The following is a 72,089-nucleotide window of genomic DNA, read 5'->3' as shown; positions in this document are numbered from 1 at the left end:
AATGTTACGTGTGAGTGTATGGGATTTACACACATTGGGTATCTTTGTCGTCACGTCTTTTGCATTTATAGACATCAAGGAATCGATAAGATTCCCATGAAGTATGTTAGTTTGCGGTGGTGTAGAGATGCTCTTCCAAGTGGTGTTTATTGTATGGAAAACAGGTATGTTAATAGTTAATCATGTTTAAAAATACATGTATTACATATCATGTTTAACAACCTAATATGTAATAGTTTCTGTTACATATATGTATAGGCAGAATTAGTAATTCATTTATTCTCATAAGAGATAATAATACTCAATTTTTTATCATTCTATAAGTGTTGTGCCTATTAAACCCAAAGTTCGATAATTAGGCGTCGAATCAGTGACAATATTCAGATGTGCATTGATAGGCTGAGATGCAACACTAGATACCTTGAAGAACTTGATTTACAAATTAAAGCAATAAAGGATAAAATTTTTGAGGAATTCCCACTTGAGCCTACATACAGCAAAGAAGTTGTGATTGAAGAATTGTTATCCCATAAAAAACCCAAAGAAATCTTAATTACAGCACCAAAAGGAATACGGAACAAAGGTTCTCGAAAAACTAAGCGTCCAATTGGTCCAAGTGAGAAGGCTAAGAAAAAGAGCAAGAAAAAGGGCAAGAAGAAGAGTAGGAGAAAATGTAACTTTTGTAACAAAAGAGTAAAGCTTCATGACAAAAGGAATTGTCCTCTAAAATTAGGTATACCCGATGAAGAAACAGGAGATACATCTACAGAAGAGGACACGGACGAGGATACTGATGAAATATCTACAGAAGGAACAGATGGTGAATCAAATGGGGAAAAAACAGATAAAGATATTTGAATACTAGGTAGGTGACTTTTATTTGAGATATGCTTTTTTTTAATTGCTTTTTGTTAGATATTTTTTACATTGATGATCGACTTAGACAGGCAATTGTTATGGTCGTGCAATTGTTTATGCTCAACTTAATATGATTTGGTTATGCAATTGTTATGATTGACTTAGAATGGTAAGAAAATGAAGTCTTTTTTTTACGTTTCTATGTTGTTTTTTTATCACCAGAATGTACATATATTATACCCAGGTTATATATATACACATGTCTATATTATACAGAATACATATACACATGTGTATATTGTTTTTCATAGATTTATATATATTATTCAGATATTGCAATATGCGTGTATTATACAGATCCGGTCATAAATGGATAGAGTAACCTATTTTGGCATCTTACATTTGATATACTATCTTAGAAACTTATATTAAATGGATAGAGTAACCTATTTTAGCATCTAAGAAAGCTGCAGTTATCTTCACCAAGAGTTCATGTTGCATGTGTCATAGTATTAAAGCACTATTCTATGAATTTAATAAATTATACATATATGTATATTACGCCACGCTTTATATTGACATATAAACGGTCTAAAACCACCTCCAATAAAATGAAAAATTATGTAAAATACCATAAAAAAATGAACAAGCAAGTTAGTGAAAGATTATGGGCACAAACATTAGTAACATATAAAACCAATTCAGATTCTAAATTTCATAATCAAACAGTGGGTGAGATATACTCCAAAACAACCAGTCAAAACCCCCAATTGTGACGTACAGAGGCCTAATACTATGAACTAACCAACCGTCTACAACAAACTTTAACCCAATTGCGTCAATGAAGGCAGTCAACTAATGTACACATTGCAGCAACACGACTATAAATCATTACCTAATTAGCGCAGTTAACAACTTACCTTTTAATGAAGAGACCTAAATTGAAAGAACAGGATCCAACCTAATATTCAAGCCAATACATATATGTACATTGCGCCACACTTTATTTTGAGTTAATGCAACAATCAATAGCAGTTATATAAAAGAGAAAAAATAAAACAACAACATATGGTTCCATAAACTTCAAACATCAAATTCAAGTCAACAGGTCAAAACATGCAATTCTAAGTTGATTCCACAACAAAAAAACATCAAACAAGTATGCACTACACCACATAAAACTTCAAACAAAATTAAAAGAGGAACATCTATTTCTTTTTTTTGGCCCGCCAACTCAGTTGCTTCCTTTATAATTTTGCTCCGTAGTATATTAGATTCAGATAAGACAATTGCTACTGCATATTTCTTTCAAAGTGTAGCAATTTTTGCTTTAATCTTCTTTGGATCAACTGGCAACCCACAATCCCATTTATTATTTGTTTTCCCCATCCATGTCTCCATATGCCTCATGGCGAATACTCCACAATCAACAACATTTTCAGATGTAGCCCAATCAATATCTACTCTTTCTGGTACTAACTTTTCAATATCTTTCAATCTTGGATGATCAACTTCTTTCAAATATTCAACAAATATTTCTTTCTATGAAAATATAAAAATTGAAGTTAATATGTGTATAACAGTATTATACATATATGTATAATAATATTATACATATATGTATATATATACAATTTCAGCCCAATACATTTTTAAAAAGGCTGCCTTAGGGTGAGTGTGTAATTAACCGTGTAATTAACCCACAGCCCGTAGGTCCCACGCAAGCTCATCCTAATACAACTCTTATACTTACCCCACAACATGCTTTTTCTTTTCAACGGATGTGTATAAGTACTATCCATATATGTATAAAAATATTATACATACCCAGGTTTATATTACTGTACGCATGTGTATAACAATATTATACATATATGTATTATAATATTATACACATTCAAGATTATATGTATAGTAATATTTTTTTGTAAATGTAAAAACGTACCACTTTCATTACAGCCGACTTTTTATAAAAATCTTTATCATCATGCAGTGTCACAACAGTTTCCTCAGGATTCATATTGTCAATCACGTTGATAGCCAAACCTTTGAAGTCGAATCACACTAAATAATAATGATATTTCTCCAAAATTGGAAACACTATTAGACTGTAATCTGTTAATGACATTTTCTCTTCTTTTCCTTCTAGTACCAAAAGTAAATTGCTTTTGAAAGTTTGTAATTGCAATGCGTGATCAAACACCGTGTTGGACAAAACATTTTCAGGCTATCATCCAGAAAAACAAAACAATTAAACACCATTTAATTTTTAGAATCACTAACTAATCAAAAAGAATAAAAATCATAAATTTTTTTGCATACAAATAAGGATGTATAGAAAAACAGTCTATACGGTGAACTGTTGCTCCTTTTATTTCTTCATAATTTAATATGGCTGCCCAAGTGTCAATAACTTGCGACCCAATTAGCGTGATTGGTGTGAATTCAGCTAAAGCAAAATGCAGACATTCTAAACCATAGTTATTTTCATATGCAGAGTTCCTGCAATTTTCATGTAACACCTAATGACTATATACAAAATGTTTTGAATGCATTGAAACATTATAATAAAAGAAATTTGCACATATATGTAACACAATGATTTTACAATTTTTAAATAAAAAAGCAAACTGTTTGTACATATATGTATATCATGAAATGTGTTCAATATTTTATAATAAGTAACTATACATATATGTATCAGCAAAAATACTAACAGATTATACAATTTCTAAATAAAAAAGCAAACTGTATATCCTGAAATGTGTTCAATGATTATATAATAAGTACATGCAGATCACTCTATATCTTTTTGAACAATGTACATAAATTTTAAATCAGTTTTGTAACACATACCCCATAGTTCTTTTCACTTCCTCATGTTCTTTCTTTTTCATATCAGCTTTTTCTTGTGCTGCCTTTTCCTTTTTGGTTAATGGCCTACACAATTAAAGTCACCAAATAACATTATATGACATATGATATTACATATACGTATAATAATAACAAACATATATTTTTAAATCCAAATTTGAGCTTGTGTAAACATACTTTCCATCTTTCACAATCTGACTTTTGTCTTTCTTTTTCCGTCCAGGGTTCCTGTATGTATTAACAATTTATATTAGTTTTACAAAAAGTTTATGATATTCCTATGGTATGTAACATATTATAAAGACAAAAATTTTTACCCCTCATCAACTGAACCCTCCAATAAGTAGTTCCAAATCATCTTTTCTTCTTTTGTTAAGCCCTTCATTAAATCCACTACTCTTTCCAGCCATGGAGATATATCGTATTGAGATAATTTTGCCTCTCTTTTTAACCTTTGAACATCACCTCCCAAAAATTCTTTTTGTACGCTATCGTCTCCAATGTTTGAAAGTTTTGGAGCTGCACTACTTGATTCTTGCGAAATCAGCTTGAAATTTGGCATTTCATCAGTGTCATCTACTTGCCTAGATTCCATTTTTTTAACCTCATTATTCACGAATTCCACAGCATCGACAACTTGAACAGCCGCTTCCATCCATGACGGGTCTTGTGTTTGATAAATGTTAATGGCATCCGTTTTATCAGTTTTCACATTTCTCTCATCATTAATGGCATCCGTTTTATCAACTTCCATATTTCCTACATCATCATCATCATCAAAACCAACACAGCTTGTATAGACCTGTCTATACCTTTCGATTATTTCTAACACCTCAACTTTATTAGGATAAACTCTTTTGAACTTTCTAATTTCCTCCTATAGCTTTCCCTTTTCTTGCAAACTAACGTTACACAAGTCATCCAACTTGGCAACACGATTTTATGAACAAAAATGATAACATGTTTTTATTAGTAAATAATAGAACATTTTTTAAGAATCTATGTTCTTTATTAATAATTATTACCTCCAAACTTTCATTATTAACTTCAACCTCTTCATCACTTTCAATATCATAGTCATTCTCATCAACATATAACTCCCTTACTTCTCCCTTTCCAAATCCACCATTCAAACCTTCTTGTATCTGCCTATCTTCTTGTCTCTTTCCTGTCCTTTATGCAATTGGTGCCAATGTCCTCTCGTTATCCAGACCTTTGCATGTAACACTGTCTAGATATAAAAGCTAAAAGTACAACCAATTACTGTTATTATACATATATCTACATAAACAAACTATTTATATACAAACTAAAATTACCACAATTCATCACTACACATGAACAATTGCCAAATAGGTGATCACTATTCACATATATAACAGACCTTTGCATGCAACACCGTCTAGATACAAAAAGCTACAATTTACTGTTATTATACATATATGTACAGCAATTACTAAACACTTGATCACTACAAATAGTTTATTATTAAAAAGTTATAACTTACTGTTATTATACATATATGTACAACAATTACTAAACTCTTGATCACTACAAATAGTTTATTACTAAAAAGTTATAAGTTACTGTTATTATACATATATGTACAGCAATTACTAAACACTTGATCACTACAAATAGTTTATTACAAAAAAGTTATAACTTACTGTTTTTATTACTAAAAAGTTACAACCAGACCTTTGCATTTAAACAAGTTACAACCAGTTACTGTTATTTATACATATACGCACAACAATTACTAAACACTTTGATCACTACAAATAGTTTATTACTATCTTTACAAACATGTGTATGCATAAACAAACTATACAAGTATGTTCAGATATTGAGCAATAGCTATGTACCACAAGAAAGGTAGAAGGGCCCACAAAAAATTTTGAGTGATCACATGGCTTCCAATTACTTTTGCAATTTTTCAAAGCATCCACTGTGAATTCACACCAATCATATTCTCTAGAAATTTTGTCCGCACGAACCCAAAAGACATCCTGGTTAAAGCATTTTTCATTTTTTGTTGGCTTTATCATTGTAGTTACAAAGAGCATTAGGAAGTCAACTTTAAACATTTCTTCATCCTCGTACTCATTCTCCAAAATTTTCACTATAATATCTGGGGGACTAATTTGTAAAGGCGGATATCTAGCTTTCCAGCGTGATAGCAATTTCTCATCATTCTCAGTCAACTCAACTTCTCTAAACTTAATACCTCCAGAAGGTATTCCAAGCAACTTCTTTACAGCTTCTTCAGTTACCGGTATACGTTTATCTTTGCTCATGATAATTGCCATTTGATTTTGGTTAAAACTCTCAACAACATAGTGTCCTAATTTTGAATTTACCTTATCCACTTGTAACTTTAAAATCTTTCCAAAACCCATTCTTTTCACAATATTCCTTTGTCTTCCTGTTAGTAGTTTAACTGCTTCATATAGGGCGTGCGGAGATGTTCTTGTACGAATGCCCCAAGTTTTTGCTTTTTTCTTTGGCGATCCTTCCAAAATCAATTCTTTTTTCTTTTCACTGTTTTCTCCTTCAATATTATTTATTTTCTTTTTGAGATTCTTTAATAGCAAATTATCTTCAAAATCATCATTATCTACAATGTATACCAACAATATCAATGATAGAGATTTTACAATTTTACGTTCACATATATGAACATTATACACATATGTATAACAGAAAATAAACCTAATTTAGTATATGCCAATAATAATTTTACAATTAACAAATTATACACATATGTATAATTAAGAATTCCTTACTTTTCTTCTGAAGCACTTTAGATGTCTTTGTTGGTTTTTTTCTAATTGGTTCTTGAAAATCATCAGTGTCTACAATGTATACAATCATCAGTGTCACATAAATGAACATTATACATATATGTATAACAAATTATACACATATGTATAATTAAGAATTCCTTACTTTTCTTCTGAAACACTTTAGATGTCTTTGTTGGTTTTTCCCTAATTGGTTTTTGAAAATCATCAGAGTCTACAATGCATACAATCATCAGTGTCACATAAATGAACATTATACATATATGTATAAAAAATTATACACATATGTATAATTAAGAATTCCTAACTTTTCTTCTGAAGCACTTTAGATATCTTTGTTGGTTTTTCCCTAATTGGTTCTTGAAAATCATCAGTGTCTACAATGCATACAATCATCAGTGTCACATATATGAACATTATACATGTATATATAACAAATTATACACATATGTACATATAGTATACAATAACATCAACAACTTTTAATCTTTGTGTAGTTAAACATATTACACACATATATTAAAATAAATAATACATTCATCAATTATACATACACATACATATAACAAATTATACATACACATATGTACATGCAGTATACATATATTAAAAATTAAGAATACCTTCATCATTAAATTCTTTTTTCCACATTCCTTCCTTTTTTTTAAGCACTTTAGATGTTGTTGATTCTTTTCCCATTTGTTCTTGAAAATCAATAGTTTCTGTAATGCATGCCAATAATAATTTTACAATTAATAATTTAATCTAAATAAACCTAATTTAGCATATGATACACTTATACATATATGTATAACAAATTATAAACATACGTATAACAAATTATACAGATATGTATAACAAATTATACATACACATACGTATAACAAATTATACACACATATGTACATGTAGTATACATATATGTATAACAAATTATACATACACATACGTATAACAAATTATACATACACATATGTACATGCAGTATACATATATGTATAACAAACTCCATCAGTATACATATATGTATAACAAATTATACATACACATATGTACATGTAGTATACATAATATTAAAAATTAAGAATTCTTTACTTTTCTTCTAAAGCACTTTAAATGTCTTTGTTGGCATTTCCCTAATTGGATCTTGAAAATCATCAGTGTCTACAATGCATACAAACAAAATCAACAATAGAGATTTTACAATTAACAATTTCATCTAAAATTAAACCTAATTAAGCATATAATATAATTATCTGCATATGTACAAAGAGTATATATTAGCATCAATAACTTTTAAACTTGTGTAGCTACAATTTTAAAACAAAACATCATTATACACATATGTATAAACAAATTATAATAACATCAACAGCTTTTAACTTTGTGTAGTTAAACATATTTCACACATATATAAATTAAGCAATACCTTGAATTTCAATTGCCTCATCATATGTATTAGAAAATCTGCATGCTCGTTTCACAGCTATCCTCTCACTTTTCTTACCTACATAATTAACACAAATATATAAATAACATTGTAACCATTACCGCTAATATATAATTAACATGATGTTAAAACTACTTACGTTTAGGCTTTTTTTTCTTCTGTAAATTTGCACCTGATTAATAAACAAACAACGTTTTCATAAACATCCATGTATGTATAAAATAATTTACTGAACAACTATAAATACACTAACTATTACCGAAGCTTAAAAACCTATATAAACTCATGTACATTTTCTATCATTTTATTTTCAATAAATTACTTTGATGTGTTTGCCTGTAATGAATAAAACCTAATATATGCAATCTATTACAACATCATATATGTTCATGTTTGTATATTTACATATATATACATATATGTATAATTATTCTATAATGTTATGAACTATCATCATTTATTCAATATATTAGTATAATTTTGAGCTTATAATGAATAAAACCTAAATATGCAACCTGTAAAGACCTAATGCCGTAGTTAACCCTAATTTCGCTATGCACTGTCAAAATTATCTCTAATGTTCAAATTAGTTCCTAATTAACAAATCTCAACAACAAAATCAAAACAAATTACCTAATAATCAACAATTATACAACATTTTAACTTTTTATACAATGATTTTGAAGAGTTAGACTAACCTGCACGGCGATCAACCAGAAGATAAACACCGTCAACAAGCACCACGGCGATTAACTAGAAGTAAACACCATCAACAAGCACTGCGGAGAGAGGTGCGATTTTGCGAAACCCTAGATCTTCGTTCGTCAGAGAATTCGTAACCAGCGGGGAGGGAGGGGTGTTTTGAAGACTGGTCTATTTTACATGTGGTCTATCTATTTTTCAATTGTATACAATTGCCCCTTCAAGTTTCTGTATTTTACAAAAATGCCATTGGTTTTTAAAACCCTTAATTTTTAAAACATGTGGCCCAAAATGGTTCTCAAAGTTCTCAATTTGCCAATGGTTCTCTTAGGATCCTTACCATATATATATATATATATATATATATATATATATATATATATATATATATATGGTAAGGATCCTAAGAGAACCATTGGCAAATTGAGAACTTTGAGAACCATTTTGGACCACTAAAAAACCCTCTAAAAAATTATAAAACAAACAAAACCGAAAATTTTTAAAAAGTAAAAAAATCAAAATTCTTATATTTCATTCCGGTTTCATATATATATATATAAAAAACCGAAATTTTTTTTTCTTTTTAATTCGTATTATACCTATACACATATGTATACTTTCATTTAATCTCTAGTTACGTAATATACACATATATACATTATCATTTACCTTAAATTATACATATGTGTATAGAAAAAAACACGTGTGTACATATTATACATATATGTATAATAAAAAAACCGATTTTTTTCTTTTTAATTCGTATTATACCTATACACATATGTATACTTTCATTTAATCTCTAGTTATGTAATGTACACACATATATATTATCATTTACCTTAAATTATACATATGTGTATAGGAAAAAAACATGTATGTAGATATATGTACGTATTATACATATATGTATATGTATAATTTAGCTAAACCGAGAATTTTTTTTTACGTTTTTTTTAGAAACCGGGATGATAAATAAGAACTTTGGTTTTTTTACTTTTTTTATTTTTATGTTTTTTTTTTGTTTTATGATATTTTTTATTTTTAGGTTTTTTTGTAGTCCAAGATAGTTCTCATAGTTCTCAATTCCCAAAAAGTTCTCTCATGATCCTGATCATATATATATATATATATGATGACCAGTAAAGATGGCGGCAAGAAGGAAGATGTCACGGCAAAGGTAACGAAGACGGAGGTAGAGATAGTGGCGGCAATAATGGCCGTGGATGGATCCAAGACAAGATTAAACCCATGAACAATTGTTCTGACTTGATGTATGTCGTAAGAAAAAAAAATCGCGTAATTGTAGATTGTTGTATGAGTATGAACAGTTGCCATGTACTTATTATGGTACTATACATGATGCGGTTCGGTGTGGTTGAGCTAAAACCAAACTTCGGTTTTTGGATGTTTGAAACCGTTCGGTTTTTGTTTTTCGGTTTTTGTTTTGGTTTCGATTCGGTTTCGGTTTCGGTTTTTATCAATTGAGCTTGAAACTTTTAGGCCGAGAAAGAAGTTGGTTAAAAATAATGAATATAGGTATAAATAATTTTGTTAATTGTTAACTGATAGAATATTATACATTTGACTAAAAATATTTGAGCTACATATTTATTAAATTTATATATATATATTAGTTAAAATAAAAATATAAAATTTTGGAATTCTGTTCGATTCGGTTTTTTCGGTTTTTATTACATGCAAAACCAAAACTGAACCGCTGATTTGGTTTTTATAAAACATAAAACCAAACTGTTGGTTTTTATTTTGTGTCGGTTTCTTCGGTTTAGATTTTTTGGTTTTTACAGTTTTGGATTGGTTTTTTCGGTTTTTTTACACCCGTAATACTTATTGTATGTTGTACTCATACTGTGTTGTATACGGGGTAGCAACTCGGATTATACACCAATAACTAAAAAATACTTTTTGTGAGAAGGCATGGCCAGTAGATTGTCATACAATTCAAAGATCTAATGTAATCATATGTGTAATATTAACCTTCGGCTTTTCTCAAGGAAGTGCCAATAATTTGGATGAACCTGAATAGTTGGATGTGTACATGCATAATGTATTTGCCGACATAAAATATAGAATCTAAGGGGGAGAAAAAATTAAAACATGAAGATTATATATAGCCAACTAAATGAATCTACATAATAGTGATTTTATTATTGTATGAAGGACAATTAATACAATTATATTAAAAAGAAAAAGATATAGGTGTTGGGAACATGCTGGTTTTAATAATATATGTGGTCAAATGGAACATATATGGGGAGGGCTATTTGGGGTACATATAATTTATTCAATAAAATTTATAGTAACATATATTTATAAATATTTATAATAATAAACTAATGAATGATTCTTGATTAAATTGTAATTAATTAACTGAACGTGGTCCAACAGTGAAATTAAAGAGCATACTTTTATTTATTTGTTTTAGGCTAAAATAACAAATAAAATTACAGTTCTTCATGTATTCTAAGGTAATAAGGTTATTCTTTAAAATAATTTTTAATAAACTTTATGCAAAACTTAGTTTTAACACGAATCTAACACAAAATTTATGGGCTATCTATTAATTAATAAAAGGTGTGTCAAATTCAGGTCAAATATGCTAACCATTTTATTTTTATATTGTTTGTAAAGTTTTGTTATATATGATAATAATATATAGAATATTTATATAATTAGTTATCATATATTGCAATTATTTTATCATAATGATAAAATGGGATTTTGTTATTTTTCCTTTTTAATTACGGATGATCTTTTAATATAAAAGGTGTGTTAATTCCAGGTCAACTCTAGACCATTTCGATTAAAATAACAAGTCATGTTTGTTACTTTGGTTCATTTTTCCTATTACTTTTGTTATAATTTACTAGTATAAAATAACACTCAAATAATTATCGTACTAACCATTAGGAGAAGTTGACTATCCCTTAGGCTCACATGATATTATAGATTACTCAACGAGGTTATACTTTAGCTATTTTCTTTAAGACTTTTATTAATTAAAGTTCTAAATTAATAAACTACTTACTTTATGTTAAAAGATTCTTCCTTTTGTTTCTAACAAGATATTTCACATATAGTGATCTTTCATAGATATTTCAAAACACATATAATTTGCAATGTTTATCCTGAGTAGATTCATATATTCTGCACTTTGTTAAGTAGATGTCTTATCGGTTGAATCAGATGTTATGGTTGTTTTAGGTTATTATATATATGTATGAACCAGGTACGTGTACGCGTTATGTTCCTTTTTGGACTATTGGGCTATTAATATTTTTATTTAGATTATTATTGGGCAAAATATTAAGATTCTGTGTTATAATAATTCGTTTACAAACATGTTAGATGCTATCTATTGTGCATGTCAAAATGTACATCGTAGTGTATATTAGGTAGGTATTTATTCTTGTGCAAATAATATTATTATTTGAAACTGAATGAAAAAGAAATATTAGGGACATGCGTGACCATTTTGGAAGTAACAGTTAATTTTAGTAGTACAATTTGAATAAAAAACAAGTTGAGGGCCAAAACCAAAACCAACACTTAATATTAAAGGCAAAAGACAAGTTTGCCCTTCATGTGAGAGACCCATGCAATAGGAAACAAATTCAGTTAAACGGAATATTGACGAGTGGTCTAAATATTAAACTCTTTTCTTTTAGTGTTCAATGAATCTTTTAATTGAGCTACTAGCTAAATTTATTATATCAAAATGCACTCGTCTTCCAATCCAGATAAAATCCTTACTAATGTCAGCGCCCATAAACTCTCTTTTAAATGCCTGGGTTTAATTTTATATAAATTTGGATTTTGAAATGAACTATATGATTAAACATATCAATCGCTTAATTATTTAAATATAACCCGATTAATTAAACATATTAAAATTCCAGCTTAACATGACATGTTTCAAATAAACAAGTTAAATATAACAACCTAAAAATCTCATTGTTTGCATGTATGAGGCATTATTAAACCGTTACAAAGTAACATTTTCTTGTATAGTTCACCTTTGATACCCAACAACTGTACACCTCATCGTAAATTGTGTTCGATACGTGTCACCCCACCACTACCCCACCTCACATCAAAACGGCTACCTCTTTTGTCGTTTTCTCAAACCCTATCCTCTTTACACCAATTAAAATAAATTATTAATTTCCAAAATTAAAAACCATATTTATTTTTTCCTTTAAATACATGGCTCAAGAGAAGTCATGTTTGCCAGTTTAGAAACCCTAATTCTCTCTTTAATATTTTCTCTCTCATCATTTTTTAATCTTATAAATTATTATCATTTGAAATTGATACCACAAATTTCAAACTGTAAACTTATGGCTAGTACACGAAAATCCACCGAAGGAATTCTCCGGTCGCACTCGCCACCGCCGTCGTCGTCGCATTCGTTCGCTTCCTCGAGCTCTACGTTTTCGACTTCGTCGTCTCCGTTTTTCCAAAACCGATCCCTGTCGCCGTCACCTTCACCGTCGTTATCATCCGTTAGATTCTCAATCGAAAGCCGTTCGGTTTCTCCGAGCCGTTCGATCTCTGTGCTAGACAGAGATCGAACGGCTAAGAAGCGGATACCGAGTACTAGAAGGATGTGTATGTGTTCGCCCACTTCGCATCCAGGTTCGTTTAGATGCAGTTTGCATAAGAATAAGAACAATAACAACCACAACAGTCGTAATACGGTGTCGTATCCTTCGAACCGGCTTAACGCGAGGCGATCCGCGATGACGAACTCGCTCGTTCGAATAGGTACGGTAGAAGGAGGTGATTTGGTGAAACGAGCGTTATCGGCGTTGATTAGGCCGTCGTCTCACCAGCAAAGGCGTAGAACGTCGTTTCAGCCGAGGCCGAGTCGGTTATGTGTAATGACTCGAGCTGGTGATTTGTAGTATAGTGATAACAGATGTCTAGATTCCGGCAAGTCGGTGTAATGCTTCCCGTTGTATTATAGGAAACAGAAAGTGAATCTATTGATTAATTAATCGGATCTAGATCTTTATACCTTTTTATATAATAGTTATGAATGAGAGTATGTAAATTATAAATATGATCTATTGTCCATCATTAATATATATTAATGGCCAACGAAGAGCTTTCAAACAACATTCGATTCATTAAAACTAAAAATTAGGTTTCATTAGATATTTTTAATAGTTTGGAACTACTTTGATACCCGAGTTAGCTTTTTAAGACACGATGTCAACTGTTTTAATACCTAGGAATACCATCATGGAGAAAACCCATCATTCTGAGAAAAACCTCTTGACTTGAACTTAAGATAAAAGGATCCAAAGTCTTAACCATCACCCTTATGCGTCACTGAACCAAAAGGTCAACGGCCAGGTTTCATTAAATGATTATTGTTTTTTTTTATCATCTTATATTAAAAAGTTGTTTTCATACAAAGTGACAAAACACGAAAAAAACATGTCTTGAAAACCAAGACATGTTTATATATTGGATTTGATTTTATACTTTCGATTTTCTTGCAAATGAGGATCTAGAACTACTTAGATACAACAAATTATTGATAGGAATTTTAATCAGTGAACGTGAAGAGGTAGGTCCCAGCAGAGCCCAGTTGGTCCCGCAAGACTCACCTTGAACAGGGACGTCTGCGCAAAGGCCATCTGCTTCCGCAGGACCCACCATGCTCATAGAACCTTACGCGCAGTACGCAAGCTGTACACGCAGGGAAAGCCTCCCAATGGTGAAGTACCCCGCCTGTTCCCGCAGTTGCGGATACAAGCCATCAGGGAAGGCTACCCGCAGACAGCAGGGCTACACGCACAAGACAATAGATACTTCAGTAGTCACATGAAGGAATGAGCAAGGCCGTAACCTATTTACCAACCAGCATGGCCTGCGTATAATCCACAGTAGGTAGGACGTGCATAATCTACAGTTGGAGGAATAGTGCAGCCGACATAGTTACTGTTGGCCGTAACCTATCCACCAACCAGTATGGCCTGTGCATAGTCCACTGTTGGTAGAACAGGAATACTATTCAGCCGGCTGTACCTTCTAGGAAACCTACCTTCGGCTATAAATACTCCAACATCTTGGAATGGTAAGATCCATCTGCTATCCTGTTATCTAGCAATCTCTCAATATACACTTATATTCAGAGCAACCTAGTCTGATTCTCACGCCGGAGGGTGGTCACAAGGAGGAACCCCCCCCCTTCTCAGTGACGAGCTTACGGTGTTTGTTTTGCAGGTCCCCTGAAGAACAACCGTCTCTGTTGGACCTCATTCTCGTGAGAAACATTACTTAACCCCCAGATTATCTATAATCTGCACCGGGTCACTTAGTGTTTCTTCATTGGCGCCATCCGTGGGACCAAAAGCTAGAACTAATTTAGTTTTTTCGAATTTTCTGAAGAAATGGTTAACGTTACTCCGGTCCAAAGGCCAGTAACCGACCAAGAAACCCCGGTAACAACCCCAGCAACTGGGGGGAACACCGGCGGTTATACAATCCTTACGAACACTACCCCGACTACCCAAGTCGGGGCAAGTGGAGTAAATATTCCACTGGGGTTCACCGATACCCAGCTGGAAAAACGAACGAGGGTCCCTCGCCAAACACTAGATCAAGTGAAGGCGTGGGCCGAAGCACGTCAGAAAGAGTTCCAAGCTGAATTGGACGAACGCTTGCGTTCAGTTCAACAGGCTGACGAATTCGGCAGTACTCGCCAACACCTCATTATGAACAGCGAGGGCGAGTACTCAGACGACGAGAGGGAGTCCGACACCGACGCATACCCTCGCCATATGGCGAAAGGGAAGCGTAAGGAAACGGACCCCCAGCCAAAAAGGAATTTTGGGGAAGCCTTTAAACCAACAAACGCGGAGAAAAACCCGCGTGACGTCTCCAAAACCTTCAGACCAACTGCTACGAATGCAGGAAAGTCAAAATTTGCAAGGGACATTGCGGAAGCAATTGCCCCGAGAAGTGCCAAACAAATGTCCAACATTGGCACTTATGATGGTCTATCCGACCCAGACGACCATTTGAACAGGTTCATTGCAGGGGCTACCGTCAGTAACTGGACGGAGCCCACGTGGTGTTACATGTTCCAGATGACTCTGGTCGGAGCAGCCAGGGCATGGTTCGATCGTTTACCGGTCCACCACATATATGACTGGGCGGACTTTCAGAATAAGTTCAGCCAGCACTTCAGCCAGCAGAGGAAGTATACTGAAGAGCAGTGGACGATCCTCAACTGCGTGAGAGAGGAGGATGAATCTTTACTAGACTTCATCACCCGCTTCAACTCCAAGAAACTGAGTCTGGGCAACGTAAGTGAAGATCTCGTTCGCGCCGCTTTCATCCAGGGCGCCGAGTACCCAGAGCTTATCCGCACATTAACGGGTAAGGACGGCATGCCATCCACATGGGATGCCATCATGACGGCAGCCAAGCGCTTTGCCGAGACAGAGAAGCAGCTGGGAAGAGATCTTCCCCAGAGTACTCACCTCTACACGCAGAGGACAAGGGAGAACAACGTTAGGACCGCCCGGCAGAACAAAAAGAGGCGGCTAGGTATTTGGCAGTCAAGGGTAAACTTTGACACCTCATCCAGCTCTCGCCCTCTTGTTGGCGGAAGGGACAACACACACCCTTCAAACCGAAAACACCGGTGGACGCCACTCACCAAGAGCGTCACGGGGATATTTGCCACGGAAAAATTGCCATGGCCAAAAGCCCCATTGATCCGGCAGAAACCTAATGCGGATCAAAGCAAATCTTGTGATTTCCACGGGACAAAGGGTCATGGTACTGAAGAGTGCACATCCCTGAAGGATATTGTTGAGACATTTGTGAAGGATGGAAGACTTTCACATCTCGTGGCATCAATCAGGAAGGGAGGAAGAAATGACAACCGGTACAGAGGTAACGGACGAAAGCCCGTCGACATCAGCATCAACATGGTTCATGGCAAAGTCGCAGGAAGAAAAAGACGAGCGACAGAACCATGCGCGTGGAAGGAAGCTGAGGTGCGCTTCCCGCGAGTGCCAGGAGGCCCCAGCAAAGAAGGCCCCATCGTCATCAAAAGCCAGCTGGGGCATTACATCACTTCCCGCACTCTTGTTGACAACGGCGCTTCGTCGACGGTGATGTACAGGCAGTTCTTTGACAAGCTGGATGATGAAGACAAAGAACGCTTGGAAACGGTCTACGCTTCAATAGAAGGGTTTGATGGCAGCACAGAAACCCCCCTGGGTATCCTATCTTTCCCCGTTACTCTTACCGATGGGAATCATTCACGCACAGAGGATGTGGATTTTGTCGTGATGAGAAAGCCACACCACACGTACGACATCCTATTCGGAAGAGACGGGATGGCAAGATTCAACGCCGTGGTATCTTCAGTCCACGGCATAATGGGATGGCCAACAGCTGAGGGTGTAGCGATGATCACTGGCATTCCCCAGGTATGCATCGCATCTGTCTCATCTAAACCCAAACCAAAAATGGCCAAACCAACCATCACCGAACCGGAAAAATGGGCCTTCAATGGCAAATACCCCGACCAGGCCGTTACCATTGGACCAACAATCGTTGATCCCACCCGCACCTTACTCAAACGCCTACTGCAGAAAAACGCTGACATCTTTGCGTGGACACCAGCTGACATGACTGGTGTACCCCGAAGTAAGGCGGAGCATAAGCTCAAGTGCGATCCGGCTGTTACGCCAGTCGTACAAAAGCGCAGAGTAATGGGGCCTGAACAAACTAACGCGTGTAGAACCCAAGTCAAGGAACTCCTTGACGCAGGCATCATACGCGTTAGTAGATATCAAACATGGGTTGCAAATCCCGTAATGGTACCGAAGAATGACAAACAATGGCGCATGTGCATAGATTTCAAAGATTTGAACAAAGCATGCCCCAAAGATTGTTATCCGTTACCAGAAATTGATCTTAAGGTGGATTCGTTGGCACCATTTCGCCTTAAATGCTTCTTGGATGCTTATAAGGGGTACCATCAAATCCACATGGCCGTAGATGACCAGGACAAAACCGCGTTTCGGACGCCCGATGGTACATTTTGTTATAAAATGATGCCCTTCGGACTTAAGAATGCAGGGTCCACGTACCAACGCCTGATGGACAAAGAGTTTCATGCCCAAATCGGGAGAAACTTGGAAGTCTATATGGATGATTTGGTCATCAAAAGCCCCGAGCCAGGAGCGATGTTGAAAGACATTGAAGAAACTTTCAACACGCTCAGAAAGATAAACATGAAGCTCAACCCGAGCAAGTGTTCATTTGGGATGGAAGAAGGGAAGTTCTTGGGAGTCATTGTTACTAAAGATGGCTTCAGAGCGAACCCTGAAAAGGTCGAAGCCATTGTTAAAATGGAATCACCTACCACCATCAAACAGGCTCAGACACTGAATGGACGACTAGTCGCACTTAATCGATTTTTGGCAAACCATGCAGATAAGTCGTTTCCTTTCGTGTCAACATTAAGAAACTGCTTAAAGAAAACGCACTTCCGCTGGACACCAGAAGCGGAAGCAGCTTTTCAGGAGATTCGGTCACGCCTGATCGAACTCCCAACACTTACAGCACCACAAGCGGGAGAGGAGTTAATCCTATACCTTTCCGCAACAGATAGAGCAACCGGGGCAGTACTGCTAACAGAACGAAAAGGCATCCAGATGCCAATCTATTATGTTAGCCGTGTACTAACAGACGTAGAAACCCGGTACTCTACCCTCGAAAAATTAGTCTTAGCACTTATACACGCTTCACGCAGGTTAAGACGATATTTCCAGGGCCACCCAATCACCATTCTCACCAACTTCAAACTCTCAAACGTTATAGGCAAACCCGAATTATCGGGACGTCTAGCCAAATGGGCAATTGAATTGGGAGAATATGCAATTAAGTACAAGCCAAGACCAGCCATAAAAGGCCAGGTCCTGGCCGATTTTATTGCAGAAGTCCCCGCTACGCGGGAGAAAGAGTGCCAGGAGGAGGCTCAACCCTCCCCAGCACAAGACATCAACGATATCTGGCGACTCTACACTGATGGAGCAGCCAACAACGAGGGTTCAGGCGCAGGGTTAAAATTAACCAACCCAGCGGGCCAAGAATATACTTACGCTATTCGGTTGGATTTCCCAAGTACGAATAACGAAGCCGAATACGAAGCATTCTTGGCCGGATTGAGAATTGCGCGTAAAATGGGAGTGAAAAACTTGGAAGCCCACGTGGATTCCATGCTGGTGGCCAACCAAATAAATGGGACGTACACGGCTGTGAACGACACAATGGCCCTGTACCTCGCCCAGGCAAAAACCCTTATGCGTGATTTTAATGATTGTAAAGTCATACATGTCAAGCGCAGCGAAAACAAATCTGCGGATGCGTTGAGCAAGCTTGCATCACTAGCCTTTACCCACTTGGGAAAGGACATCCGCATTGAACTCCTCGAAGCACCATCAGTCCCGCACAAGGAAATTTGTGTCATCCAAACCGGTACAGAAACTTGGATGACACCAATAATAAATTACCTTGCAGCAGGAACACTACCAGAATCAAAAACACAGGCAAGAAAACTACGCTGTAAAGCACTGAATTATCAACTCATCAATGACAACCTTTACAGACGTAACTTTCTTGGCCCACTTTTAAGATGCGTGAACAACCAAGATGCTGACTACCTCTTAAGGGAAGTACACGAGGGCATCTGTGGAGTTCACGCAGGTCCCCGCGCTGTTGTGGCTAAGCTGAACAATGCGGGATACTTTTGGCCGGGGATGCATATGGATGCACTGGCATACACTAGAAAATGCAGGTCTTGCCAGCTTTACGCACCCAACACGCATCGCCCGAAGAACGAACTTGTTCCAGTCACTTCTTCGTGGCCATTTCAGAAGTGGGCTATCGATGTGACAGGCCCATTTCCCACAGCAGCAGGAAATGTTCAGTTCCTAGTGGTAGCCATCGATTACTTCACCAAGTGGATAGAAGCAAAACCTTTAGCCCAAACAACCGCAAAACATATCAAAAAATTTATTTGGGAATTTATTATCTGTCGTTTTGGACTTCCACAGAATCTGGTGAGCGATAACGGCACCAACTTTGCTGACAAGAAGCTACAGCAGTGGCTGAAAGAACTTCAAATCACCCACACCTTTACCTCAGTGGCACACCCGCAAGGTAATGGTGAGGTGGAAAGAGCAAACAAGAGCATCGTCGATGGCATAAAGAAAAGACTCTTGAAACACAGATCCGGATGGGTAGACGAGCTCCCGCACGTCCTTTGGGCAAACAGAACGCTGAAAAAGGCCAGTACGGGGGAAACCCCGTTCAGTCTCACTTATGGCACTGAAGCCATGATCCCAGTCGAAATTGGTTTACCCTCACCAAGGGTCTTGATCCAGCCAGAAGACAATGATGCGGAAAGACGGTTAGACCTTATGCTAACCGAGGAACGCAGAGACTTAGCCGCAGTGCGTGAAGAAAATTACAAACGACAAATGCAAAAGTACTACAACACGTGGGTAAAACTCTGCAACTTCAATGAAGGAGACTACATACTGCGTAACAACGAGGCTTCAAACCAAGAGCGCCCAGGAAAGCTGGCCCCGGTCTGGGAAGGGCCATACATGATCAAAGAAGTCCTGGGAAAAGGCGCATACCGGCTTGAAAGGCTCGATGGCACTCCTATCCCAAGAACATGGAATGGAGCTCAATTACGCAAATGTTATATGTAGATCAATTCCAAACTTGTAAAGAAAATGCCTAGAGCCACTTCTAATGGAAATGATTCTCCTTACACAATGTGTTGATAGCCTAACCTTTAACTTATGAACTTCCCATGTGCCGGTATTCACCGCACCAATGCGTGAAGAAGTAAGTAATTGCGTGTGGAAGGCGGCAAAACCCGCATAAACACAACGCTAAAAATGTTAAAAAGTTCTAAGGAAAACCTACACGCAGGTCAGATGTAAGTAAAGTTTAGCCATCCTTGTAAGTGCAAGTGACGGTTTTACCCGCACAATCACAAACAAGGAAGCAAAACTTCAACCTATCATCTACCACGTTCAAAGGTTAACTTATTCTGAACACTTAGAAAATTTCAAGGAAAAGATAAGGAAAACTTCCACGCAGGATAAATGTAAGTTTAGCCATCCTACTAAGTGCAAGTGACGGTCCTACCCGCACAATCATGAAAGAGGAAGCAAAAATAAACTTATAATTTACCATGTCAAAAAGTTAACTTATCTAAGTACTAAAGAAATTGCTAAGTGTAAACATGCGTAAAATAAACAAAGAAAAGGACAAACACATTCTTTATTTCATCAAGTTGAATATTACAAACATTGCTGGGTATATACCCGCATACAAAAGAAGTACAAGAGCAAATATCTACGCTAGTGGCGGAAAGGGATCTTTTGGATCATGCTTCAGGACCACTCCCACTTGGACCCGCACCATCAGCAGAGGGTGACGGTTCAAGGAAAGCTCTAAGGACAGCAAGCCCATCATCAGCAGCAGCAATTTCATTTACCTTCTCCACCACCGGATGCGGGAAGGCAGCATACTGGTTCACTGCTTGGTCATAAATAGTTTCGGTATCCGCGTTATACAAAGGGAAGTTGGAAGGCGGGACGCCTTTCTCAGCAAACCCTAGACCAAGCAGGAAGCCGGTCCGTTCCCCATCCTCATGAGAAGCGTTGAGGGCTGCGCTCATAGCATCGTCGTAAGATGTCTCTGAAAAGACCCGATGCACAACCTACAAAAAATGTACAAGTATAAGAACTTCTATTCTACAAAGGAAAGCGTGACGACATAAAGCTAAAATACCTGAGGCAACGCTTCTCGAAGAAGCCATTCCTTGGCAGCCAGAGCTTGGGTGCAGGCGCGTTCAGCTTCGTTCTTATTAAGATTGGCGAGAAGCACATCCTTTGCAGCGGCCTCTTCAACGCCCTTAAGCTTCCGCTCGGTGTGCGCAAGCACACCCCTCTGGTCCAGGATCTCTTGAAGCTTCTTCGCATCCTCCATAGCCAAGGCATCATGAGCCTGTTGAAGAGCCTCTAACTTAGCTTTAAGTTCTTCATTCTCCAGGCGGAGAGGCTCAGCAACAGCTTCAGCCTTGGTGGCCCTCTCGGTCGCGTTCCTCGCAGTCTCCTTAGCTAGCCGAAGCTGTTCGTTAACAGCTTGGGCAGCCTTGGAGCGGGCCTCGAGTCGCGCTTGAACCTCAACCTCGAGGGCCTTGAAGGCCTTCTCCTTCTCCGCAGATACTGCGGTCAGTTTTTGGTTCTACTCCCGGAGAGCACGCGCCTGAGATACTTCTTTAACGCGAGCTGCTTTCAACTTGTCGTTTTCACGACAAAGCAGCTCGACGCGTGGCTGCATCCGGGCCAGGAGAACCCGAAGCTCGTTGGTTAGCCTACCCTCCTGGTAGCTAACCATGGCTTCCCCCAACGCACCATGGGGAGCAGCGTGGCGAGCCCAGTCCACGCACTCCACAGGTGTGCGAAGGGTTGTTCCTCGGCGTATGTTCCATCTTGGAACATACACTTCATTGGAATCCGACACTGCAAAAGAAACAAAGCAGTTAGGAAAAGATGATAAAAATTACATAAAGGACAAAAGAACCCTACGCACCTGTAGGGTCGATCACAGGCCGATAGCCACCGAACCCATCACCTGAACCTAAGGGAAATCCATCCAAAAGGTCAGGCAGATGGGAAGGTAACAAAGATCGGCGAGAAGCCCCGCTCGTACCTGATGGTCCAGCCGTCGAGGCCGATGGCGGAGGCGGCATGGTTTCTGCCGCAGTCGATGGCGGAGGCATGGTGTCCGCCGCGGACGCCGCCGAAGAGTCAGCAGCAACAGTAACCGCCGGCTCGGTGAACGATGCTGTAAAAATTGCACTCACCGCCGGCGGTGACGTCATCTCGGCTGGAACAGTTGGCTCAAAGGATTGAGCAACTGGACCAGCGGAAGCAGGCGAAGGTGCCTGGGTCGACGCCTCAGGTAGGCTGACCGAGCCTACCGTCATTGGCGGAGAGGTACTCCCCTGCGCTCCACCCTGGAATGCGTCAACATCCACGCCTGCAGAAAGAAGACAAGTGTATTAGCAATACATTTATGAAGTATGATAAATCTACAAAGAATGTTTATACTTACGGGTTTTCTTGAGCCTGAACGTACGGACGGGCGGGGATGAACCCGATGGAGCCGGTCTCTTGATGCCGGTCACCGTTGTCGTCGGTTCTCCGGAGGTAACAGTCGTAGCCTCCGGAGCAATGGTCTTCTCACCACCGGGGTTCCCCGCCACCTCTTCATTATCTGACTCGGTGTCAGATAGAAGCACCGGATCAGCTGTGGAGGCCACCTTCTCCTTCCCTTTCCCGCCAGCAGCCTTCTTCTTCCGCACTAGCGGAGGACCATCTGCGGATTCCTCAGAAGAAGACAGGATGTAAGGAATTCCAGCAGCGGGTACAGCATTGAGGGGTTCAGGATAGAATATCGCCTTACCTGGCCGCCGGTGGCTCAGGATCTCTTGGCCCGGCGGATAGACCTCCACAAACCGATCCGCCATTTGTTCAAGGATGGGCAACTCGTTCTCGTCTAGAGCACGAGTACCCATCCGCGCGGGACCGTCAGCTTCCCGCGGGTACAGGAGCGACTCCAAGTTGTTCCCCTCGTAAAGAAAATAAACAGTTAGAAGATAAACTCGTATAAGCAAAAAGAAACGGAGCATACCGTAAGGGATAGAGTTCGAACCGTATTCGAGGACGATCGGAACCTTTTGCGCGTCAGCCTCTTTCCACACTCGGCTCATCCCCAACATCACCATCCCGGACTCCGGAAACCGGAAAACCGGAGATTGGACCCGGGATATCCTCGAGAACCATTCCGCCTCCTGGTAATTGGTGGCGCGAAGGCTCGGAATTGCTTGGCCATTTTTAAACTTCATGGCGATGGGGATGACACGGGCAGAAATGTAGAAGAATTCCTGCTTCCACGAACGGAGACTGCGCTCGGTTGCACAAATCTTCAAACCCTTGATACGGGTTGTCAGTGTATACCACCCCTGGATGCACCTCCAAGTGTAGAAGGTCATCAGGCGGTCAACATGGGGCTCGAAGCCCAAAATCCGGCACACCCACTCGAAATGGCGAATCTTGGCGATCGCCATAGGGTGCAACTCGGTCAGATGAACACCGTGCCTCTCAAGGACACGGTAAACAAACTTTGTCAACGGGAACCTAAGATTCCCATAGACAAAGAATGCTGCATAAACCCCGATCTTGCCTCTGGGGGCATCGTACACGGTCTGATGGGGTTCAGGAAACTCAGGCTCGAAAGGATCGAGCATGAACTTCCTAACAATGTACCGGTACTGATCGCCGGGCAGAGCACACTGGCACTCACCAGCAGTACTCTTGTCATCGGCCGAAGACTCAAGATCACGAGAAGACATTGTGCAGAAAAAAGAAAGCGATTTCGGGAAAATGCTAGCCTGAAAAGGGGAGTATTTGCCGGAAATCGCTAAAGAAGAAGAAGAGAAGGGTGAAAGTGTGGATTGCAAACAGCCCTCTCCCCCTTTATATACTAATCGCAATTAATGCGATGAATTTAATGCGGAGGAGAGAGAAATCGAAGGTGCAATGAAACTATGACACGTGGCAAAAAACAGGCTGGCAACAGCTGTTGACAGGACGTGTGCCAGAAATTTCGCGGCCACGCGCCCGAAAAATTGCGCCCACGCGCCTGAAAAAGAGACTGGAATGACCATATAATGTCACGTCACCATAACTTCCTGCACGTCCTGACACAGTCAGAAGAAACCGTCGCACGACGTTTCAGACGTTTGGACTGTTCCTATCTTTCTACCAACTCTTCGAATTTTGAAATTCAAAATTCAAAAAAGATTCAAAAGTGAGCGGGAAAACACCCCTTACCTTGGCAAACAAGTAACCGTAAGCCGGATGCGGGTACAGTGTTAAGGCAAAACCCTTCACATACCTAGCACCCGCAGAGAATTGAAGCCAAGAAAATCTTGGCAACCAAGTAACCATAAGCCGGATGCGGGTACAGTGTTAAGGCAAAACCCTTCACATACCTAGCACCCGCAGAGAATTGAAGCCAAGAATACCTTGGCAATCAAGTAACTATAAGACAGGTGCGGGTACAGTGTTAAGGCAAAACCCTTCACATACTTAGCACCCGCAGAGAATTGAAACCAAGAAGGATCTTCTAGGCAATGCTTGCGGATAGAGGAATAACATCCCCGCATAACGGGAACGTCGAGAATTATATTGTTTGAAACTCCATAACGGAATTGGTGGTCTTAGCATAATTGATCACTATGTTGAAAACCACCAGAACCTCATGGAGACTATATACAAGTAAGACTCAACGCTCCTGCCTTGCGAGAAGGTTACATACCTACCCGCATCATACCCAAAGACCAAGCAAAAAAATCGGGAATTTTTGCAAAGTGACATTAGGAAACCCGCGGGAAGAATCCCCACGGAGAACCTCAAAAACTAAAAACCCTTTTCAAAACCCCTTGCTCAAAGTCCAAAAGTTCACCTCACTTTATTAAACATTCATGAGAAGAACATTGGACTGGGGGGACTTGAAGAGGTAGGTCCCAGCAGAGCCCAGTTGGTCCCGCAAGACTCACCTTGAACAGGGACGTCTGCGCAAAGGCCATCTGCTTCCGCAGGACCCACCATGCTCATAGAACCTTACGCGCAGTACGCAAGCTGTACACGCAGGGAAAGCCTCCCAATGGTGAAGTACCCCGCCTGTTCCCGCAGTTGCGGATACAAGCCATCAGGGAAGGCTACCCGCAGACAGCAGGGCTACACGCACAAGACAATAGATACTTCAGTAGTCACATGAAGGAATGAGCAAGGCGGGAACAATCCCGCCAAAGTGAGCCAGTCCGTATGATTCTGAAAGATCTGTACTATACCTACCAAGGTATGGATAGGACAGACAATCTGATCAGAACAGCCCATGAGCCAATCACAGGGTGACAGCTCACCGACAACAGTACGAGGAGGAGCACCCTCTAGTACTGTTTGTCACTATTAGCCGCTGCCTACTCACCAACCCTTACTGCAGGGCGTGCGCAGCCTACAGTTGGTGAAATAGTGTTACTGTTGGCCGTAACCTATTTACCAACCAGCATGGCCTGCGTATAATCCACAGTAGGTAGGACGTGCATAATCTACAGTTGGAGGAATAGTGCAGCCGACATAGTTACTGTTGGCCGTAACCTATCCACCAACCAGTATGGCCTGTGCATAGTCCACTGTTGGTAGAACAGGAATACTATTCAGCCGGCTGTACCTTCTAGGAAACCTACCTTCGGCTATAAATACTCCAACATCTTGGAATGGTAAGATCCATCTGCTATCCTGTTATCTAGCAATCTCTCAATATACACTTATATTCAGAGCAACCTAGTCTGATTCTCACGCCGGAGGGTGGTCACAAGGAGGAACCCCCCCCCCCTTCTCAGTGACGAGCTTACGGTGTTTGTTTTGCAGGTCCCCTGAAGAACAACCGTCTCTGTTGGACCTCATTCTCGTGGGAAACATTACTTAACCCCCAGATTATCTATAATCTGCACCGGGTCACTTAGTGTTTCTTCAGAACGTAAATTCTAAAAAAGTTAGTTTTACCATTTAAAAAATAACTAGTGATGTAGCTAGTTACCTTTTCTTATAGTTCGATGTAAACACTTTTGGTGAGGTGAGATTGGTCGTAAAAGTGTTGGCTTCAGATTATCAGTGTTGCTAATAATTTCAGCTTTGTTTTATTCAGCAGGTTTCTATGAATGAGTCAAGGAATTTGAAGAGTTGTGCCGTGAGATGACTTTCATCTTCAACTGCAAGTGACCGCTATGACTTTGCATTTTCGGAGAATATGATGGACCATAGGATTAATTTGATACTAATCTTGATTAAAATATTGATATAAAAAATATCTTCTATTAATAAATAATATACTTTTAACAGCTTATGGAGTGGAGTTTAGATGCAGTTGGCTAGGTGGGACCGTTGATATTTAAAAAATGTATGGGTACGACGTCAGATTAAACAATAATAATATTCAAACAAAATAGCCAAAGACGTCCTTTGTTTTTGATTGTTTTTTCAGTAGATGTTTTTTAACAAAAGAAATTATAGAAAGCACACTTCATGTTTCAAATTATTATCACGTTACGTTATTTGGCACTAACCATGTTAATTTTTTTCGTTAAATCTTGATATATGCAAGACACATGAGGGTAGTTTTGTAATTTTACAATTTATTTAATAATCAAAACTAAAAGAAATAAAAAAATATAAATCTTTCTCTCTCTCACATCAGATTATCTTCATCATCTCTTCATCTCCATCTCCACCCACCATCTACAATTACACATGACTCCGAAACACCGCCGTTGTCGACAACCATCGCCACCAACGCCGCCGACAACAACCACTCTGAAACAACCACCGCTTACAACCACTTCGTGACACTTCGTTCAGATATGTTTTCGATTTTCAAAAAGTTGGTGACCATTCACCCTTCTCACCGACCATATATCACGGCTCCGCATCGCCACTTGTTATCTCCTTCCGCTGGAGTCAACACGGCAATACCCGATTAACATAACCCGTGGCCATTTCTTTTCCTACTACTCCACCTGCAACTTCCATTAAAACCCTACAAACGATTATCAATTTCGCTTCAAAATTAATGCTCCATACAATAGGGCTTTTGTTCATAATGCAAAACCCAGTTGATTTCTATTTTACTAGCCTTAAATAAGTTTCCAATCGATATCAGGGGAGCTTCGTGGGAGTTCGTGCAACCATTTTTTTCAGGGTTCAGTGGCCTAGGGTTTTGGAGGTAGCTCGATGGTGGCTGTGGTAGTTGGTTACGGTGGTTGCTAGTTTGTGGTGTTGTTTAATGGTGGTGGTTGGTGGTTGTGATGAACAGCGGTAAGTAGATATATATACATGGGAGGGATCTTTTGAGAACCATGTTGAGTTTTAATAACCTAAGAACTTCATTATAGGCCACACATTTAATTAAATGTATTGGAATATATGGTTGAGACTAAATCTAGCAAAAAAGTCAAAGTAGGAGAGAGAATAAAGATGTAAATGGTTACACTGATTTTTACGTCCGTTACATATTTGTAAAAAGTTGACTCGGAGCGTAAAAACTTCTGTAATTTTTTTATGTGTATGTAACCTACATATATTACGCATGTGTAAAAAAAATTGTTACACTGAGTTCTTTCGAGTTCTTAAAACTCAAAGTGGTTCTCATTTGAAATCTCCCCTATATATATGTTATATTTAAATATCTTTATTTATTCTCTTTATTCTTTAACTTTTATTTATGGGGCATTTACATATATCCCCTCCCTAAATTCTCCATCATCATCATCATCATCATCATCATCATCGTACTCAGTATATCCCACCAATAGCAATGCTATGGTAGGGTCTGAGGAGGGTAAGATGTAGACAGCCTTACCTCTATCCCATAGGGATAGAGAGGCTGCTTCCGGTGAGACCCCCGGCTCGATAGTAGTTTTGCATCAAGCCTTGGACATAAGGCACATAGCACTCAATCATCGGGACACCGGCTGATCGGTGCATGTGCCCTTGTCTTTCGGCTATCAACGCCACCACATGATGTCTGATTAACCTTCCGCCACTTTTAACGTTATTTTCACGAGATTAGTAAAATAACGTCAAAATTAGTGCAATTTTACTTTTGCCCACCCGAGGGTTCACACATATATACATTATATGCGCGCACTAAATTCTCTTATTACATATTTCCTCAATGCTAAACCTTAAATTACATACTTCCCCTCCCTAAATCACATATATTACATAACTCCCCATATCATTTAAATTAACCAACTAAATGACCATTTTACCCTTAATGAACTAATTTACATATATCCCTTCTTAATAGTAACAATTACATATATCCCCAATTTAAACCAAAACCGAGTTGGTATTAAGACGAACATATCGAAGATAATAAATTCAATTGGGATCGATTTTTTTAATCGCTAAAAAAATAAAAAAAATTATGTAGTAGTTATGTATAAAATGCACTAATATTGTTATATAATATATAAAATTTCAACTGCTTTTCTATATTTAGGTTACGAAATAAATTTATTTAAATTGATTTTATTAATTACAATAAAAAAAGCATTATAAAAAAAAGTATCAACGTCAAAATGTCAAATTACGTAAAATTCACTTAAGCTCAAATAAAAATAGGGGCATTTACATATAGTTGTAAAAGGGTAAAATGGTAATTGAAGACTAAAAGGGGAAATGTGTAATTTAAGGTTTAGCATTGGGTAAATATGTAATAAAGAAAGTTAGCGAGGGGATATATGTAAAAAATCCCTTTATTTATTAACTATATTGTGAAATTACAAAACTACCCTCATGTGCCTTGCACATGTCAAGATTTAACCAAAAAAATTAATTTGGTTAGTGCCAAAGAACAAACATGAAAGGAATTTGAAACATGAAATACGTGTTCTTTCATTTCTTTTGTTAAAGGACGTCTACTGAAAAAACGATCAAATATAAAGGGCGTCTTTTGCTATTATGTCATAAATATATTACTATATAGCAAAGAGTTAAAAGGACTTGGTTAAGAAAAGAAACAGTAAATTGTGGTTTTCATTAAAGATTTGCTATTTCGATTTAATCGTTTGAAGTTTACGATTTAACTTCCTGATTTTTCGTTGCATTTAAAGCTATGACATTTAACTCCATTCATGTGTTCTGTTGTTTTAATATGTCCTGCGTTTTTAATAGCGAACTGAATCAAACTAAAAACCGTATTGAAAGCAGACCGTTAATTTGGTCGAAAACCAAATTGAAAGAAATTTCAATTTTGTCACCGTGTAGTTATTGAAATCAATGGTAATTTTTGGTCGTGTACCTATTGTGCGATTAAGCATTATTGTATTGAATCTTATATGTATTGTGTTTGTGTATTATAAGTAAAATAATTGAGTCATTAATGAAATAATAAACTAGTCGAATCATAACCGAGCTCGAGTTTGAAAAACTACTTACGAGCCGAGCACAAGCACATGCTTTCCGAAGTCAAAAGGGCTCGACTTGTTTACAACCATACTCCTCGTAACGAGAGAGATAATGTAGTAAAATTGTAGTAAAATTGATGAATCAAAGGATGTTTTGTTTCTGGTTGAGTTCTTCCTTTAAAAGCAATGTCTAGATTTTACCGATTGAGACACTATTTGATTAAAGACGTAAACAACTTGTATAATAAAAAAGTAAAGATAATGTCATATTTTATTAAACATATATTGTAAGAGTTTCTATATTTTTTTTTGCTTACAAAAGTCAGCAATATTGTGTAATGTTTCTATTAAGATGATATATAAAAGGATATATGATTATGGATAGTTTAAAGTAAAGTGAGGGCAAGTAGTTGTTTATATGCAACCGGTAAGATGACTTGTGAAGTCAGATAATTGCATCCAATTTAATTGATTCGATGCATTATTATATTTTATTTTTATTCAGTCCACATGAAGAGAAAAATAACAACAATGTCATGGTCATAGGGTACCTTATCTACAAAGTGGGGTAATGCCTAGGTACAATAAATAAATGAAAAAGGAAAATCACCTGGTCATGTTGACCCATAAAAGGAAAATCATGAAAGTGTTATTTTTTTTGATTTGGCACATACGAATTCATTTATTTTATGCTTTAACTCCCATCAAAAGAGACTAAACTTCAGTTTCACGTAATAGATTTGAACCATTACCTTTAAAAAGTAAAATTTTATCTAACTCTTTTGATTATATATACTAGACCAAAGGCCCTTTGATAAAAAAATTAAATTGATATATTATGTGAAGGAGCATTCATGTATAGTGGTTTTGTTCATTTGACTCGTGTCAATGTGTTAGAAACCACATCATACGTAAAGCATAGAGATGGTAGCGATTAATTGTTGGCCGAACATTTTACTCAAATTGTTGTTTTGTGGGTATATCGACCATATACTTAGGGATTGTACGTATATTTTCAAAGTTTAAATGAGCATGTTGTGTTCAGATGATTTTGACTTCTAAAAATTGAGAATGTCTAGAAGAGTTCTTCTCACATAATAATTTTGGCTATCAGTGTTAACCATATAATTCTAAACTGATAGCATATGCTGCTTGTTGTCTTACATTTCTTTTAAAAGAGTGATAGTGGTAGAGAAGACCGATAATATATGTTGTCTAGAAATTCTTCTCATCAAAGTAGTTTGGTCTAAAATCCAGTTAAAGTGCTTATACCATGTTTTCTCCCTCCAACGCAACTACAAATATGCTATTAAGGTTTAATTATTCATCAAAACCAAGCTATACATTATTAAGGGGATAACATCTTACAAACATTTTCAACTTAACATAAGACAATGTTATTTGACCACCAATGACGTGTTTAGACTTTAGATTACAACAAACCTAACTTGTGATAAAAGAGATGTTATGTAAGCTCATTGACTCTCATATCCCAACAGTATATCATTCATGCTTAAAGAAAATAAAATTTAACCTTAGTTGTTTTAAATATATATATGACTTCAACTCTAACGAATCCACATCTAATATATACAAATAACATTCATAACCATGACATTCTAATTAAACAATAAGTTATGCAATTTTGATATAAAACACTAACAAATTTAGAAAATAAAAAGCATCAAATCAAATTCTAACAAGGGCACGGGCAAAGCTCACATGACACAGCGGATTTGCAAATGCCATTAATGAGCTTAGAGTATGATACATTACAAAAGACAAAAGGTACTAAAGCAATCATGGAGTCGTGTGTTTTATGAGTACATGCGTGATTTTTTGAAAAATCATTAATACTACAAGTTACATGCGACGACCTATAAGTAACCAAAAAGTTTTCCTTTGTATTGAAAGCAAAAACTTATGTTAATACTAAGTCAAACACAAAGTTAGTCATTCTTAACTAGCAAGTCGATCCAAACTTGTTTTAGCCCGGGCTTGAAACCAAAACAAGTAAGCTTGACTCGACTAATAATTTCTTTACTAAGATAAAATTTAAGCTTGAAATCAGTTCAAATAAAACTCGAGTCTTATAAGTCATTTTGATTTCTTAATATACCAAGTTTCTTCTACAAATTTACCAACCAAAAACATTTATAATTTTGAATGCTAGATTCTAATTATTTCAGTTCCTTTGAAAAACACCAACCAAACACCCACTTATTATTTTTTTGAGATTGCTTGGTAAGATAGAAACAATTAGGAGGTAAGTGTAAAGTGTAGTATACACATTTTGAATCCTTGATTATTATTAAATGGGCCATAGAGGGTTTAGCCACTTGAAGTAATAGGATAAGGCTATGCAAGTGAGAGGTTTGTGGTGGTGGCCATCCTATGTCCCTTTTTCTATTTCTGTTCAAGTCCTGTTTTTATCTTATATATCATCTTTCAATTCAACCTTTTCAATAATATAATTAAAAAAGAACCCATCTTTTTTTTATATATTATTTAATTTACGGTTAACATGGAAAAGAAGATTGTGATTTGTGACCCATTTTTTGAAAAGATTTAATGGAATAAATTTAACAAACGGGACTTTAACGTGTAGTCGAGTTGGTTTCAAGGTCGAATAACTCAAAAGTGATTCCGGTTCAATCTTCAATATTGCCAAGAAAAACACGAATAGTTTGATTAGACCATCGTTTGAGCGAGCTGATTAGTGAACTTAATTTACATTTTTCGGGACAAGTTGGCGTATACCGTCTCGAATTGCCTTGATTCAAACTTTAAGAAGTAAACAAATGAGTACAAAAAGATAGAAAAGGTAAGAAAAGAAAACCAGAAGGACTTTAATTTGTATCATTGCTTGGAACTTTTTCATTCACATCACTTGTCCTAGGGGCAGTTGTATAGTTGTATCACTGTATGGCCACATGATGGAGAAAGGGACGACTTAAACCAGATCCCGGGCCCATAAAAGTCCTTTTAGGTGGTGAGCTGTGACTTTGTGAGAGTCATGGTTTTGGGTATGCCCTTGTAGTTTGACTTTTTGACATATTTCACCCTTGAAACAAAATTCTTTTATTCCATCTTAATCAACGATTATGTGCATAGTTTCTTTGATTAGGTTAGGTTTTTATGTTTAATTGTTTTCCTATTTTCTTTTATAATGATTTGTTTTATTTTTTTTAACAAAGTTTTGTTTTGATTTAATACGTATATATTAATTTGTTATGTTTATTATATTTTTTTAACATTTGGGCTCTTTCAATTGAGATGTGTATTTTATATTTTCGTTTATAATATTATATATATTTTATTGGATTCAAATTTAATTTTAACCTGGGTTTGTATTAGAGAGCATTAACATAATAACTAAAGCATGCATGCTTTTATAAATTTAAGATAGCATAATCTTTTACTAATTTGTAATCAGTGACAACCGTTCTAGGCCTGGAATCAAGCTTGGCATGATAGTGGTGGTGGTATGAGTGATAAAGATGAAAATGGGTTGACCCGGATATGGTTTCATAAATAAAAGAGGAGGTGAGGGGTGACCAAATCTGAACCGATGACCGATTAACTAGTGTTCGTTCAGCAATTATGAAGAAATCCAACAAAAAAGTGGCAGTTGATGTAGGTGACGATAATGATTGATGCATGAGAGAGGAGGTTGCCGATGGTTAGGGCTATAAACGAACCGAACGAACACGAACAAGGCCTTGTTCATGTTCATTCGTTAAGTAAATAATGTGTTCACGAACGGTTCACAAACACTTACCGAACGAGATTTTATGTTCGTGTTCGTTCATTAAGAAAATTAATGTGTTCACGAATGGTTCACGAACACAAACGAAGACAAATAAAATCGGCAGAGCCTAGAGATTGAGACCAATGTATTCATCAGTGTGAATAATGAAAGCCTGTAAACGAACCGAATGAACACGAACAAGGGCATGCTCGTGTTCATTCATTTAACTTTAAAAGAACACGGACACTTAATCGAACAAATATTTATATTCTTGTTCGTTTATTTAAAAATGGACATTTGTGTTCGTTTGTTTAAAATCTAAAGTAACATAACTGAATAAAGATAACAAACATGTTTCAACAAACGTAAATGAACACAAATATAAACGAACTTAAATGAAAACACTTAAATAGACACAAATTAACAAATACAAAACATTTAAGCAGATGATTTATCCAGATAATATTTAATTATTTTCTATTATTATTAATACATAAATGAGCATAAATAAACAGACATAAACGAACATAAACGAACGTTCATGAACATAAATGAACGAACGGAGCGTGTGTTTATGTTCGTTCGTTTAATTAAACGAACACAAATTTTTTGTTCATGTTCGTTCGTTTATTAAATAAACGAACATAAACGAACTTTCCGCCGAACGGTTCACGATAGTTCACCGAACGTTCGGTTCGTTTACAGGCCTAACGATGGTAGGTGGTAATCAGAAGTCCCGATGATGAAGAGGATAGACCGATGACGGAGAATATGTAAATGGGAGAAATTAAATTAGGGTTTGGTGATGAAAGAGTTTCAAAAATAAATAAGATGTTACAACCCGTTTAAGGGCTTCTGGGTTTGGTAAGACCATGACCCGCAAAAATTATTGTTGATTATTAGGGGGTTTCACAAATTAATGAGATGCTATAACCCGTTTAAGGGCTATCCGGGTTTAGTAAGGCCCATGACCCGCGAAAATTATTGTTTAATGATGAAAGAGTTACACAAATAAATAAGATATTAACCCATTTAAGGAATATCCGGGTTTGGTGAGACGTATACCCAGTGTTATAAAAGTCGGATTTCAAGGCCGACTAGTCGGTCCTCGGACCCCTACCTTGGAGACTTTTTTCAAGTCGGCCTGGATTAGTCGGAGGCGGTCAAAGTCGATCAAAAGTCGGGCTAGGAATTTAGTCTGTAAAAAGTCGAACAAAAAGTCGGGCTAAGCGGTCAAAAGTCAAGCTAGGCGGGCTAGGGCTTTTTAAAAGTCAATTAAAAGTCATTCAAAAGTTGCTGAGTCAGCTAGAGTACCCTTTTTGACATGGATTATGCTTATTTTGACAAATATATAATGTCCAAAAATTAATTTTCATTATATTACCATGTCCGAGTACTCCGACTACTCCCAACTACCCAGTCGGCCGCCTAGATCCGCCTAGCGACTTTTGCAACATTGCCTATACCACAAATTCGGATAAAAAAACATGAGAATCCTTCAAATCATAAATCAAGCAATCTAGTGGCTTGAGAGGCGGTGGGGAGCAACCAGAGAGTGACACATAGGATTTAAATGAGTCAATTAAATATATTGCTAGTTTTTATCCCCGTATTGCGGGAGCTGTTGTACATTTTTCATTTCTAATATTGTGAATATATTTTTTTTATTTTAATTTTATTTATTCTAAGGAAGTTAATAATATACTTGAACCTATTTTGATTCATTTATGTTAAGTTATATTCATTTTTTAATGAAATATTGAATGAATTATCTGCTTAATTATTATATTTGTTTGTTTACGTTCATTTGTTGTAATTTGGATGTTATTTTGTGAGCGTTACATTTAAGTAAAACCTAAAAGAAAAAATAATTAGTAATGTAACTAAATTCATATGGAGAATTAAAATAAGGTTTGATGATTAAAGGGCTTTATAAATAAATGAGATGTTATAATCCGTTTAAAAGTTATTCGGGTTTGGTGAGACCCATGACCCGCTTATTTTTTTACTATAGAATTGTTTCCTAAAATAACTAATATCCTTAAAAAAAATCGGATATTAATTTTTAGTATATTCAAACCCTATTTTAAAGGATTTGCATATCAAATTTTTAGTAAGATTAATTTAATTTAATAAGATGTTATAACCCGTTTAAGACTACATGGGTTTAGTGAGACCCAAACCTGTGAATTCGAGTTTGTTGAACCTTGCAAAGAACTGATAGCCATAAACCAAATAACTGATGGATCAAACATCAGTTATTCTCCATTATGGTTTTTGTTAAACTACTGCTCTAAAACATCTGATAAAATAAAATGATGATATGAAAGAACTTAAGACGTAAAAACTGGTCAAGAAAAAGTTGTTAAAGATCCAAACAACTGAAGACTAACAACTGATGGGACAAACATAAGTTATTTCATAAAAGATTATAGGATTCTCTTATGGACAGTTGTTTGATTTTGTTCATCGATAGTTTGTAAATAATTTGGTTTAATGCCGCTTTCACCTTAAGTTAATCAATAGTTTTGCACATGTAAAAATGAAGAACAAAATATCTTCTTCATCAATACTTTTTCACACATCACACATTCATCTGATCAGTGTGCTATCATACCAAACATCAGTGAATGATGAGCTAAGATTGAGAGAGAGCAAGAGATTGTAATAATTCGGTTATATACAAAGTTGTGCTTCCATATGAAACCTTTAAATAGCTTTATGATTTCCGTTGCTTATTTACTTTGATAATAATTGGTTCATATCTCAAATATGAATTCAATTAATGTGATACAAATCCATACAAATTATTAGATCAGCTCTATACTGTTTCATTGATGTGGTTTGTAATTTGTGTTCATTAGCTTAGCTTATACTGAATCTAGATCCCAACATAGTCAAACATATGAGAGTCCTTCATTTATAAATAAAACAATATGATGGTTTGAGATGGAATGAGGAGTGACTAGAGAGTTTTAAAAGTTTCATTCATATATATTTAAGATATATATAGATATATAGATTAAAATGCAAGTATAAACTGATAAAAGTTTAGTTCTTTATAATTTAGTCATATAAGTTTGAAAGTTTACTTTTGGGCCTCCTCAATTTTGTTTGCAAAATTTGGTAACTAAGACTTTTAACACAAAAGTTATATAATTATACTTTTTAGCCCAAACTTTAGTTTCATATATTTACTTTTTGACACCTCAACCTTGTTAATGAAACTTTTGTCATAAACCTTTTATCATAACGAATCAAACCAATACCAACTGATTTCCTGTCATAATTCTGCTGCAATGCACCGTAACTTTCAAAAATGAAATTTATTTAGCCTGTTCTGCTGTAACGCGAGTGTGTAATTAGTTGTTTTAAATTAAAAACTAAAAGTAAACTTACAAGCATGGAAAAGTTTATAGGGTTGATGTGTTCAAAAAATCAATTTTTTATTGCAAATATTAGTGTGGGGCCCATCTGATCTAAAAGTGCAAGAATAAAGTTAAATATTGATGGAACTCTAAAAAATATAACGCTTTTTTACCTTTGTATGTGGGCCAGCACGGGGGCAAAAATTAGTGAAGGATGGGTCCATAACGAAACCCCAAAAGAATAAGGTATATCATATAACTTAGTTACTTGTGTAGTTGTGTAACGATGATAAGAACAATTTAAGTAATTACAACTTTTAGAATGTACGTAACAAAGAGGGTCTTGTTTTTAGAAATGCTATTGTTGAGACGGTTAGCTATCATCGTTGTGGTGAGGTTATTGAAAATGCCTTGCATTTATTTATTTCTTACTCAACCGTGAATCGAATTTGGTGCTATGTTAATGTGTGCAGAGCCGTCTCTAGGGGAAGTGTTGGGGTTTTTTTGCTCATGATAAAACCCAACCTGTCTCTAACTACACGGGTTCTATTATTATTATTTAGTAATAAAGAAAAAAAAATATTGGGTTACCTCATCTGATTGAAGTTATAAAGCAACACAAAATCAATTTTTTTGTGTTTTGTTATAATTTGGACCGGCAGGAGCACATCGTGGGCTTGTGACTTCTTGGACAAGAAACAAAGAGTATTTATATAGGGGCTAATTGCATTTTGCCGAAAAGAACATATATACATACGAAAGAATTAATATATGAGCTAACCTTTTGTTCCTCTTTTCTGTTGGCACAACAAAGATTACAAAGCGAAGTTTTTTGGATGCTCCATTCTTTTGGTGTTTTGGTGAAGATAAGGGACGTATCAAGATATCGATTCATTCTCTCATTAGTGATACCTTTTTCTCGTTTACTCTTTTGTGTTTGATTCCATATACTTGAAGTAATTGTTGTTCCATGTATACGATGATTTGTGTATGCCTCTAAGTTTTTTGGATGCTCCATTCTTTTGGTGTTTTGGTGAAGATAAGGGACGTATCAAGATATCGATTCATTCTCTCATTAGTGATACCTTTTTCTCGTTTACTCTTTTGTGTTTGATTCCATATATTTGAAGTAATTGTTGTTCCATGTATACGATGATTTGTGTATGCCTCTAGTTTTATCTAGAGATGACTTTGCATTGCTATTATTTATGATAGTGGATTTGAAGCGCCTCTGGTAGTCCCGTGGTTTTTACTCTCGCCTTAAGAGGTTTTCCACAATAAAAATTTTGTGTCCGTTTTATTTTTAAGTTATACCCTATTAGTTTGCATCCTCATTGGTTCATTCGGGTCGGGAAAAAGTTTAGCCAAACGAAGATTAATTCCGCACTTTTTTGTTTACCGTTCGTGGCTAGGTGATCGTTTTTTCTCAACAGGAAGTGACCTCCAATTTAAACTAAAGTTAGATAAAAACATACTAAATGATGAAGATTAGACCAAAATTTAGACAAAAAACATACAAAGTGATGAAAAGGACCTTTAAGTTATTTGAAAAAACAAACATATTCAATTTTTGTTATTTTGCTTTGTAATAATAAAATTCGAAAAATGCCTCAAAATCTCGTTTCGTTTTAGGCCCCCAAAATGATTGGGCCAGCCCTGAGTGCGTGCTACAAAGTCCCCCTATTTTTGTGTTTCCGGTTCGGGATTTACTCACAATTCATAACTCGATCCAACTTTTCAATAAAAAGGAAAATGTGTTTAAATGTATTGTAATGACGGCTGGTTGGAGTATTTGGAAGGCAAGAGCGAGGTCGTCTTTGCCAACAAGGAGATTCTGATATCCAATTTAATGGAGTATATAAAGTTTTTGGTGTTTCTTTGTATTAAAAATGGGTTGTCTTTTAGATGCTTACGCTCGGTAGATAGGTGCAGTTTCTCATTTTAAGGGGGTGTTTGGCCTAGCCTTTTTTAACCAAGCTTATAGCTTTTTTTAGCTTTTTTTACAAAATAAGCTTAATTTGGTGTTTGGTTTAGCTTTTTAAGCTTATGCTTATAAGCTTATATAAGCTAATTTAAAGAAGCTTATTTGAAGATGGTTTTTTAGCTTATTTAAAGAAGTTTATTTGTGTAAGGGTGTAAGTTTCTCATTTGCCCTCAAATGGTGGTAGATTAATAATTATTGAAGCAAATTATTTATGTAACAAATTAAATAATGGTGGATTTAACAACTTATTATCAACTTGTCGAATATAAACTAATCCAAACATCTAAAAAGAGCTTATCAAATAATAAAAAATAATCTATAAGCTACTTTAAAATATAAGCATAAACCAAAAAATAAAAGCTATGTCAAACACCCCCTAAGTTGTTTGCTTTGTTGGAGCTAGCCTTTCGCTAGTTTGTCTTGTCTAATGAAAGTTGTCATACAAAAAAGAAAGCGTAACAATCATTTAAAACATATCTTTGACTCTTAAACCAACTACTTCCACGATTTTTAAATGATCATAGGTTTTCATACATTAATTTTTTTTAATAAAAATTGCATCATTAAAACTTGCATTTTTATTAATATTTGTGTTTCCAAAGCATTACGCGGACACTCTTCTAGTAATGAAATATAAGGAATAATACAAAGCACATTATAGAGTTTAATTAACATATATAAAGACTACTAACAATAATACCCAACTTCTAAGGTAATGTGATATCTCAAATCAACCTATTATATTCACATTATCACAAGCCTTGCATCCTAATTAAGAGAACGAGTTAGACCGAGAAGAGGAAAACTTAGTGAAGACTTTGGCATAAAACCAAACAATCTAAGCAAAGAAGAAGGGAGGTGCAACACAAATGGCCCACATGCACCATGTTCTCCTGAAAAACTAGAATCGTGGAGTGGTCGAAACAACAACGTCAAGATTCACGAAGCCAAGTGTTGGAGGCAAGGCAACAAGTCTTACAACCGATCATGAAGTCAGGAACTATAATTGTGGCGAGAGCGGATATATCAGTAATCAGTGAAAGGCATGATGGAAAGGCTGCACAATAAAAACACATAGAAAGAAATTTGTCACTCAATGAAACAACAAAGGAAAGAGAGCACTTAACTAGCGTAATGACACATTGATAATCTCTTATAGTCTTATGTGTAAATGTATATTCATACATTATATTAATGAAATATTATATATATATATATTCAAAGAGTGTTCCATAACCAAATTAAAACATAAAAACTTTTAACAATCAATATTCTTAAAATCAATAGTTTGCCTTCGCCGTTAATAAAAATATGTGTGTGTGTGTTATTGTTAGTTTTAGAATTTACTAGTGGGTTTAAAGAGTTTGTGAATAGACTTGCACTTCCTTTCAAAACAAAAAACAATCGAATCTAAGGCATTACAATATCACAGGTTACGTTTAATAGTGGATATCTGGATATAGTTTGTTTACACTTGTGAAATTAAAAGGCTTAATTAAAACCAACAGCCCAGCCCAGCCCATCGCTGCCCATTAACTGAGAAATATTTATTTACAAGTATTAGGAAACTGAGAAAAAAAATGGTTTGAAGTATTTCATTTTAGACTTGTATTTAGGCATGTTTCTACTCAAATCGTTTTTAGTATTTCATTTTAGATTTGTAATTAAACAACTTGCAAGAGAAGAAAATATACTATTCATTCTTTTTTGCTAATATATGCACTATATACCATTAGGATGATGAATGTTATACCAGTATAGTTTCACAAAGTTTTGTTTGTACAACATATTGGTATAATTGGATAATGTGGACGATTGTGAATACTCCCAAATGAATCTACAAGAATACCCGGTTAGCGAATAACAATGTTTAATGTTACACAACACAAATGAGTAATCACCAATGAAATCAATTAAGTTGAAACAAAAAAATAATAGAAAAAGATAAATTGAAAAGAATGTTGGTGATGCGCTACTAATTATCGTTGTACCCAGAGGCGGATCCAGGAATTTTTGCTACGGGGGGCACAAAATAGTTTGGGTATAAAATGGGTCGGGTCAAAGAGAGTAGTGCCTACCCAACCATTCTAGAGGCTGAAAACAGAATTAACTTTCGAGACCCTTTTCCAAATTTCATTGTAAAAAATATACATGGCAAAAAAGGAACGAGTCGGGACAATTGTTTAAAAATGGTCAGTTTGGCTGTCAAAACTTATAATTATGCTTCTTACACTTGTATTATGCAACTGTTACAAACTAGCATGACACCTATTGACCTTTTTAGTTGGACCTGCACCATAATCACTTCTGTGGCCTTTTAACTCTCTGAGTGTTCTTAAATGCAATTTTTTTTACTAATTATGTTTGCTTCATCTAATCCACATATACAAGAATTAATTCACCATCGTTTTTCTAGTGAATAGAGGTAGGAAAGAACTCAAGGATATGTTTTGCCAATTTAAAAATCGCCTTGTCTGCAAGCTATTTAGTCTACAATATCAATTATGTTTGCTTCAAGAGTCATGACCTGGTCTAATTGAAAATACGTTTACAAACCTAACTGTCAATTCAATTTAATTTGTAGACTTTATGTCTAATTTCTGATTTTTCTCACAAATCATGTTCATACTCACACAAATTATCTCATCCTAAATAATATGCATTTTCATTAAGCTCATTACATCTTAAATGAACTTAAACTTTAATTACTTTCATTAGTTCAATATATCCATGTTCGTTGAATTGCTTTCTCTGTTAAACATATATCATGATTAATATCGTTTGAAAACTATTTATAAAGATGGCGCAAATTGTTAATAAAATCATCACGAAACAAGATTAATCGATCAAGAAGGTGACTACCAAAACTAGCTAATTGACATTTTATCATATAGTTGGATGGCATCATGAATCAAGCTAAATTAAGTCTATATTGATTCAGTAAAGCCACTCAAACACAAAAAAATGTCTAATCATATCATACTAATTAGTTAAGAGTTCCTAGATGAATACCAAATGTAAAGTCAAATTACACATACAAAACAATAAACGCAATTACATTATATATAAGAGGGTGAAAAAAGCACCTTGTTTTTGTTTTACCTGTGAAGAAGACATCACCAATTCACTAAACGAGCAAACGATTAATCTTGTATAATTATAAATTAAATAAAAAATAGGTTTTTATCTAAATTCTAAACTATACAAGTATTTACTAATTACCATGCACATGAAAGTTGGAACAATCTTCAAGATTGAGATGGCCCTGCCGGATGGAAGTTGAAAAGACTCGAAGCAGCAGCAACTGCCAGCGGAGGTAGCGGCTATTGGCGGCAGCAACCTGCGGGCAGCGGCGGCAGTAGTGTGGCAACACGATTGAAGTGCAGAAGTTGAAAAGTCGAGCGTCAAGGGGTGTTTGGGACTCGAAGGAAGGATCCTTCACGACATCGTATGTCCAAAGCGCATTTATATATTTGTGTAAACAATATCAATCATAACCACAACACACATTATGCCCAAAAATTATAACTTATTTATCTAAACTAGTCGAATGAGTTAGCAACCGACTGGGTTACACTTAAGAGCTCAGAAAGACTTAATTGTATTCTGGATGAGTTTCATTCAACCTCTTATATAATTTAAGAACTTTTAACAACAAATTATTTTCGTAAAAAAATTATATATTAAATTTGAGAGTAGTTTTATCACTTTTTATGTTCATGTTTACGATTCAAATTATGAAATAAGTCTCTACACATATGTAAAGTTTTTACACTGGTTATTGCATATATATCTAATTTGTTTATTATACATATGTAAACTTGTGATTTATATATGTACTCATAAATTAATATATAAAGTATGATAAAACTACTCTTAAATAATGTTAACAAATAATTTTTTTTTAAATGGTTGGTTGTTAAGTTTTTAAATTTTTTGAACTTTTTTAAAGGGAAATCAGCACTATATATTCTAATCTTAAACATGCTAGGCCAATGAACGATTTTATTATTGGACGATTTTCAAACTGAAGTTAAACACCAAAGAAAAGGAGAAGTGAAGAAACAATTTTATTATTGAACTTCGAACACAATTACAGGAAACATTTACAAAACTATGAAAACTATGTGATTATGCTGAAACTAATTGCCCTTGTTTGACTATAGTCTATAACACACGATATAACATAACGCAACATAAGCTTAACTACATTGGCATTAATCATCTAACCTTTAGGCTTTTAGCCATCTTCTAAACGCTAAACCAACACCTTACCCATTCTTAACTTATACAAGATACATCATATTAGACGTTGGTACTACAACCCGAACAAGATACGATGATACATTAACTTAACTAGCTTATTGGCCAACGACCAACTTAAATTTAACTATTACCATGTTGGGTTCATGTCGTGTTAAATATTATTAAGGCGCAACCTATTCAAACTAATACAGTTAATATATTTAAGTAATATATTTATAACCCAAACAAAGTGAGCTGGAAAATGTATCTTCAAATATAAGGGAGGATAATTAAAATTACACTTGGATGATCAAAGAAACAACACATGAATCTCTGGTCCTTGCTTGTTGACATGGATAACAACCATTTAGTTATCATCCATTGAGATATGGTGGGGTATTCAAAGACTCACCAAGGACAAACTCAATAGTGTATCACAAACAATAAAAACATAGACCATAAAATACTTAGATGACAAAAAAACAAAAATTCAAATAAAAAAACAGAAAACAAGAAATGTTGACACGCATCCGTAAACATATCAGTAGCAGTAGCAGTAGCAGTAGCAGTAATAGTAGCAACGCAGTTAAGTAGGCTTGATATTTTGAAACATTAAGGACCAAACTGAAGACATCTCATCATCTCCACAACCCGTGGTATGCACCATGCTATACGGAATCCCAAGCCTCGGACCATAGTCCACAACATCAAGTGGCCCCGAATGGTTCGGTCGAGGTCTAGTCTCCATCGGGCTACTATACACCATCAGGTTCTCTTGCACCTTCCTATCCGAAGGCCCAGAAACACTCAAAACCCCTTTAACCTTGGTCTTCACTTTCTCTTCCACATTCTCATCAAACCCCATGTTCTTCCTTAGATTAATACCCGGCCATTGGGGTCGAAAGGGGTTAGGGTCGGGCATGGGTGTAGGGGTATAAACCGAGTGTTTGAATGAAACACATTTTCCAAGTTTCTTGGAAAGCATGAATCTAGTATTGGTGATAGCCGACATGATCTTTGAGAAACCGGTTTTGGGACATGTTCCTATGTTCTTTCGTGCAAGCTTTAGTATCTCAAGCCGGTGTTTCGCAACCGAGACTCCCATGCTTTGAAGAAACTCATGGGTGAAGTAGTTTGTGTCACCCCTTTGAAGCTCGTTGTGAGTGAAGGCTCGTCCATACTCATAAACCAAATGTGGGTCTAGATTGGTTTTTGTTAACCATGAATACCAGTCCATGGCTAATAGTATGAACTAGATAGCCAATGAGTGTCTTATATATGTATGTGTACGTATATAAAATTAATATACAATAACTCGTCTTAATAGTTAAATAGGGGCATTTGAAACAAGTTTTAAATATTGTCATAATTGAGTTTTAAGAGGTGGTTGAGAAGAGTACAAAAAGTAAGAGATATTACATTGTCATGTAAGTAATGTATGTGTGATTAGAAGCGAGAAAAAACCGATTAATTGAAACAAACGATAACGAATGAAAATAACTGATTCAAACTAATAACTGACAGTTCGATTTTGTGTTTCTAAAAGCCAAAAAGTGTCGTTCAGTTAAACTTGTTTTCTAAAACCAAACCATCCCAAAGTTGAACCTAACCGGAGATTCAAGCTCGTTTATAATGTTTGTTATTACATTGATAGTCTATGCTCATTATATGGGCCAGAAGTTGTAGGAGCAAATTCATTAATAAGTGGTTAACAAATATTTTTGGTCAAAATAAGTTTGTGATCTAAATTCATTATTTTATGCCTACACTTTTCTGGCTCAAACATTTCAGCCCAAATGTAAATTGAATACAAACTTATGACCGAAAACGATTTTATGAAACAAAAATTTCAATTTTGGTTAAGTTTGAACCTAAAGCCTACTCATGCACACCACTAGTAATAGTGAGGCCTATAGATGATGAGTACATCCAAAAGTTCAAAGTAACAAATGATCCAACCTCTGAACCTCTACAGATACAAATTGCAAAATTAATTATACAACTTTGAGATTATTGAAATATAGGGTTCCTCACTTCTTTAGGTAACAAAAACTTATCATTGTCGATTTTAGACACGTATACTAACGATCCTAGATCTTGTTCCTTCTTTTATACAACATAACCACATACGGCTAGACAGTACAATCCTATAATACATAAAAGACATACAAAATGTAACAGATTATAATTTTGTCATTTATACATGTTGATAATAACTACGAATTTGTGGGATTTTGGCCCTTGTAATCGTCCCCGTTAAAAGAGGCCGACACTTGATCGAGTAGGGATCACATTAGGTTTGCAAATTGGATGTTTTGATGTTTGTGGACCATGGGAAAAGAAATTTGAAGGAGCAATTGGTTGGACAATAATATAATAGTTAATTTGATTTTAAAGGCTATACTTTCATTGAATTGAAGTAGTACCAACTAGGTTCATAATGTCACTTGAATTCAACACATGCGTACCTTTAGGATAGTAAGTTCATTAGTTAATTTTGGTAACTAGAAGTTTTGGCTATCCTTGAGATAAAGTTTTAACTTTGGTTAGTTTCGAATTTTTACTTTTAGTTCATCCATAAAAAGAAGGGTTTGTAAATGAAAATGAATAAAAGACCAACAGTATTCAAAATGTTTTATCATACTTTTGTTGATTTAAGGGATAAATTGTATGAAAATGTGATAGAAATTTACTTTTATTGATATTATACTAGGATATAGCCCGCATAATACACGGATTGTTAAAAAAATATAACAAAAAAGTTAAATTTAATAATACACGTAATAACATACTTTGTCATCTCAAAAGCATATTAAAATGTATTTATATGTCTAAAACTATGTTTAATACAACGTATTTTTATCTTATGAATTCATAATAACATACCTTATGGAAGAATGATTTTATTTTAATAATATAAATAAGTAGATTAAAATTAAATAGCTTATTATGTGTAAATTATATTTTGGAAATTGTTGAGGTGAAATCCTATGTGAATAGCTTAATTAAAAGGCCATTTGTAAACTATGTGTTGCTTTAATATAGTAGTTAGATAATACTTATCGAACTTTAACCTTTGTAAATGACATATTTATAAAGTAGTGATTACATCGAAACAGAAAGCAAACGGACAACAAGTTGCGTCGTTACCCCATTATGAATCGCAAAAGCCAATCTTTTAAAAACTACGTTAGATGATCTTGGAGTTATAACATTACTATGCATGACCCGTTTAATCTTCCATTTAATAATTTATTTAGTTTGTTACCCTTCAATATAACTCAATACCTAAATGTGAGTATTCGTCTGTATTTTAATTAGATCCTGCACGCCTTCTTTCTTATATATAAATATATAGAGGGAGAGGATCAAGAGAAAACTCACCTTTAAAGAGAAAACTTAAAAACTCATAAAAAATTATTTTTAATTAAAAATAAAAAAATATTTTCAAAATTCTGTTTTAGCCATTATTCTTATATTTTCTTATATTTCAATCGAAAAAAATAAAAAAAATAAAAAAAACAAAAAAAAACCCGCTGTAATGCACATACGTATTACTGTGCAATACCGTTGTATTATACATGTGTATTACTATATATTTTGAGTTTAATAGTATTTTATTGCATATATTCAATATTTGTGTATTGTATATGTGTAGTAGTGTTGTATTATATGGAAAAAAATAATAATAAAATAAAATTCGATGTGCTGCACATGTGCATTAATGTTGTATTACACATACATACTAATGTGTATTCGATGTGTGTATTAGTCTTATACTGCATACTAGTTTGAGACTCGTCTATTACACGGGGAATTAATAAAAATTATAATATTTAAACATTAAGCAAAATACAATCAATAACACATAATACAATTATCATATATTATTAATACAATTACAACTTACATTAAAATTACATGAATTACAAAACAAACATTACACAACTATTTTACAAATAATAAAAAATTTCCATGTACACTACATTTGTGATTGGATTGGTCAAATACCTTGTTTATCAAGAATCATAATCTTTAGCCCACACCTGCTTGTAACTCTTGACAAGGCGACATATATCTGTTATGTGAGAACACGGGTTCTTTCAAATACAAACCAACCCTAGATAATGATTGACATTGGATTTTGTTTATGGTCATCGCAAAACATACTGCAAGGGGAAACTGTCGTCTTTGAAACTTATATGCTATTTTGTTGTCTGTTAAAGTTAGTGGTGATCTATGGATCAAAACTCTATGTCCAATGTTAATTCCAGAAATAATTTTTGCTTCAATAACACGAGTACCTAAAGATATAATTTGTAGTCAAGTACCGTTACATTAGTCTTCTTTCTGGTTAAGATTTCTAAGGAGCATAACAGGAACACCGGTTTGAACCCGATATTACAAAAACCAGTTTGTAGTTATAAACCACCGGGTTAGGACCGGTTTAGAGTTTTTTTTTTTTTTTTTTTTTTTTTTGCTAAAACCGGTTTGAACCCGATATTTTGAAACCGGTTAGACAAAAACAGGTTTTCCCGGTTTAAAACCCATTTGTAGCTCAAAACTAATTTATAGCTCACATATCATATCCATTTATAGCTCATTGACCATTCCATGTAATGCCCCATTGAAAAATCAATTTATTGTAAAGGAAAATATGATTGTAATTATAATAATGATATTAACAATTGCTTATGTTACAATAAAAAAGATATTTTGAAACCGGTTAGTCAAAAACAGGTTTAAAACCCGTCTGTCTATATACGCCAGCTTCAAAACTAATTTATAGCTCACATATCATATCCATTTATAGCTCATTAACCATTCCATGTAATGCCCGATTGAAATTTGGAAATCAATTTATTGAAAAGGAAAATAGGAAATATCAATTGGAAATCAATATATGGTAATTAGTTCCAGCCGTAATGGTAGTATCAATACATAGATATCAACACTGATCGAATAATATCAATTGACGTAAGTGTTGGTTGACGTACGTGAAGACCCAAATCTATTGGTAGCATATAGTAAGTAAAAGAATCTTGGTAATGCTTTGGTTGGCAGTTTCTCAAGGTTATAAAAAAAAGCTGATGATATATATAATCTATCAAAACTTCTTTATAAAATATAGCCATTTAAAGTGTAAAGAACCGGACGTTCAATGAACTGCTCGGGTTTAAACCAAAAACCAGTTTGTGCACCTCTAGTAACAAATGTGTCAACTACTATTTTAAAAAAGAAGCGGTAAATAACAAATGTTGTTTAATAATTTATTGTTGTTGTATAATAAAGGAAAATAAGTTAAAATGATAAGTGACATACCTTTACACTAAATGTGTCAACGGACGCACAAACAGTAATGAAGTCGGATTCTTGATGCTATTGAATGAATTAAACAAACAAATTTAAATAAGACTAAAACAAATCAAAATATCAATTGATTTGAAATTGAAAATAATTCTTCATTAAAAAGTGTTGATTGGCCATTGAAAGTTTAAAATATCAATTGAAAAAGTGTTGGTTCATTATTCTTTTAGGCAATTAGCAAACCAAGGATATGATCATTCCTTTTAAAAAATTAAAGTTGAATCCAAGCATTAGTGAAAAATAATTGAATAAAAAAAATTCCAAAATGTTAAATCCCCATAGAAAAATTCCAAGAAAACAAATCTAGATTTTAATTAAAACAGATAAACTTTATTTTAAAAGATCAACATTTTTAGTCGTCAGTATTGCTTTGACTTTTGAACAGTTATTAAGTCAAATTTGATAGTTACAAGTTACAATCTTAAAAGTTAATACAATATAATTGCTAATATATTAAATGCATAATTAAATTAAATTGATTTATCTAGTGCATATGGGTTAGAAAAAAGAGGAGTCTTGAGAGCATGACAAGTGGCAAATATGATACTCTTTTATTATAGTAGTAAGATATACAATAGTGTGTATCAAATATGTGCAATAGTGTTGTATTCTATGCAATACAAACACTTTTGCATATATGCAATGCACACTATTACACATGCGTACTATACCAATGAGGTTACCGACAAGTTTTTTTTTTGAACCGGTAACAACATATAAGAATAATGTAAAAAAAAGAAACTTCAAAAAAAATTTTAAAAAAAGTTAAAAATAGTTATTTAGGAGTTTTTAAGTTTTCACTAGATCCCACCTATATATATATATATATATATATAGATATATATATATAGGATCAGTATCATGTGAGAACTTTTTGAAAATTGAGAACTATGAGAACCATTTTGGACCATAAAAAACCTAAAAATAAAAAAAATCATAAAACAAAAAAAAAACACAAAAATAAAAAAAAGTAAAAAAACCAAAATTCTTATTTATCATCGCGGTTTCTTAAAAAAACGTAAAAAAATCTCGATTTAGCTAAATTATACATATATGTATAATATCTGCATATATGTACACATATATTTTTTTCCTATACACATATGTATAATTTAAGGTAAATGATAATGCACATATGTGTACATTACGTAACTAGAGATTAAATGAAAGTATACATATGTGTATAGGTATAATACGAATTAAAAAGGAAAAAAAATCAGTTTTTTTATTATACATATATGTATAATATCTACACACATGTTTTTTCATATACACATATGTGTAATTTAAGATAAATGATAATGTACATATGTGTACATTACGTAACTAGAGATTAAATGAAAGTATACATATGTGTATAGGTATAATACGAATTAAAAAGAAAAAAATTTTGTTTTTTTTAATGAAACCGGAATGAAATATAAGAATTTTGGTTTTTTAACTTTTTAAAAATTTTCATTTTTTTTTTGTTTTATAATTTTATAAATATTTTTTAGAGGTTTTTTTAGTGGTTCAAAATGGTTCTCAAAATTCTCAATTTGCTAATGGTTCTCTTAAGATCCTTACCTTTTATATACACACACACAAATACATAGTTAAATATATTTCCTTTTCTTTTTCTTAACGGCAAATTAACATAATTCTAAATACTTATATAAATTATCTATTGAAATTAAACAAATTAAATTTCACCTTATGAACCACCCATTATAATTAACCAATTCCTATGTAAAAATCCTTAATCGATCCCTAACCTACGGTTAATATTGGCTGTAAACCAGTTTCTATTCCGCCAGATAAAAATTACTTATGGTTTCTGTTAAAGGATTTCTCAAGTATGAACTAGAGAAGGGCAAACCAAGTTTTTTCAAGAACCGGTTCTAGATTTGTTCAACAAAGTCAAGAATCGGGTCGCGCATGAACCGGTTCTAGGTATGGCCTGGTTTTAGATAGGATTTGCCGAACTTTTATCTGGTTTTGCCCGGGTCAGGTTGGGGTTTCTACTAGATAAAGGTGGAATCGATTTCAACGGGCCCTGTTCGATTCCGGGTCCATGTACGACTTCTTTGAGAAACTGAAACCTGGTTCGTACCCGTAGATCGGGTATAACGGGTCTAGTTCCGTGTCCGTAACCGGATTTTATACCCACCTCTAGTATAAACCTTCAACCGGCCCAAACCCAGGCCCATTAAGAAACAAACATTTAGGTCCCACATTGACCCAATCTCACTCAACGAATGAACAACCGTGTTTCCCGCCAAGTTTATCCACCACCACTCCTCTCATTTATCACTCATATAAATACCATTTATTCCTTCATTCTTCAATCTGCTGATCCAAAACTGATCTCAAACCTACGTTACTATGCATTATTCCTCCGCTTTATTCACAAAAAAACCGTCGTTTTCCGCAACCCGTTGCGCAATCGCCTCCCAATGCCGTTTCACCTCCACAAAGCCTAACACTCAAGGCCCGAGTCACCATCGCCACAAAAAGGTCGAATCGCTTCTTGAATCACTGACTTGGGGTGCGGTTGTCGTTGGGATGAGCTTAGGCATTTGCTATTTCACTTATGTGCCTCAACCCAACTCGCATTTTGCGTTTGCGTACTCGGATTCTATTGAAAGATCGTCGGATTCTGAGAAGAAGGCGAGGTATATCGTTGCGGATTCGTACCGGAAGAAGGTTTTCTTCAAGTATGAGAAACGAATCCGAACGCAAAGTCCACCGGAAAAGGTGGTATTATTGTTCCATAACTTTTAATAAATATAATTAAAAATATAATTTGACTGATTTTTTAGTTAAGAAATTGTTTTAGACAACCAGGAACTTTTACATGACGACTGAACATATTTCCATTTTAATTTTAGGATAATATATTTGTTGTGTTAGATGGAAATATGTTACGTTAATATTGAAATCTGATGAGTGATGATTAAAATGTTGCGTGAAGAAACACTTGTCGGTTGTCACACTAATTGACTGAAAAGTTTTAGAAGTTAAGACTATTTTATCAAACTGACTGGTCATTTGTCATGATCATTTTAGTAATTTTTCATAAATGTTTTAGAGTTACGTCAGAGTGACACCACATCTAAAAGTATACATTTACATGTCTGTCACATTAAAAAGTACGATATTATATTAGTATAATAGAGCGAAAAATAGTTATCTATATGTATCATATCTTTTATCAGTAGTCACGTCATATTTTTTGTGTTAGTTAAACATTATACAATGTGATCAACGCCACCTCATACGACCACTTTTGGCTTCTTATCTATGTGACCATATATCCATACGCCCATATGACACGGCAGTGAATCCCTGATACTGTGTCATTTTCTAATTTTTTGAATTACGTGAAACTGTAGGTTTTTGAGTATTTTGCATCATACCGATCTCCAACAGGTGAGCCATTCATGACGCCGGCAGACTTGATGCGTGCAGTGGTACCAGTGTTTCCCCCTTCAGACGCTACTCGTATTCGCGAGGGATGTTTGAAGGGGGAATGGTCACCAACCAATCTACATTGCGCTCCATCAAAATTCTTCATGCTTTTCGATACCAATAACGACGGGCTTATCTCCTTCGCGGAGTAAGTGTAAAAACCATAATATCAATTCAAATTCATAAATTTTGGGATGCTAATTTCGATTCGAACTTTTGTACCAGATATATATTTTTCGTTACGTTGTTAAGCATTCCCGAATCGAGCTTTTCGATAGCTTTTAAGATGTTTGATCTTGATAACAGCGGGTAAATTGTTATACATTTGCTGAAATTAGTGGTTTGTTATCATGCTTGACTTTGACTTCTGTGGTCAAACTTTGACTTTTTGACTAGTGATATTGACAAGGAGGAGTTCAAGAAAGTCATGGCAATGATGCGGGCTCAGCATAGACAAGGGTCTAGACAGCGAGGCGGGATGAGAAACGGGCTTAAAATTTCGACTCCGGTTGAAAATGGTGGGCTTCTTGAGTACTTTTTCGGGAAGGACGGGAAATCGTGTCTTGCGCTCGAGAAATTTGTTCAGTTTTTGAAAGATTTGAATAATGAGGTCCGCGTTTCTTCTAGTTGGGTTGGGTCGGGTCGGGTTAGACGGGTTGAGTAACGGGTCAAAAAGAGATTATTTGAGTTGGATCTGGCTTGGGTCAAACGGGTTGAGTAACATGTCAAAATAGCGAGTCAAAAAGATAATGGAGCATTGTTTGGGTCGGATCAAATGTGTTGAGTAACGGGTCAATATGGTATGAGTAAAAAAAGATGATTGAGCTTAATCTAGGTCGGGTCAAGTGTGGGTTAAGTAACAGGACAAATTAATGTGGGTAAGAAAGGATGATTGAGCTTAATCTAGGTCGGTTTGGGTTTACCAAAACACGAAATGATTTCTATATAATTAGTATTATGTTACATTTTTCCTAAAGTAACACAGTGTTTAAGGATTTATCCGAGACCAAGGGACATAAGCCTCTATCGCTGGGCCAACTACCCAAGTGGCGATTGCTTTGCATTAAAAAAACGTTTTATGCTACTTTTAATCCGCTTGACCCTTATTTTTTAAGACCTATATTTTTTTCGTCTGCCAGTTAGAAGTGGAAACTCACCAGCCTGTTTTTATGAGTCAAATTTATCGTCTATGCTAAATTGTGAAAGCTCGTTATTTTGTACTAATGTAAGGAAACATTTGTTTGATCTTTGTAATATGTAGATTTTGTTACTTGAATTTGCTCATTACGACCACAAATCAATAGGCATAATATCCGCTACGGACTTCGCGCTATCAATGGTGGCATCAGCCGATATGATACACATCAACAAGTTTCTTGACCAAGTTGACCAAATAGATGATGAACCAAGTCTCAACAATATTCGGATCTCATTTGATGATTTTAAGAAGTTTGCAGAGTTACGAACGCAATTGAAACCGTTATCTGTCGCCATTTTTAGTTATGGGAAAGTTAATGGTCTCCTAACGAAAAGTGATTTCCAAAGAGCAGCAAAACAGGTAAAATAATATCTTGGGACCATATAGAAGTGGTCACATGTAACAATTCCATGTATAACTTTATATGTGAAATATAAAGCTCTAAATGATTTATTTTCGTGGTGATAGGTTTGTGGGATTTCTTTAAGCGATGAGGTGATTGATATTATATACTACTTGTTTGATGCGAATCGAGATGGAAGGTTAAGCTCAGACGAGTTTCTACAGGTGTTGCAAAGGCGAGAGGAGGATAAGTTTGAACCGAGGGCGGTGGGGCTCATGGGTATATTCTCGTGTTGGTTGCAATGCTCGAGAAATAATTGTTCCACGTCAAGGATTCTTTTTTAGTGTAACTTGAAAAAAAAATGTACAGGTTAATCGAGTTAAGATGTACTTAAAACGTGATATGTTGATGATGTTTTATAATCACATTTCACGATCAAAGTTAATAGTTACACTTGCTTCTCACGAGCAAAGGTATATGTCAAGATAGTGAACTCTTCACTCGAATTTTGGGGGATTATTCGATTGCCTTTCGGTGCCCTCCTATTTTCGTGATTTGCAATTTTGGTATGAATTTCTTTTTAATTTTCGTGACATGCAAATTTTGTATCAGATTTTGCCTTTTTTTACTTGCAAATTTTCGTGATATACAATTTTGGTATAATTTTGCCCTTTTACAAGTGTGGTTTGCAATTTTAGTATGAACTTAACCGAGTGTGTTCAAAATTTGATCAAACGAATTAAACCAAAAACTGAATTAGATTACATATTTGGTTTTGGTTCGGTCCTAGCTTCAAACCATACTATTAGCTTTGCTATTCATAAAATACTACTGGGCATGGCTGTTCTGTGCTAACAACTCAATAATGTTAAAACCGAAGAATTTGAATGACATTACATATATTTATATAACTTATCTAACATTAATTTGATTCCTTTCCAGAAAGGGTCTCATGTTTGAATAAACCACTTTCCCGCCACAAACTTCAAGAAAACTTCCCCTAACACAAGCTCTAATTTACACGAACCTGTTGGTTAGCAAGGTATTAATTTACACGAACGTGACTTGCAAATTTTGTATCAGATTTTGCCGTTAATGGAGTCACGTGAGTTCACCATTAACGGTTTTCATTGTTAAAATAAAAAAAATCCAATCGATAAACAATTTTAAGCTTACGACATCGTTTTCGATTTATTATATATTTTTGAAATATACATATACAAACCCAATGAACACCTTAATCCGGTCCCAAAAGCAGCAGATCCGCAAAATCCATCGATCATAAGGTTTTTTGCCTTGACAAGCCATAAACCAAGTCCGTCTCAAAACACGTTTGCACAGGCTAAACGAGCTCGGGCTCGTCATAAACATACTCCCAAGTTAAGAGTTTTTTTTATCATGATAACCAGAGTTCATTAATCATAAGAACATACATGCAAACAACTACTGCATGTAACCCCCAAAAAAAAACACACCAAATTTTATACTTTTTTAAACACAATTTAATCCATCCACTATTCATGCAAATACAAAAGGGCAATTAACTAAAATCACATCACATAAATTGTGTAACTTCCATGAGTATACTATATAATTAGAAAATTGTGCACCGCAAAACACCATTAAATCTTTCTGTTAGTTCAATGCAAAATATCTTTATGTTGCGTATTCTTCTGAAACAGATGATGATGACGACTTATCAGTTACCGTAACAATATTATGTTCATGCATAATATCATCTTCCGGTTTTTGTTGTTTGTAGTCTTTTGGAAGCGGGTTACAGTTGATTGTGTACCAAACGGGTCGTTCTTCTTGGAACAATCTGAAAAGACGAAAATGCCCGTCAGAAGAAGTGTAAAAATAAAATGAAGTAATTGAATGAGACGGAAACTTACGGGTGCTTGCAAAGCGTCGGGATTTGGATTGTGAGAGCGTATTTGCATGTTGATAATTCGGTTATAGAACTGATCATAGCTCTAGGTTCCGAACAAACAAATCTTACCTGCAAATAACATTAACAAAAAATAATGATAACAATAATAATAATGTGAAAATTACATGAGAGTTGAGTAAAAGTTGGAATGTGTTAAACCTCGGTTTCGCGAGGCTCGTTTGTAAGATCACAAGTGGTTCCGTTTGTGTATTTATGAGCATGATACCTGCATTGATCATATTAAGAAATAGCTTAAAACACTATTTAACTAATAAATGAAATAACTATCCTTAAACAAAAAATTAAATCACTATTTTGAAACAGTTTTTGTAATCATATTTAATATTTAATCATTAAAGAAACTCAAGAAAATGGACATAAAGGTGTTGGTGGGCAGTCCGTCAACCAAACTGTTGTTGACCAAGTCAAATGGGTCAAACGAGTCGAAAATTAGTGTATTTAGAAACTGATAACCTTTTCAATAGTATAGCTTTTGCAAACATATTCAATGCATTAATCATTTAGGAAACTAAGAAAAAAAAGGAGATGGCCAAAAAAGTGTTGACTTGTTGACCAAGTCAAGTGGGTCAAACAAGTCGAACATTGCCTAAAGTGTATTTAGAAACCGATCATCATTTCAATAGTATAGCTTTTACAATCATATTTAATAATTAATTATATGAAATTACAAAAAGAAAAGATGGACAAAAAGTGTTGACTTTTTGACCACGGCAAATGGTCAAACGAGTTGGTAATTGCCTAAAGTGTATTAAGAAACCAATCACCTTTCGATGGTGTAGCTTTTGCAATCATATTTAATACACTATCTAGTTATGAAAGTAAGCAAAAGAGAGATGGCCAAAAAAGATCCGATTTGACATGTAAATATGTAATTAATTTACCTTTGTGATGCATCTTTAGAGCGGGGATCTTTTAAAGTTGAAATATTGGATAGGTTACGGTTATAAGCAGCTGTAGCTTCAGCATCATATTCACCCAATACAAACTCTTGAACAACCTAAAAACGGGCCCACAAAGAATTAGATAATAATAGAAATGATCCAAGATTTTATAATCATACTTGACACCAAAAGTATATTTTTAATGTATAAACATCCAGAATCATTTCATTCAAGAAATCAGATGGTTATTGAAATAATCACGAATTTGCAATCATACTTAACTAATAATTAATTACCTAGAAAAGATCTAAACTTTTTGCAATCATACTTAACTAATAAATATATCAGCCAAAGTAAATGAACAAACTTGAAAAAGAAAGCATAAAACAATCAACATAAAAGAGTGCACATGAACGAACAAAAATGAATTTAAGTGAACAGATGTAAACGAGCGTACACGAACATAAATGACTAACGAGACATGTGTTCATGTCCGTTAGTTTAACTAAATGAACAAAATTTTTTGTTCATGCTCATTTAACCTTTTGTAAACCGTGCAGCGGGAGGTTTGGTTACATTCATTTATAAATAAACAAACGCACATGAACACATGTATTGTTCGTTCATTTAAGTTCGCTTATGTCCGTTCTTCTACGTTCATTTACATTGGTAAGTTTACGTTGTTTAAGTTTGTTCATTTACATTTGGATACGTATTTAAATATTTTAGACACCTTGCAATTTAATCTAATTTTAATAACTTTTTAGGCCCAACATATTGTTGTTTACATTATTAACTTTTAATTGGTTTTAACTCAGGTATGTTCGTTCGTCCACGTTCGTGAACCGTTCATATCCTTAACGAACGAACATGAACCAAAAAAATATGTTCATTTAAATACTCGTGTTCAGTTAAAGTTAAATGGATGAACACGAACATGCTCTGTTCGTGTTTGTTCGGTTCATTTAGAGGGTCTAGAAGCGTATAAATCTTGATCCATACCCTGTTGTCCTCTTCCAAATGAATTTGTCGCAGTTTCTTGTTATAACAAAATTCATAAGACCACCACCCCTCTTGCTGCGAAAAGAAAAAAAATCATTTTTTAATCATTTTATCATATAAACAGGATTTATAATTAATTTTATAATTTCGTTTAACTTTTTGTAAAAATATCTGACCCTGAGTAAGCATTGGTCTTTAAGTACATCAAGCAATTCATCCGGTGTTTTCAACTTGATACGTTTTTCGGTTCCCAAAATTAAACTTGTTGAGTTTTCAAGTACAGTTGGCTTCTCGTTCGTCAATTTCTCCACTTTCGGCAAGAAACATAAAAACTTATCCCCGTTTTTCTTTGGCATCACCACCGATTCTTGATCATCATCCTAAAAACAGAAAACCTCACATAGTTTTTATGCAATGATGGGTGGTTAGGTGGGTTGGGTAACGGGTCAAAGCAAGTTTGGGTCAAATGTGTAGTTTTTAGTGTCGGTTCAAACGAGCCGGGCCAACCCGTCAACACCTTGTTGACCAAATTTAGAATTAAGTTTATTAAATACAAATTATAAAAAAGCATATTGCTAAAAGTAATAATCAATTTCTTAATAAAGCGATTCAGAAGTGTTTGACCCCGGTTGACCAATTTGACCATAAAAATTAAACTGTTGGAGATAAACACAACCCAAGATGACTCATTTTACGAGGTTGAAATTTCAACCTCTGCAAATTGTGTTTGTGAGATTTAATATGCTGTTCAGTGTTCACTTACAGGATGAAATGGTGAATCTTCTGTGTGGAATTCAATATCATATTTTGGTTCTCGAGAGGCACGACTTAAGCCACCTGACAATTAACCATTTACAAACATTCAAAATCTATATCCAGTATCTAACCAAGTCAGCGATCATAAGCTATACACTACTAGTGTCGTAAAATATAAAAGAAAGGTCTGTCAAAGTAACATTCGTTTTTCACTCGCACTTATACCTGTGTAAGAGCGGATTAGGCAAGATTTGCTAGACTTGCACCTTTCTCAGTACATGGGTGAGTGCATTAAGTTTCCCTATATTTTTTTTTGGTGGTCTCTGCATGGTACCTTCTAGTATTCGTGTCTCTAATATATCTAATCTGTGTTACTATTATACTGTTTAACCATTTTTTTTGGTTATCGGTAGCACGCTAACACTACGTTTTAGTAATCTCCGTGTTTGTGTTGTTTTGAACATCCAGTGACATAAATGCAACCCCCCCCCCCCCGGCCAAAAAAATAACCTTTAATTTCAATGCATTGTAGCCTATAAAAGACCCTTTAATCTTCATTAATATTAAGAAGAAAACTGAAGTAAACATGTCTGGTTCTCTCTATTTCTTTGGAGTCTAACCCGCTCAAAGAGTCTATCTATTGGGAGACTGACCATCTCGAATCGGTTATTATTAAGTATCCACTAGGGGATGCTTGAATTACTTATTTTTCCCTTTTGAGAGCTTATCAACTAACACGCTCAGATAAAATACAAATTAAATTAATGTGCTAATTGCGCGAATCAAGTAGTGTAATTAGATATACAACATAGTGTAATTATTAATTACACTACAATGTAATTACATAATTACACTACTTGATTTGCACAGTAACACGTTTTTTTAAGTTTGTATTTGATCCAAACCCATCGACTAATATAAGCCGGAAAACGAGTTTCTCAGCTTTATAAATTCTCAATAATCCCAAATTTCTCTCAGATAATAATACATATTATGTAAACATTTAACTCTAAAGCATCATCCAATATACCCAAAATTGGGCATAACATAAAGCCTTTTAATATCAAACTATGAACTACCCAGGTGGGCAAATGAATCCAAATAGCTCATGATATACTTCAAATTTATAACAAAAGAAACATACCCATCAAATTAATTGTTCGTAAAACACTAAAAGTTGAATAATTTGAGGGTTACCTGCATGAGTTGGGAAGATCTGCTGCGATACGACGACGTAGTAATGGAAGAAAATGGGGAAAATAAGCAAAACCCATAACGAAATCGAACCCATCTGTGACGTCAAAGTGTGTGTGTTTGTGTAACAAGAAGATGAATTGATGGGATTTTGGAAATGGGAGTGTTTGGTTTTGATTTTGTGAAAGTTGAGGGGGTTGAGGGTTGATAGTGATATTTGAAGGGGGTGAAATAAAAGTTTGGGGAACAAATCATCTTGGCTAACGAGGAAGTGACACATCAGAAGAGAGGGTGACGTGGTAAAGTGTTTGGGTTTGCTCGTGGGCTTTTATGAGTATTTGGGCTTAATGTGAATTGAGTCGTTTTTCTTTCTCCTTTTTTAAGTAGTATGTTTATACTTTCAAAATTCAATAAAAGGTAACTTTGTTGAATAATAATTTAATAGTTAAGTTTTCAAAGTGTTCTAATTATATCATTTAAGTTTTAAAGGTATAATAATTAAGTCACTCAGTTTGTGGCAACGATGATGGTGGTGGTGGATGTTAGTGATGGTGTTGTTCAGGTGGTGACGGTGATGTTTAGCTTGAGTTTTCTGGCGCAAATGTTGAGTTTTCCGGAGAGAAAGTTGATTTTTCCGGCAAATACATTTTTTTCGGTGACCGGAGTGTAATGGAGTTAAGCTTCTGTTAGTCGCGACTTGTTGTGAACTAATATGTTAAAGATGAGATTGTCACCGACCAACCCATTAGTTGTGACTGTTATTTACTAATAGTTCATAATTGGGATTATTTAAATTCAATTTTTCTATTTAAATAACAAAAGATGCCATTACAAATACTTATGCTAAAATAGTTATTGTGACAATTAATTATGTTACATGATTAAAAGTATTTGTCATGGCATTTCGGGTTTAACGTATTATATTTTTGATTACACATTTAAATGACGAAATAAATTTAGAATAATGCATTTCACATACAAATTTAGTATTACCAACTAGAAATGATTAATATATTGTATATTTTATACATGTAAATCATAATACGTTGAAGAATAAATGTGCATGCATATTACATATGCTCATATGATTACATAACGACTAGCGAATCAAACACTTGAAATTTCAAGAATGTTATAAATTAACTCGTTGATCAATGTAAATCGTAACATACAATTAAAACAAGTCCACAGGTGCAGAGCGCACACTTGTTTCATTTTATTACGATGTGAGGGGCGAAGCCTCTTATGAACGGGTTCCAAGGAGGTACACCCCTTATAGTAGGATCCAAGGGGCAGCTACCAATTCGAATTTTAAATAATAATTAAGATTCCCTCTATTTAGTCTAGGGAAAAAAACGCCTATTTTCTAATGAATTTTTAATATAACAATATTAGTCAAAAGTAGTTACCAAACCCTAAAATAAGAGCATGTTTGGGATTGACAGGCGAAGTGGTAATGGATAGACTTGGTGTTCCATATGACCCATGTTCAATTTCTACCCCCAAACATTTAGTTTCAGAGGCATTAGGTGATAATGAGAGACTAGACGAGGAGGTGGCCTTCGCTAGTTTGATCCTTGAAATGAACGGGTTTTATCTCACCGCACTGTCGTGTCTTCAGGTGAGTGTTTACGATTGTTGGCCTTAGGTGAAGGTTTTTTCCGGATCGAAATTCACGATGTGGTGAATTTAGCTTGTAGGCCATTTGAAGGACTTGCTGGCCACTCAAAAAAAATATCCTATTCTTTTGGGTCGTACGCTCATTTTCTGGTTCACGGAAATTCACTCTCAAAACTCAGATACAAAGTTCTTGATATATGAGTTTATCCTACTAAGACATTTGAAGAATCACAAAATAGTTTCAATATGAAAGTGCAAACGACTCCCAAAAAGTCCAAGTTGTTATTCCCGAATTTCCCCAATACACATTCCATTTATTTTTTGTTATTAGTTGTTTATTTTTTGTTATTAGTTGTTTCCTGTTGAAACCTATTCTCGGAGGGGGTAAAGTTCCTAACAAGATAGAGAGAATGGTGATCGGTTTTATATGAATGAGTATGCGAATATCTTTACATTGTTTTCCTCCTCATTTTCATAAAAGGGGAGTAGTATACATAATATCTATTGTTTATATCTACATTTCGTATATCCACCGTCTTGCCTTGCTTTCCTCCAGTCCAATGGCCTCCTGGATCTTTATCCCGCGGGTTACGCTTCATATCTCGAGACTGCCATGCGTTGGGCCACCGACTGGATCAGACGTGCAGCATGCGGTTTCCCTCCAAATCCGTTTCCCTCAAAATGGCCTTCTAGAATCCCTTCCTTGTTGGGCTCATTTTGTTGGGCTCTTTATTATCTTTGTTGGGCTAGAGCCTACTTATGAGCCCATTCTCATGGGTAGGCTCTTCATTTCCATACTGGTATTCTCGTTCAAACTACATGCGATATTCAATCAAACGCTATATTACTCCACGATCAGTATTATACGTGGCATTACTGTTATATAATGGTACCGCTACCAAAATTTGTATTCCAAAAATACTATACTGAATTGGTCCAAATTACAGTCTAGATTGGTATTGTACGTTATCATGTGGTCCAGGAAAACGACCGGTCATTCATTCACACTAGATCTTAAAGCAATCATGTCCATTTCTTTCTGCTTTTTAATCATTGAATAATTTGTATAGTAACTGATTTTATTATATATATCCATGTGTGGAGACGATATTTACTTGATCATTATTGAATGATATGGAAGTCCATTGTGAAATCATAATTCAAATAAATTGTTATATTATTTGTTACTTTAGGCTGAGGGGTGTGGAGCGCGAGAGGGGGCGCGTGAGCCCATCCGCTCGCGCCCCGGGGCGCGAGCACCACACCACCGAGGCGCGAGAGGGGCGCGAGAGGGGCGCGAGCATGCAGACCAAGGCAGGCGCAAGAGGGCTAGCGGGTGAAAATGGGCGTAAAGTTGGCCTGGGAATGCGTGAAGAGCCGTTGGGGCTTAGAAATAGAGCCGTTGGCTCTTTATTTTTATTAAAAAAAAAAAATTTTTTCTCTATAAAACCAATATCACATACCAATATCACATACCAATATCACATACCACACCCAAAACCCAAAATCACCCCATCTTCCAAACCTTTTTTTAAAAACATGGCTGGAAATTGGTACCCAAACCTAGATTCAGATTACAGTTACGACGATTTATGGTCGGCACCGGACCAACCGATGTTTTATTCGGGGTCGCAACAATCATCCGGCTTTCAACCATCCAACATACAACCGTCTCCTAACTTTGTTGTTCCGGAGACACAAGAACCAGAAGGTGAAGCTGCGGGACAAAGAAGACGCGTCCACCGGAAAAAACAAGTTGCAACGGACGGGTCGGGTTCGGCTTCGACTGGAAGGACGAAACGGAAAACCACTCCGTGGTCATCGGATGAGAAGGAAGCCCTGTGTCGGGCTTGGATAGTCATTTCTGAGGATCGGCGTTGCGGTAATTGTTTTAATGTTTTTAAAAATGATTTTTAATAAAAAAGTTAAATAAAAAAGTTAAATGACTTACAAATTTATTTATGCATTTTACAGCGGACTACCAAAAGAGCAAGGTCTTTTGGACAAAAGTTAGGGAGACGTTCTATTCGCTCGTTGGGAGTACAGAGCGGAACGCCGATATGATTTCGGGTCGGTGGACCGAAATCAGAAAATTTGTCGGCTTGTTTACTAATCTGTTCAACAGGAACGCCGGTCGTATGAGACCAAGTGGCAGTGACGATTTGGCGGTTTATAATTTCACTGTCGAAGAGTGGAAGCAGGAGTGCCTGCGGAGGTATGGGACGGTGAAGACGTGGGACGATGTAAAGGTGTGGGAGAGGTTGAGAAGGTGTTCTAAGTGGGTTGAGCTGGTGGCGCCGGACCTTGATGCGGAAGTAGGGCCGAAACGGACTAAAACTAGTTCGTCTGGAGCGTATAGCACTTCCGCCGGGTCGGATTGCCGGGTTGGATTCGACCTAAACGTTGCGGGGGAGGAAACGTCTTCACCGCCGAGGAGGCGGCCATTGGGAAGGGACGCCAGGGGGAAAAAACCGGCTGAGGGGGAAGCCGTAAACATCGCCGATCTTGTTGAATCCCTCAATAAATTCAACAAAACCATGGAGGTGGTCTCTAATGACAAAAAGGAAAAAAAAAAGAATGAGAGATTTGGACTTCCTTACAAGAGACTTCAGTAACCTAAATCCGGTCGACCAAATGCTGATGGAAAAACAAAAGGAACGTATCCGGAAGAGGTTGATCGAAGAAGACCAAGCCGAAGAATAAGAATAATGTTTTTTTTTAGTACTTTAATTTTTTTTAGATATTAATGTGTTTTTTTAATTAATGTGTGTTTTTTTAAATAATTTATGAGTTTTTTTAATAATACGTTTTTTTAATACATTTATAAAAAAATAAAAAAAAAACCGCTCACGCCCCTCCACACCAGGGCCCGGGGCGCGAGCACCACAACCAACACCCATCTTATCAAGTTTCTCTCTCTGCCACACGTCACAATATTATTGGCTGGAGCCCCCACTCGCGCCCCCCCCACCCCTCAGCCTTATAATCTTTTGACTATTTCCTGGCTAAATGTGGAATTTAACATCCAAGCCGCCTTTATTGATTCTGAAGATGCAAGCCGCCTTTATTGATTCTGAAGATGCCTTTACTACGTTTGGAATATAAAACTCTATTATTCTTTTGTGAATTTTACTTTGAACTAAGAGCTCTTTTGTTGCTATAATCTTTCAACAATATGTCAGAAAACCCTCTAGCAGTAAAAAGTGATGAAGAGAAATTGCATTCGTTAACTACGGAAGACGCCTTTCATCGTTTTTCTCTTGCTGATATTCAGTTAGCTACTCAAAACTTTGATGAAGCATTAGTCATTGGAAAGGGAGGTTTTGGGATGGTATACAAAGGTCGTATATGTGGTACTAGTGATGCTACTGAACGTCTTGTTGCCATTAAACGGTTGGATTCATCTTCGACGCAAGGGGCACCTGAGTTCATGAATGAAATCGAGATGCTTACCAAGGTGCAGCACTGTAACCTAGTGTCTTTATTTGGTTATTGTATCGATAACAATGAGATGATACTAGTTTATGAGTACATGCCCAATGAGACTATTGAGTATCATTTGCACAAAGCTGATACTCGTTTATCTTGGATGCATCGGCTCAAGATAAGCATAGGTGTTGCACGAGGACTACATTACCTTCACACTGGTGTGGGTACCCAACATGGAGTCATACATCGAGACTTGAAAAGTTCAAATATTCTGCTTGACGAGAATTGGGCAGCAAGGATCTCAGATTTTGGGATGTCAAAAATTGTAGATCACCCGTCTTCTGGTGTGATTACCACTCCTAAAGGCACATTTGGGTATCTAGATCACGAGTACTGTAGGACCGGGAAGTTGACCAGGAAATCAGATGTTTATGCCTTCGGGGTCTTTTTGTTTGAGCTGCTATCTGGGAGGCGTGCAGTCGACCCACTGTTTGTTGACGAGGGGCACAATGTGGCAGACTGGGCTAAAAAGTGTGTCAAAGAAGGACAATTAGAACAAGTTGTTAGTTCTCATATTACAAAGCAAATTTCTCCCAAATGTTTGAAGGAGTTTGTCCATATTGCAGACCTCTGCACAAAAAGTTCTAGAAAAGAACGCCCTACAATGGCTGAGGTTGTGTATACTCTTGAACAATTAATGGCATTACAAAAGAAATTTGACAGTTCCGGGTCTAGACATAACTCTGGTATGGCCAAAATCCTTCTTAACTTCTGATTGAAATATTTTGCTTTTTTTTTCCTTAGTGAGTATGTTTGTAACACACTGTAATGACAATAGTACATCAATGAAAAATGACAATAGAATAATGTTGTCATTAAATATACCAAAAAGTTTCTGCCCATTTCTTGGATAAAAGCAAGTCTATTTAAAAAAAAAAATAGTTTTGAATAGTTTCGGGTCCCTCAGCGCATAGGGAGGGAGTCCTCCCACTTTTCCCCATTTTCCCCATTTTATCCCGCATGCCACATCAACTTTTTCCAAGTTTCTTTCTGTTCCCCAAAAAGCATGGTGTCGTCCCAGGTTTTCCTAGATTTTCCCGCATGAAACAATATGCAAAGATAAAACAATTATTCCATAAATTTAGAAATTAAATATCAATATAAATATAAATAATTATTTAAATGGTTCAACTGATACAAATGATCCAAATGCTCGATGAGATCCGATCCAAGGTTGTGGTGGATTGTTTGGGATCGTTTAAAAGTGAGAATATTGGCTTCTACCGGTTCCTTGTTTTACGTGTTTGAGAGATATAGCTCTACCTTGATTCTTCACAATCATGCTATGTAGAATAACACAAGTGTAAATGATTTTTTATAATGCTTCAGGGATGCATTTTTTTGGCGGGTTGGTGAATTATTTGCCACTTCCTTTGGGACACCAAAAGCTCGTTCAATGTCTTTTTGTTCTGCTTCTTGTGCTTTCTTGAAGCGTTGTCTTTTATAATCGTTTCCAGGTGGATCGTATGCCAATGTTTTGTTCCACTTTCTCTACACGTTTGTCAAATCCCTTACTGACCAAGTAATACTTATCCAACATAGGAAACTGTATAATTCATGTAATAAAATACAGAATAAACATTACAAATTTACAGCATTAATAGGTTGATCCAGGCTTTATCATGTGATATTTAACTTTTTTTAGTAAATATATTGTAAGGTCAAAAATGTGACTTGCGATATCAAAGTATGAAACCCGTTATATATTTACGGTCAAGTTAATAATTAAAATGGGCTAGAATTTCGGACACGAGACGAGAACTTCGGGCACGCGTTTAGCTTCAACGAGGGGAAAGCTTCTAGATTATCTTTTTATTTTGCTATATATATGTCATTTGTTGTCATATGTTTGTGTGTTTTTTTATGGTGTAAACAACCATCCAAGGGGAGCTCACCTTGGGTGGGATCGGTCCGTTTAATATTATGAATATTTTGTACCGGTTATGAGATCGTTCCTTTATTTTATCGTTATATTATTTATGTTCGGTCGTTTGTTTCACCGCACCCGTCTCGAGCGTTTATCAAGAACAAAGCCCTTCGTTGTCGGATCTGGTTTCGGGACCTACATATATGAATGGGCACATTATCGTTTGTGTGAATCAGTATAAAAAATTAAAGGATCCTGTTTGTGTGAGTCAAATTGTTCGACAAGAGCACACATCAAATACTGGAATCAACTCAAGATTTTGTAAATTATACTCACGTTTTTTTGGCTGTTTATATCTTCAATATGCTTATGTCATCTGCAGATTCTCTAAGAATATATTCCTATAGTGATATGGAAGTTGCCACCAGGAATTTCAGTAGTCACAGGTTGTTGGGCCGTGGACATTATGGTGAGGTATTTAAAGGTTGGCTTGATAAGAAGACAGATTCTTCTTATACACATGACAGTGGATTGAGCATTGCTGTTAAGAGGCTCTACAGACACAAGTTTAAATCTCATATGGTAAATGAGGTATGCCATTATTCCCTCTACCCCACAATTTCCATGGTAACGAGTTTATTATCGCTTAATTGGACCACCTTCTTAATATACTAGTTCATTATTTTTGGATGCAGATGAAGATGAAAAGTTTGGAAGAATTTAATGACCCCAATGTTGTTAAGATCTTAGGTTATTGTGTGGAAGAATATTCAGTACTCATTATCTACGAGTTCATGCATCAAGGAAACCTAAAGGATTATCTATTCAGTGGTAAGTGCAATGTAAGTATCCTTAGCAAGTAGTTGAAGTATAGTTGTACACGAGTACTTGAATGATGCTAGTAAAGTGGGATAAAAGAAGTTGTTGATCTTGCAGTTAAAAGAAGAACAGAGCAACACCTATTCACTTCGAGGGTTAAGATTGCAATTGGAGTTGCTAGAGGTCTTCTTTTCTTGCGTACACGGCCTCAACTTGCTGATTACTCATTGCTGATGCACAATATACTGTTAGATGAGGTACTTATGAAGTGAAACATCAATCTAATAGATATAGGACCGGGTTTTAAAAGCTTTAAGAACTTTTAATAACCAACTATTTTTTTTTTCATATTTTATATATTTTTGTTCTTAATAGAGAGTACGTAGTTTTAACATTTTTTATATGAAATTCTGTGATTACATATACGAATCACAAGTTTGCATATTTGTAAATAAACAAATCAGATATAAATGAAATAAGAAATTTACATGTGTAATAAAGTTTAGATATGTATAAAAACTAATTTTCGCAATTGTGATCGTAAATATACATGTTATAAATGACAAAACCATCCTCAAATAGCATTAATATTTAAAGTTTTAGAAACACGTTGTTAACAATTCTTAAAGTTTTAAATTATTTACAAGTTTTGTAATGAACCATATCATATATTATTTTGTTTGACCTAATTAAGCAAACTATTTTAGACATTGAAACCCTATACAAGGCAGTTTAGAAATATCCTAAATCGTCCACCGACTTATGGAGGCCAAGTGCACACGAGCACATCCCTAGCTGGATATTGAAACCACTGACAAAATTACTTTTCCTTAACAAAAATCCCAGGAATTTAACGCAAAACTCTCAGATATTGATGTGGCAATGTTGGTACTGAGTTGTGCTGTACCCTCTGATCTCCATCCTAGTCCATCCTGTAAGTAAACTTGATACACTTCCTGCTTTTTTCCAATTTCCATGATTTTTGGATCTGAATCTAATAGCTTGCAAGAGTTTCAGACTATTTGAAGGAGAGGAGTGGTGTCTTCGGTTTTGGACTTCTACTGATGGAGCTACTAACTGGGAAGCCGATTTCTAGCGAAAATGATTTGAACATACTGAGACGTGATTGGATGCCCAGCGTTTGTGGTGCATTAGACAGCCGAATATTCTTAAACTCCTTGCAAAGAAAATTAGCAGTCCAATTAGTTGCACTTGCTAAAAGGTGTGTTGCGAATGAATCATCCCTTGAATCAGTCTTGGAGGAACTAGAAGAAATCCTTGTGATTATGCCAAAATCTAATAATAGAGATAGAGGTGATGACTCAAGCAAACATATTCGTAGTAGAAATAGTTTATAAACATGTTCTATGTTTTCTATACGAAGGGTATTATTTCAAAATTACGTATGTTAGTGTATTTGCTATTGTTTGTGGTTTTAACATACTTCGATATATACATATACGTATGTAAATACAAATGCAGATACATAAACTGTGAGATGATATAAAAAATGCTAAGTAGAACTCCCAATTTAACTTCTGGCTGATATTTTGTTCTTCGGATGGATGGGAGGGAAACATATATGTATAGATCTAACTAAGGATTCCCCTCTTATGGGCTTGAGGTGTAGTGTTTTCATGGTGGGTTCGTCCGCGTTAAAAGTCGTTGCATGTAATGTGACCAAACACGCGAAAGCGTGTCTTGATAACTCTTAAATGATTTAGTTTTGCTGTTCAAAAAAGTTTACTAGTGCAGCTTGTTGCCTGTTTGGTGTTCCATTTTAATGTAACCACTACTCTTTAACAAATGAAAAATATGTTTTTGAAAAAAAAATCCAGAAAATAATGGGCATCAAATTGAAAAAAACTAATAATGAAATATCATTTTCTAAGAATTATGGTGATTTAAAATTTACGGTTCCAACGAACTGTTATCAGGAAATATCATTTTCTGAAATTCAATTAACCAAATACTATCGGTTTGTGCACGTATTTCACAATAAAAGAAACAGACCTATATTCAGTATGGAGGTCAATAAATCAATCACTGTATGCCTATATACAAATTTCAATGTGAGTCGGTCGGGTTAGGTCACACAACAAAGAGATAAAAGCAAATTAAAATTTAAATGCATAACACATGTACGTTAATTTTCATTAGAAATGCCTAATTGAAATACAATATACATACACTTTCTCTCTATGATTACACAAATCGATTGCTCTCTACGGTTATAGTGGCTCTCTAGTCATTACATCATTTATAGAAACATTTATAAGCTAGTCCTTCATATAACAATTACAACCACCGTTCAGTTTATCACCAACAATTTTATTACACAAAATGACTTCAAATACTTTATTGCCCAAAAACATATTTTGTTACGATCAGTAAAATGGATTTGATAACAACAGTGCTTGATTGTAGTTTCTCATATTGACGCCGTTGTTTCGGTCATCCAAAAACCCAATTAAACTAAATAGTTAGAGTAAGTAGGATATCGTGTCCACTAGGAGCATGTGGTCAATATTAAATTTTGTGTTTGATTAATTATTCTAATATTACTCTAATATTATTCTAAATGGACAAACGATGTCAAGCGATCTTTGAAAATAGTTTGATTTGTCAATCAATTATGAGAAAAAGGTTATCACACTCGGTTTTAGGTCGTGATGCAAACTGAATAAGCTAGTTACTATAGCTTGGAAACCACATAGCCATGATTCGTTAATTATGATTGATAAATAATTACTAGACACATTAGTTTGGTTATGATGATTCAAACCCAGAACCTAATCCAACAAATTGATATAACTGAACACGGTATATCTAATTACTGGTTCGTTAATGAAGAGGTATGTACCCGCCTCAACACCAAGCAAGGCGGGTCAACCCACAAGATAAAGACATTATGAAGGCACAAAGCCAAAACCCAGGCGCATCGCGCATACAAAACATGCTCAGGCATCATATGCTCGCGCATCACATATGCGCGCGGCGCATATCGCATGCTCTTGCACATCACATATGCTCGCGTGTCACATATGCGCGTGGCGCACCAGCGCGCGGCGCATATCACACGCTCGTGCATATCACACCTGCGCATGAAATATCTGCGCGTGAGAATAAAAAGAAGACTTCGCGCATCCTCAGGATGGGCGCATATCACACGTGCACATAATCAACCTCGTCCTTATCCAAATCAGGATCAGGGCAACCTTGATTGTGCACGTCAGACACTCTTCTAGAAGGCATCTTTTTAAGGAGTAAGAATATGCTGATGTTGACAGCTGCCAAATGAAAGGTCGACAACTCAGCATGACACATGTGCTACCACATGATTTCAACCAACGAGAAAGCGCCAGGTGTCCCAGAGGACACGTGGCGCAGTGCGATTGGAGGAGGCCAACGAGGCTGAGCCCAGCCAGTGGAAACCCTAGCACTATAAATACAGCATCAACTCCACTTTGATGACACATTCATTCACACTCAATCATTGACAGTTACAAGCAGTGATATCACATTCAATCATATTGAATTATATTCACTCACAGTCAGTTACAGAAAAACACACAGTCACACAATCAAGAGTATTCAGCGATTCAGCAATACTCTTGAGATTTCACTGACTCACACTTTATTATCTTCTCCACAAAGATACTGATTCTCACGCCGGAGGGTTACCCCAAAGAGGACCCCTCTGTCCCTTTCTGAGGGGTAAGTAACGGCGCTGTTCATTTTGTAGGTGGAAGAACACGGATTCAAAGGAACCATCGGTGAAATAGTTTAATCATACCCGAGGAAAGTAGATCTGCTACCAGTGAGTAGATCCACGCGCCATCATTGGCGCCATCCACTGTTACAAACGGCAATCAGATCTCATCCAGATCTACGAAAAAAAATCAATCACCATGGTTTCTGGAGTTCGTAACGTTGATCAAGCTCTGGAGGATATTGAACGTGAGGGTGTTAACGACGGACAGCAGGTTCTGAGGGTTCCGCGTGATTCTACGCGTACCACCAGCAACCGTCCCTTCGTCACAACCCCTCACGGCCAGACTGAAACTCCTCCAGACGATCACACGTTACAAAATATGGCCGGCGCGAAGCTGAAAGGACCAATGGGTCCAGAAGATGAAGCAAACGATCCGAATGAATGGCTCATAAATGAGCAGCGGCGTCTGATGGAAAAGTACACTGAAATGATCAAACAGAAGAAGCTAGCCGACCAAACACAAAGGCAAGCGATTGATAAGCAGCCTACAAAAAGGCCGCGCGCGCCGGAAGAAGGGCATTCTGTTCACACTGCACACACTGAGTTCAGTGATGAAGAAGTGCATAGCATGAGGAAGACAAGGGATACTCATGCAGGAGGCTCGCAGCTCCGCGCGCCTGTGAACATGGCGCCTGGGGCCAGAGCAGATCTGGATCTGCACATGCCATACAGCCCACCGGTCAGAGGGCAAGTTGACGTAACCACACCCTACAGACCAGCCATCCTGGTAAAACACTCAAAGTTTACTGCGCGCATCGCGCAGGCTCCCATCCAGCACAAGACCAAGATGCCAAGTGGTCTGGGCAAATATGATGGCACAACAGATCCAGATGACTTTTTGCAGGGTTTCTATAACACGGGAAACCTAGAGAGCTGGACGATGCCAACATGGTGTCATATGTTTGCTCGCTGCCTCACGGGCGCTGCGCGGGTATGGTTCGAAAGCTTGCCGACAGGGCAAATTGATGGGTTCGAGGAACTATTAGAAAAGTTCCAAGCCCACTTCGTACAGCAGCGCAGGCACACGCGCGATCCTGATGACATCATGCACTGCATACGCAGGAATGATGAAACGATTGAAGATTACATCACTCGTTTCAATCAGGAGTCCCTGGCAATCGGGGGCATAACTGAGCAGCTCCTGCGCGTGGCCTTTATACAAGGCGCGCGCAGTGATCAGTTACGACGAGCTCTCGTAAGCAAAGATGGTATGCCCA

The 72,089-nt window shown here is 35.9% G+C and overlaps 4 protein-coding genes and 1 pseudogene across 4 annotated transcripts; 3 read left to right on the top strand and 2 right to left on the bottom strand.

Annotated features, from left to right (window-relative positions):
* The first annotated feature begins 13,049 nt into the window (after positions 1 to 13,049).
* LOC143566273 (uncharacterized) lies at positions 13,050 to 13,616 on the top strand. The gene has a single exon (XM_077053017.1). The coding sequence runs from the start codon at positions 13,050 to 13,052 to the stop codon at positions 13,614 to 13,616; it is 567 nt and encodes a 188-aa protein (XP_076909132.1).
* Positions 13,617 to 43,743: 30,127 nt separating this feature from the next.
* LOC143566272 (uncharacterized) lies at positions 43,744 to 44,394 on the bottom strand. The gene has a single exon (XM_077053016.1). The coding sequence runs from the start codon at positions 44,392 to 44,394 to the stop codon at positions 43,744 to 43,746; it is 651 nt and encodes a 216-aa protein (XP_076909131.1).
* Positions 44,395 to 50,888: 6,494 nt separating this feature from the next.
* On the top strand, positions 50,889 to 53,859 carry LOC143566271 (calcium uptake protein, mitochondrial-like). Its single transcript, XM_077053015.1, has 6 exons — positions 50,889 to 51,260; positions 51,899 to 52,122; positions 52,200 to 52,283; positions 52,371 to 52,584; positions 53,236 to 53,532; positions 53,641 to 53,859. The coding sequence occupies exons 1-6, from the start codon at positions 50,889 to 50,891 to the stop codon at positions 53,857 to 53,859; spliced, it is 1,410 nt and encodes a 469-aa protein (XP_076909130.1).
* A 1,225-nt stretch (positions 53,860 to 55,084) lies between these two features.
* On the bottom strand, positions 55,085 to 59,422 carry LOC143566269 (protein OS-9 homolog). The gene is made up of 8 exons (XM_077053014.1): positions 59,306 to 59,422; positions 58,116 to 58,189; positions 57,529 to 57,732; positions 57,353 to 57,427; positions 56,351 to 56,466; positions 55,608 to 55,674; positions 55,411 to 55,517; positions 55,085 to 55,337 (listed from the first exon to the last, which is right to left on the bottom strand). The coding sequence occupies exons 1-8, from the start codon at positions 59,397 to 59,399 to the stop codon at positions 55,172 to 55,174; spliced, it is 903 nt and encodes a 300-aa protein (XP_076909129.1). The 5' UTR covers positions 59,400 to 59,422; the 3' UTR covers positions 55,085 to 55,171.
* A 4,675-nt stretch (positions 59,423 to 64,097) lies between these two features.
* Positions 64,098 to 65,126, top strand: LOC143566279 (receptor-like protein kinase ANXUR2 pseudogene; annotated as a pseudogene).
* Positions 65,127 to 72,089: the final 6,963 nt, after the last annotated feature.

The sequence above is a fragment of the Bidens hawaiensis genome, unplaced genomic scaffold, assembly GCF_021521415.1.
Source record: "Bidens hawaiensis isolate Kalapana, Puna unplaced genomic scaffold, B.hawaiensis_p1.1 tig00022866_1, whole genome shotgun sequence".
Lineage (NCBI taxonomy): Eukaryota > Viridiplantae > Streptophyta > Magnoliopsida > Asterales > Asteraceae > Bidens > Bidens hawaiensis.
The sequence above is the reverse complement of the archived record's forward strand: the minus strand, read 5'-3'. Positions and strand labels throughout refer to the sequence as shown.

Bases quoted from the DNA above. Each gene is read 5' to 3' on its own strand.
- LOC143566273 (XM_077053017.1), top strand. From the start codon at position 13,050: ATGGCTAGTACACGAAAATCCACCGAAGGAATTCTCCGGTCGCACTCG.
- LOC143566272 (XM_077053016.1), bottom strand. From the start codon at position 44,394: ATGGACTGGTATTCATGGTTAACAAAAACCAATCTAGACCCACATTTG.
- LOC143566271 (XM_077053015.1), top strand. From the start codon at position 50,889: ATGCATTATTCCTCCGCTTTATTCACAAAAAAACCGTCGTTTTCCGCA. The intron at 51,261-51,898 runs GTGGTATTATTG...GTGAAACTGTAG, and splicing joins CGCAAAGTCCACCGGAAAAG to GTTTTTGAGTATTTTGCATC. The intron at 53,533-53,640 runs GTAAAATAATAT...TCGTGGTGATAG, and splicing joins TCCAAAGAGCAGCAAAACAG to GTTTGTGGGATTTCTTTAAG.
- LOC143566269 (XM_077053014.1), bottom strand. From the start codon at position 59,399: ATGGGTTCGATTTCGTTATGGGTTTTGCTTATTTTCCCCATTTTCTTC. The intron at 58,190-59,305 runs GTAACCCTCAAA...GTTAATTGTCAG, and splicing joins GATCTTCCCAACTCATGCAG to GTGGCTTAAGTCGTGCCTCT. The intron at 55,518-55,607 runs GTTTAACACATT...TGTTATTTGCAG, and splicing joins ACGAGCCTCGCGAAACCGAG to GTAAGATTTGTTTGTTCGGA.